Source organism: Marmota monax, unplaced genomic scaffold (genome assembly GCF_021218885.2).
Source record: "Marmota monax isolate L192 unplaced genomic scaffold, Marmota_monax_Labrador192_F-V1.1 WCK01_AAM20220418_F8-fsc00003, whole genome shotgun sequence".
NCBI lineage: Eukaryota > Metazoa > Chordata > Mammalia > Rodentia > Sciuridae > Marmota > Marmota monax.
The window spans coordinates 4,429,898-4,501,986 of NW_026694084.1; the positions used below are offsets into that span (position 1 = coordinate 4,429,898).

The 72,089-nt window shown below is 40.3% G+C and overlaps 1 protein-coding gene and 1 non-coding gene across 2 annotated transcripts; both read right to left on the bottom strand.

Moving 5' to 3' along the window:
• Positions 1-31,226: 31,226 nt before the first annotated feature.
• On the bottom strand, positions 31,227-52,951 carry Cfap418 (cilia and flagella associated protein 418). Its single transcript, XM_046464799.2, has 6 exons — positions 52,743-52,951; positions 48,650-48,737; positions 45,710-45,774; positions 45,101-45,166; positions 37,399-37,494; positions 31,227-32,634 (listed from the first exon to the last, which is right to left on the bottom strand). The coding sequence occupies exons 1-6, from the start codon at positions 52,892-52,894 to the stop codon at positions 32,481-32,483; spliced, it is 621 nt and encodes a 206-aa protein (XP_046320755.1). The 5' UTR covers positions 52,895-52,951; the 3' UTR covers positions 31,227-32,480.
• Positions 52,952-53,380: 429 nt separating this feature from the next.
• On the bottom strand, positions 53,381-53,462 carry Trnas-aga (transfer RNA serine (anticodon AGA)). The gene has a single exon. It is a non-coding gene; the product is annotated as a tRNA-Ser (tRNA).
• Positions 53,463-72,089: the final 18,627 nt, after the last annotated feature.

Here is a 72,089-nt window from a genome sequence, read left to right on the forward strand (position 1 = left end):
TTGATTCACTTGTTTCTTCAACAAAGTGACTTCTGTGCCCCAGACATGGTGCTAGCCACTCTGTGGGATGTCCAAGAAGAAGTTGGTGTGCTCTCCACAGGAATTTTTTTTTTTTTTTTTTTTTTTTTGGTACCAGGGATTGGACTCAGGGGCACTCGACCACTGAGCCACATCTCTCAGTATTTTTTGAGAGACAGGGTCTCACTGAGTTGCTTAGCGCCTCCCTTTTCCTGAGGCTGGCTTTGAACTCTCGTTCTTCCTGCCTCAGCCTCCAGAGCCATTGGGATCATAGGCATGCACCCCCCTCATGTGCAGGAATCTTATGGTTCACTAGGGAGAGTCTATTTTTTTTTTTTTTTTTTTTTTTTAGGGAGAGTCTAATCTGCACAGGGCTCACCACAGTGCCACATGGGTGTGGTGTGAATGTTGTCTCCAAGGCTCCCCGCTCAGGACTGCAGATGGCTCTGGGGAAGTTTTGCAGAGCAGAAGGTAGATAAAAAATAAGTTAGAGGGCGGAGACCACAGATACAGTGACTCATATAGGGTCAGTTTTTTTTCTCTCCCAGATTTTTTAAAATTTCTTCTTTTTAGATATACATGGCAGTAGAGTGTATTTTGACATATTAAACCTACGTGGAATATAACTTCCCATTCTTGTGGTTGTACATGATGTGGAGTTTCACTGGTTGTGTATTCATATATGAACACAGGAAAGTTATGTCTGATTCATTCTACTGTCATTCCAATTCCCATCTCCCCTTCCTTCCCCTTGTCTAATTCAATGAACTTATATACTTCCTTTCTTCCCCCCCTTATTGTGAGTTAGTATCCACATATCGGAAAGAACATTCGGCCTATGTTTTTTTGGGGGATTGGTTATTTCATTTAGCATGATATTCTCCAGTTCCATCCATTCACTAGCAAATGCCATAATTTCATGGCTGAGTAATACTCTGTTGTGTATATGTACTGCATTTTCTTTATCCATTCATCTGTTGAGGGGCACCTAGGTTGGTTTAACAGCTTAGCTATTATTAATTGAGCTGCTATAAACATTGATGTAGCTGTGTCACTGTATTATGCTGATTTTAATTCCTCTGTTTATAAGTGAGTTTGGGATAACTGGGTCAAATGGTGATTCCATTCCAAGTTTTCTAAGGAAACTCCATACTGCTTTCTATAGTGGTTGCACCAATTTGCAGTTCCACCAGCAATGTATGAGCGTACCTTTTCCCCCACATCCTTACCAACATTTATTGTCCCCTGTATTCTTGATAATTGACATTCTAACGGAACTGAGATGAAACCTCAGTGCAGTTTTAATGCATTTCTGTAATTGCTAGAGATGTTAAACATTTTTTAATATATTTGTTGATGGATCGTATTTCTTCTCCTGTGAAATACCTGTTCAGTTCCTTTGCAGGGTCAATCTTAAGATGCGATTTTATTTCTCCTGTGACAGTGCAGGTGTATGTGGTGATCTAGATAGAACAGCTCAGCTCCACAAGGCCACTCAGTTCTGCTTTCTTTTAGCTTTGCTCCACTCTCCTGAAGGGTATTGTTCCTCATCTGTGTGGTTAAAATTTGGTTATGGCCACATTGGTATTCCAGCCTAAGGGAAGGGTGATGGCAGAAGGGAAGAAAAAAAACAGGTGCTTTGAAGCCCAGATCCAGGGGTGGCTCACATATCCTGTTGGCCAGGACCTGATATGCTGGTCCTACCTGGTTACAAAGGAGTCTGGGAAATGCAGTCCTCAGCCAGGTGGCCATGTGTGCTACCAGAAGTTGAATGTGGAAGAAAGGGCTAATGGGTATATAGTATCTCCAATACTCAATCACAATGAATTCAGCCTTGACATATGAATATATTATTAGGTAGAAATTAGAATGAGAGGGTATTCCAGGTATGTTACAGAAAACAGTAGAAGTGGGAAGGTTTGAGATGTACTTGGAGAAAGTGAATATCCAGCATAACTGGAGTGTGGGGTTTGCATGCAGGAACCTGTGACATACCTGTGGGTGGAGATGAGGAGGCCTCACTCTTTAATAAGAGACTCAGCCTTCCAATAGACTGTGACCCTTGCCACCTGAGCACTTGCTATCCAAAACTTCAAATCTTCTTTAATCAACCACACAGGATGTGTGCATCATCAGCCCCACTCAGGAAATTTAACCTTGAACTGATAAGCAGTCAAGATCCTATCAAAATCTTGGCTTCTCAAGCGTGTGCTGCTTGGCTCCTCTTCTGTACAGTGACTCTTGTGTTTATGATGACGGCAGGAAGAAAGTTTATACAGGACTCCATTAGCCCAGTCTCCTAGCAAAAGACTTTCACCGTGCTGGGTTTCATGTTAAGCCCTTGGACTTTGGTAACATTATTAAGGATGTTGCCCACAATTTCATTCATTGTATAACATGGTCTTTTTCTTTGTGTAAGAATCAACCAGCTGTGTATCAAAATATCATGTTGCTCTGTCTTGGCTTTCGACATCTCAACAAACATTTATTAGGGCACTGACTATTGACAGGTATTAACAGGACCAGGTGCTGGAAACAGAGAAGAGATACAGCCCCAAACTTCAAAGAGCTCACTGTCTGCGGCAGGTGTGTGGCAGGTGGATAGATAGTAGGCATTGATGACATATGTGTGAAGTATCTTGAGAGGTAGAACAGGATCCCAGAGGAGCCCAGAGAGTTAAGGCCATGACAGATCTTCTGAAGTAGCCGAGTCTTAGAGGTCGAACGAAGGTTAATAATGTAAGGAATGAACAAAAGAATGTTCCAGGTGAAAGAAATCCCTTAGCAAAGTGATGTAGCAGTGAGAGAGAGAGAGAGAGAGAGAGAGAGAGAGAGAGGGTGGAGGTGGTTCGGGATCTGTAGGCAGCTCCATATGGCTCTAGCTTAGGGGGAAGATGGGAGATACCGCTGGAGATATGCCCCAGTGTGCGTCACAGTGGGCCTTGGAGTTATGCTAAGGGGTTTGGGCTTTTACCCAAAGGCTCTATGCAATCTTGGCAGGAGATCAGATCCATGCCTTAGGAATGTCAGTCTTGTCAACATAAGTTAGGCAGGGCAAGGACCAGGGGAAGCGATTGCAATATTTCAGGTGAGAAATGATGTGGCTTTGAATGCGTGAAGACAAAGTGGGCAAGAAGAGGTGGAAAGTGATTGGAGGAATATTCAGGGGAAAGAATCAGCCACTGATTAGGGGATGAAGGAGGGAGAATTTGGCAGCAACTGCGGGATGTTTAGACTGGTGGTGTTACGCTGATAAAGACCACAGGAGGAGCAGGTGACGAGAGGTTTAACCATGGATGTTTGAGATGGGGGCCAGTGGCCAGATGTGCAGGGGGAAGATAAAGATAAAGGAGTTGCTGTGCTATCAGATGCTTTTAGACAATTTTTAAAAATGTTCACAGAATGCCCATGGTGGACCTGGACCCCTCACCCTCAGGTAACTCAGTGGCAGAGCACTTGTCTAGCGTGCGGGAGGCCCTTAGTTCCATCCCCAGTGCTGCAAAAACCAAAATGACCAAACAACAAGTCTCTCCACGTGAAATCATCTAGGATGATTTAGTGGCCCCTAAATCTGGTGTTATGCTCGAATTCGGGACCCCCAAAAGACCACCAGAGACCAAGATCGATATAAACAGCAAAGAGGTGTTTATTTCGAGCTAGCTCGGTCCTCCGTGCACACACAGCAACTGGTGACGCTGAGAGGCCGCGAGCCCAGGGTTTGCAGCAATTTTATACATTCTTTGGAGAAGGCAGGGACCCCCACATATGTCATAGCATCTCTTAGCAAATCACCACACACCACGGGAAAATCAAATAACAACTCTAAAACATGATTAGCACATTCACTGGTGGGAACAAGTTGGGTAAGGGTGATTGGTTATTATAAAAGGGGTATTCATTTGAACTGATTGGTTTAAGCCAAGAGGGGTGTTCGTGCTGAACTACCTGGTTTCCCAACACCATAAACTACTGGGAGGGTCATCTGGCATCCCAGGTATTTCCCTGTCTCATGCTGATTGGTGGCTGCTAGGGGATGCTATGGGTCCCCACCTAGCCTGACTGAGTCAGGGACACCTGGCGCAGCAGATCTCTCCTGTTATTTGTAGATAAACCACTTAGCAGAGTGGGAATGTGCCTAGGAGTGCTCTGTAGGTCTTTCCAAGGACAAAGGTCATGTCCCTTCCTTGGATGGGCTTTGCTCTGAGGTAGAGGCTGGTTTTTCAGTGTCCTTGAAAGAGAGAGGAGAGGAAGCTCTGGTGCCCAGGGAAGATGGCCATGTGAAGAGCAGGGAGAGATGGGGATGATGGAGCCACTATCTGGAATCCAGGGCCACCAGAGGTGGAGAGAGGCAAGGAAGAGGCCTCTCCTAGAGGCTTTGGATAGATGATGCCCCGCCCTCTGCAATTTTGGCCCAGTGATATTAATTTCCAACTTCTGGCCTCTAAAACTGTGACAGGATTTCTGTTGTTGTAAGCCACCCACTTTGTGGTAATTTCTTGTGGCAGAACAGCCACAGGGAAAGAATACAGCTGGCAAACAAGTAGCAGCACCCCCTCCACCCTAGGCTGACCTCAGTAATCACTCTGCAAATTCCTTCCCACCACCCCACCCTGCCCACGGGCTTCTTGCAGCTGCTGCCTTGCAGCTGGGTGGGCATGCTCCATGAAACCTCTGAGCCTCCTCCTTGACCCTGGCCTGGGCACTGGCAGGCCACTGTTGTCAAGGGGCTGGGTCTTGGCCTGGTGCTGGGGTGTGAGTGTCTCACCTCTGTAGCACTGACAGCACCTGCCGGTCTTCAAACATCTGCTCAGGCTACCAGACGCTGCACAGCAGCTGGGACTCCTCCAGCTCCCTGGCTGTCCAGCTGCGGCACAGCAGACAGCAGCCTGGGAATTGTGGCCTCACCCCAAAGGAATAAGTCATCCGCAGAGACTCGGGCAATGAAAACCACTGTATGAGCCAGTGGGTCAAGAAAATGCACCAGTGATGGGATTTAAGGGGCTGTGACAGTCCTGAGGGGGCCTTCTTCTTTCTGATGCCAAGGAGAAAAACAACGCAGAGGTGCGACATGGGGCTGGGTCTTGAAGGAGGAGTAGAAATTATCCAGATAAGAAGAAAGGATCAAGAAATCCTTAAGGATGCAGCCTTCTTCACCCCCACAGGAGGCCACTTTCTTACCCTTCTGGAAAAGTCTACTTCCTCTCTCAGATCTTCTCCCTTTCCTTTGTTTTTCCTCCAACCTTGTGCAACAGAAGTACTGGCTATCCTTATGCAAATGCAGACACCTTGGCTGCCTCCCAGACATACCTACTGCATCCGTCTCTGAGGACAGGGTCTAGGTATGCCCATTTTAAATACACAGCCCAAATGATTCTGAAACACCACCAAACTTTAGGTCAACCAGTGACCTGAAGGTACTTCCTGCAGGGCCTGCCATTGCTGGACTGGTACAAAGCAGTGTGAACACTTCCATTCCATTTTGTCCTTGTGAAACTGGACATGGGATATGGATGCTCCATGACTTCCAGAACAACACTGTTCCCATGGGCCCTTTCAGGCAGTTTGGGCACAAGACTAAGCCCAGGTGTAGTCCTCACAAGTTCAGTGGGATTCAGTGAGAATGGCATTGCTGTTTATTATTAAGAGATGAGTGAGCTTAACAGAGCTATTTAACCTCTCAGTGTTCTCCTCTGGAAAGCGAGAATACCCACAGAACAGGGTTATTGAGAGGTTATTGAGCAAAGGTGCGGACATAAAATGCCTCATCTGGTGCATGCACAACGTTCAGTGAAGCAGAGCTTTTTAAAAAATTACTTTTATTTATTTTAATTAATGCAGAAGAGAGAAAACTTAGTTGAAATTATCATTACAAAGCTCAGTGGAAGCGCTCCTGCACATTAAACCCTCCTGGGAAATATTGGAAAACATCTGTCTAAGTACCCCTCCCCCAGTCCGCACCCTCCCCATTCTTCCTTTAGACCTGTTTAACCAAAGGAATCTCTGGTAGAGAGACATCTGCATTTTTTATAAAGAAAAAAAAACAACTTTATTTAAGAAAATAAACAGCTGGGGATATAGCTCAGTTGGTAGAGTGCTTGCCTTGCATGCACAAGGCCCTGGGTTCAATCCTCAGCACCACAAAAATAAAAATAAAATAAAATTCAGGATCACTTGGGGGCACTTGGAGACATGTTTTATGGACTCTTCAGCAAATTTTGCTTCAGGGGATGGGATCTTGGAATTGGTGTTTTAAAGCAGGTGCTTCTTATCTTTTCAGAAGTTAGGAGAGCACTGATTTAAAGCAAGTTTAACCTTCTATGGTAGCATTTTGGTGCCAGATGAGGAATACTGTTTATGGTGTAAAGACCCGAGGGTTGTATTTGGAGATTAGTATGTGCATGTGTTTTATGTAAGGGTGCACACACACGCACAGTCTTTGGAAAACTACCTAAGGTGATGGCAGGAAAGGAGAATTGGCCAAAATCAGAGAAGTTGGGGGCCAAGACAGCGCTCGGGGGGAAATTTATCTCTAATACCAAATTGAAACTAAAGGATGAGGGGATTCCCCATGGACGATGTGGAGAGCAGCAACTGGAAACAGCTCCGGCTGCCGCTATCACCTTCTCAAGGGGTGCAGCACCATGTCACGGCTGCTGCTCTCTGGGAATCCTGGGAGGACTGACCCTGACTTGTGTGTGCTGGGGCCTGTCCTAAGAAGCCACTTAGCCAACCCTACTTGCTGAGACAGGAGCAGGGAGAGACTGAGGCCCTTCCCTGGCCATTTCCATTGCTAAGGACTCTGCTCCTCTCCTGCCAACCCTGTGCCTTCCTTTTTTGACATGTCCTCTGTAACAGAGACTTGACAGTCACAGTTCAAGCAGTGTCATGCTCACACAGATTTCAAGGAACCATCTGCACCAGCCACGCTGGGGTTAGGGAGTGGATCAGTGTGGGATTAACAGCATTCTTCCAGGATCAGACCAGGAACAACAAATAGAACTGGAATGCAACAAGACCTTGGGCGATGATTTATGAAACCAAAACAACAACAACAAAGCATCACTGAATGTACTAAAACCCATTATATCTCATTTTATTTTTATTTTTTTGTGGCATTGGGGATTGAACCTAGGGCTGTGTACACATTAGATAAGCACTCTATCCCATAGCTACATCCCCAGCCCTTCAGCTGCACTTTAAATGAGTGCTGTATGGTATGTGAATTATGTCCCAAAAAAGCTGTTACCAAAAAACAAACAAAACAACAACAACAACACAAACAAAACAAAAAAAATAATGCTGAAAATTAGGTGATTTATAATCAATCATCAACCTATGTGGGATTCTGTTTTCCCTCCTGCCCTGTCTTGTTCAGAAACCCTGTCTGGGATCATCCACCAACATCACAGAACCTGAGTGATCCCCAGCTCAACAAATCACTTGACTGAGGGTATGAGATTTGACAAATTCCAAGAGTCATAGAGGGGAACCCTCCATGTTTAGGTTTGGATTGGCAAACTGAATCCTGAGTAATAATAGCCATGAACCATGAAGAATGATAGCTAGCACTTACAGACGAGTTCTTTTGGGCCAGATCCTGCCTAAAGTGCCTTCAGCCTTCACAAGAACCCCACATGGTAGTACTTGGGCGTATGTGCACTTCACACTGGAGGAAACAAGCACACTTGGAGTAAATTGCCTGAAGCCACACAGCTGGTGAATGGCCAGGCCAGAGTTCAAGATCAGGTTCTAATCTTGGCAGCAAATGGAAACATCTGGAGAGCTTTAACAACCGCTGGGGCCTCTTTCCCATCTCTGGAGATTATGATTTTATTGACTGGGGTGTGATCTGAGCATCCTGCTCTTTTGGTTTTGCATATAGTGTACCAGGTGACTTTAATAAGTGGACCCTGTGGGGATCACGTTCCTTCTCCATTAATGAGGCTGTTTACCCTTTGCCCGCTACCACACCCGTGCCTGGCCTGTGCATCACTGGCAGCATGGCTAAATTCCTTCATTTGGGGTTCATAGAAGGAAGAGAGATAGTTTGGGGGCTGTGGCTGTAGACTTGGCACAATTTGTCAGGCCCTGTCTGATGCTTGGGCTCTGCTAGCTTCCCTACCTACAGATGGAAACTAGAGTCTCACCCCCAAGGACAGCCTCATTGCACCCCAATCCCCTGGTCATTGTTATGGTTTGGAGGTAAGGTGTCCCCCAAAAGCTCATGTGGGAGACAATGCAAGAAGGTTTAGAGGAGAAATGATTGGGTTATGAGAACCTTAACCCAATCAACGAATTAATGTCCTGATGGGATTAATTATGGTAACTAAAGGCAGAGCAGGTGGGTCATTAGGAACATGCCTTTGGGATATATATTTTGTGTCTGGTGAGTGAAGTCTCTCTCTGCTTCCTAATGATCATGTGAGCCACTTCCCTACACCATACTCTTTGGCTATGACGTTCGGCCTCGCCTCGAGCCCTGAGGAATGGACTCAGCCATCTATGGACTAGACCTTTGAAACTGTGAGCCCTCAAATAAACTTTTCCTCTTCTACAATTGTTCTGGCCAGATCTTTTAGTCACAGCAGTGAAAAAGCTGACTAAAACACCAGCGCTCACCCTGGCTAGGGCTTAGGGGTAGGTCAACAGGGAGAATTGCTGGTTGTTAATCAACCCAACCCAGTGCTGTGGACTTTGTCTTGGTCTGATCGGTCAACCAAGTTAAGGGAACTAAACATCTGTCCAGCACTTCCGGGCTGAGCTCCCAACTCACCTGAGCCCTGCTCTCTTTTCATCCCTATATTTCACTTAGTGAGACCGAGGCAGCAGGATCACAAATTGGTGAGGGTCAATCCCTGGATTTGCAGAGCTTCTCTCTTCCATCATGTGTCTGAGCTGCTACCATGATACTTAGCAGCTCTAAGTGAGACTACTCTGTCTCCACCCCCAACTCACCTGAGGCTTGGAAGCCATTGGTGGCCTTCTTGCTGCTTCTTAATGCTATTTATAGGCACCTGCACTCACCCTCCTTCAGAAAAGTTTCCTCCTTTGAGATCCACCCCTCCACCGTCTGTAATGTTTGGGATTAGTTCCTCTGCTGACAGAGAGATTATAAAACAGTGTGTCAAAGACTCAGAGGTTGACAATTCAGAGCAGGTAAGTCTCCTTCAACGAGTTCTCAGGGACCCAAACTTCTTCCCACTCTTTTAAGATGGGATCCTAGTTCTCATAGCCCAAAATGTGGCCTACACTTTGGTTTGGCTTATGCTTTGGTCACCACATCAGAGCTCCAGCTTGGCCTCAGAAGAGAAGCTTCCAGAAGCACTACGGCCACTCCAAGCAACCAGCTAGGCTAGCAATGCAATTTGAACATTTTGAAGGGCTGGGGACGTAGCTCATGGTAGAGTGCTTGCTTAGCATGAGTGAAGCCCTGGTGTTTGATCCCCAGCACCAGAAGAAAGAAAAAAATCTGGGTGGCAATGGTTCTGGCTAAAAATCAACACTTTACTAAGAAAGAAGGGGCTCCTGGATACCAGGAGGCAACTCAGTGTCCCGGTGCTTCTCACAGCTTGCCTCACAGCTCTGAGGACTTTGGTGCTTGTTTGCCGCTGATGCGATTCACCATCATCTTGGGAGACCTCAGGATCGCATCGGTGACCTCTCACTTCCAGCCATCTTAACCTCCATCCTCAAGAGCACACAGGGAGTCTCATCCCACCTCTGAAGTGTCTGTCCACAGCCTCTTTATGCTTCCTGTTCTCTTCTCCCTCTCACGAAATTTATTCTAGGCTCTCATGAGGCTCTTGAGTTCCTTACCTCCTCTTTTCTTACCAAGTACAAGAGCCTGTTCTCTGTTTACTTCTGTTCCTCCCCTGCTGCCCAGATGCCCACGGTGACCTTTCACACTCGGGATTTCAACCCCCACCTCCATCCCAGCAAGGCTGTCTGGTTTGACTGAAGCACGTTCTCCCAGTCCTCAGGTATGTTTGGTTGTGTCTGGGGGCCTGGCGGACAAAGTCACCTAAAAATATTTGTCAGGGAAAAAGGAGATTCCTGGGAAAGAGGCAGGCTGTGGATTCATCCCCTCCATCACAGTCAATAAATCAGATTTAATTCAACACACACCAGCGAGCATTCTCCTGGACACTGGGAGTATGGCAGGGGGCAAAACAGAAGCAATCCTGGGCTTCTGAAGACAGACATAAATAAGGTAGACGAGTAAGATGCACAATGGACAGAAATAAAGTAGGGAAAGAGGAAATGTGTGTGGATGTGGGCATTTGAGACAAGGCAATCACCAAGATGGGACATCTTGAGCAAAGACTGAAGAGGCGGGTTGTGGCCATATGCAGGGAAAGTATTCCAGATTGAGGGACAAAGTGCCAAGGACTTTTAAATGACATTTAGGGGAGGCCAACGCTTTGGACTGGGCTCCTTCAATAGACCCAACAAACCAGACCAGTATGGAGTCACTTGTGCCAGGTGTCACAGAATCAGACTGAATCTCTCTTCAAAAAAGAAAAACCAGGAGATTCACAGCAACCAAACAGAAGGGTCCCACTTCACCTCGGTAGGCATGACAACATCCCTTCTGTTTAACCCTATAAAGAAAGTGGCTTTGAAATGACCAACTTTTTGTTGCCTGTTTCAGCCCTTTTCTACCAAAAACCCAGCTCCCCTGCTCCGTTCACTGGAGCACCTTTCCCAAACCTTGAGATAGGAAGTTGCCCAATTACATGAATCACAAACAAGAGCCGATTTGATCTTTAAACTACATTTGTTGAAATTTTGTTTTTTAACAGTCCTGAGAGGACATCCAAGATCCTTTGCAGGAGGACAGAAAGAAGCAGAGTGAATCAGGAGCGGCTCAAAGATCAGATCAGAGCGACAGAGGTGTGTGTGTTTTAGTGGGGGTTTGTCAAAGCTTTGTAAGGACAGGAGTTTAACTCTGAGGTAGAGTGGGAAGGGTTTGGGGCAGAAAAGTGACATAGTATGATTGATGTCTTAAAAGCCTCCCTCAGCCTACTGTGTTAAGAGTAGGCGGAAGGACTGACGATCTATTTATTTATTTTTTAATGTAAATTAAAAAAAATTTATATATGACAGCAGAATGCATTCAGATCTATTTAAATAACCCAGGTAAAAGATAATAGTGTATGGGTCTGGGCTTGGAACAATGGAGGTGGTGAGACCATGTTAGTATCTGCTACTGGTCTTTTAACAGTAGTGCCAACAGAATTTGCTAATGGTCCACCCACAGGTGATGCTATTTAAGACTAAATAGTCTAGACTTGGGGAGTTACTGTCTACGTGGGGGCTATGCCTTTAGATTGTGTGATGTGGGTGATGTTAGGTATTTTTTTCTCAGATACAAATGGATGTTCTTAATGTTAATCATTGTTGAATGATACCAGTCCAGGGGTAGGGAGGGAGGCAGGCTTGGACTGGAGCCAGGGTGTCAGTGGGGCCTGGATCTCCAGGAATGGAGATACTGAGGACACTCCTGGGATGATGTTGGTGGTGATGGTGATTGTCTTACTCCATTTTCTGATGCTATAACAGAAACAGAGAACAGAGATTTATTTAGCTTATGATTCTAGAGGCTGGGAAGTCTGAGAGCATGGCATTGGCATCTGGCAAAGGCTTTCATGCTTCATCGTCTCATTGTAGAAGGTGGATAGGCGGGAAAATGCAAGAGCTAGACAGAAGAAGGGGCTGGACATATCCTTTATCAGGAGCCCACTACTGTGATAGCTGACCTACTCCCATGATAGTGGCTATTAATGAGGGACCTGTCTTCATGACTTAATCACCTCTTAAAGATTCCCACCTCTTAATACTGTCATAATGACAATTAAACTTCCACATGAATTTCAAACCTTAGCAGTGGTAGTGGTGGTATAAGCGAAGCAGGTGGAGGCTGAGTTAGCTTTGACCTGGAGCAGACCAGGATCCAGATAGGGCTTGACTGTGGAAGGACTAGGGTAGGGTTGAGTCCTACTGGTTTTCAGAGAAGCCACCCGTGGTTACACTCCACCTGCTTTTTGTGCATTTATTCCTTTTCAGTGCAGACAGCAATGCTGCTGATGGTGGGCACTGGTCCCAGTGGGTCACAGCAACAGTGGTGGCATTGAGGATCAGGTCCAGGCCCACTTCTGAGTCTGGCATGATCCAAAACACCGCTGCAGTGAGCAGGAGCTGGGGAGGAGGAAATCATGGATACCATGTAGCAGGAGGGGTCTAGTTCAAGAAGTAAGTTCATGGGCTGGGGTTGTGGCTCAGTGGTAGAGTGCTTGCCTAGCATGCGTGAGGCACTGGGTTCAATTCTCAGCACAACAACATATAAATAAGTAAATCAAATAAAGGTCCATCAACAACTAGTAAAAACATTAAAAAAAAAAAGAAGTAAGTTCCTCATGGAGGCTTCCGTACACATACACCAATGTTCCCCAGAATTCCCTGGGATGTGTTTGAGAAGGGCTGGATTTCCCTGAGTGGGAGAAGGTAGAGGCAGAGAAAGACCATCTTGGGTGACTCATTGTCATGCTATTTTTTACTCCAGGCTTCTGTTGTCCGGGAAATGTGCCTTCTTATAGTCAGCTGACTCCCAGTCTCTCCCTCCAGGCCAGTTTTCCCTCCTGACAGCCACACCTCTCGGGCGTCTTGATTTAGATAGTTCAGACCTCAAATCCAACATGTCCCAAAAGTTACTTCTTCTCTGCAAACCTCCTTTCCCTTCTGTTCTCAGTCTCCAGAGTCCCGCCAGCCAGCTGCCCAGGCTTGAGCTTTGGGCCAAACTGGACTCCCTCTTTCTTATTGTCGGTCACAGGCTCTGGGTGTCACCTCCTAACCATCTCTTGGCCTCTCCTGTTTTGCATCTGTGCAGCCCCACCTTGAGTTCTGGGGTGACTCCCTGCTACTGAACCTCCTTACAGGCCTTTTGCTTCAATTCTTTCCTCCTCACCCCCAACACAACCAAGAGTGACTTTTGTGGAGCTGTCACCTCCTGCTTACCATTCCTAAGTGGCTCCCATCACCTTTGGGAGATGATGCACAGAAGACAAGGCCCATATCAGTGTGGCCCAGGCCACTTGTCTAGCCTGCAGCCACTCCCTGAAGCCCGAACTACTAATAGTTCCTGCACCCTGCTGGGGATGGGTGACACTCCTAACATCTTCTGTTTCTATTGACTGGAGGGAATTTCAGAGACCCCAGTGGGAATGGTCTTGAAAAACCATCAAGAACTTCTAGTAGCTTCTTTCCATTCTCTTGGGGCTGTGGTTGGGCTCTTTAGAGCCCTAGGAGAATCCCCTGGGCATACCCACCTGGGCATCGTCCCTTCTTGCTCTGCAGAAAGACGCAGTCAGGTCAGCTTTCCCAGTGGTCATGGATGGTGTTGGGCTCTGCCTTGGAAAGCAGTAGGCCTACAGTTTGAGCCCCCATTAGGAAAACCACACCCTCGAGAGTGCTATTTATTTTCCCCTACAGCCTAGAAAATCCAGGTTCTCTAAAACTTCTGTGTCCTACCCTCTGCTCTTCTCTCCCTGAAGCATCCTGTCCTTCTTGTCCACTTGGCAAAGTTCTGTACTGTCCTGTTTCCCCCAGACTCTCCATCTGCCTGGTCCCCTCCCTGGCCACTGTTCCCTCCCCCATCCTCCAGCCTCCAATCCCCCTTCCCCAGGTTTTCACCACACTCTGTGCGTCCTTCCCATGTTATAAGTGCTAAATCTACTGCAATGTCTGCAAGTCTAATGCAGGGGTGGTTTTTGTGGGGACACCTTTTCATCTTTGCAGTTCTCATGCCTTGTGTGACATCTGGCACATAGGATTTTGTTACATGTTGAATAATTCAGTTTGACATCGTCTATTCAGGGTATATTATGTTCTAGGCATTGTGCATTGGGAGACAAGAGTGGATAAGATGACGCGCACTTGCAACCAAATAATTATCAAGTAATGTGATAAGTCCTATGTGACTTTTATGAAGGATGCTGCTCTTGTGGGGTTAAGAAGTACTGGCTCTGGCTGGGCATGGTACACATGCCTGTAATCCCAGTGGCTCAGGAGGCTGAGGCAGGAGGACCTCAAGTTCAAAGTGAGCCTCAGCAACTTAGTGAGGTCCTACTAACTCAGGGAGACCGTGTCTCTAAATGAAATACAAAGAAGGGTTGGGATATTGCTGGGAGCCATTAGCCAAGTAGGTATGACAATTTCCTTGCCAGCGTACCCCATGTCGCTGACATGTTGCAGTGACATTGAATGTAGGTGACCTTGCTCAAGGACCAAGGCAGATTAGGGTGTTCCCGGTTTTAAGATAATCGTGTTTAGGGCGTTCCCAGTTTAGGTTCCAGGTTTAAGGTTTAAGATTATTCCTGCTGGGAATAGGGCGTATCCTGCTGCCTGAGTTCCCCTTGAGTTCTCACGGGATTCAGACATATTTTGGAGATAGAAGCCCAGTGGAGGTGGATTTGGGCAGAGAACGTGGATTTCCCCAGAACGTGATTGTAGACGGCTGGTGTGAGTTCGGGAATAAAGAGTTGCTGTTTGAATCTACAAGCTGTGTGGTGGCTCGTGATCGTGTGCCCAGCCAGACTGCGGCAGGATATGGCTTAGTGGTTAAGCACTCCTGGGTTCAATTCCCAGTACCAAAAGAAAAAAAAGTACTGGCTCTGGAGTTGGGACCTCAGCTCCACAAGCCTCTAGCCTCCATTTTCATAGCTGTCAGGTGGGAATAATGACATCTTTCTCATGTGTTAAGGATTAAGTGAGATAAGGTATATAAATGCTTACTAGACCTGTCTATATGCCCAATAGAAGTTTGTGGGATTGAATGTGTTCTGTTTTGTGGCACCACGGAGCCTAGAGCCTTTGTTTGCTTGGAGGTAGTTGGGAAGACTTCACTGAGGAGGGACATCAGCATTGGATTCAGAGAAAGCTGTTGGAAATTGCATTTCTGGAGAGAGGTCTTGGAGACAGGCTTGGGTTGGAGCCAGGGCCTATAACTTGGAGAAGCTGCCTCCGGAGGAGTACCCTGCCATAATATCTGCAGTGATGTGTCTGCTGAATCATCCCAGGCCCACAGGACTCTGCTTGACCAATGGAGATTTTGGCTGTAGAACAAGCCTGGACAAGGCCACTGCTACCAGGTTTTTTTTTGTGATTTTGTGTCTGTTTGCTCTGTTTCACGGGAGCAGCTTGGAGTTCTGCTTGCCCCACCTCTTCCTCCCATCCTTGCTGGGAGGCCCCAAGGAACCTCATCCTAAAGTGAGTTCCAGTTCCAGGTTAGAATGGGGATGTGTTTTGTTGGGAGCAGTGTTTTACCCCTTGCAGGTCCCAAAGCAAAGAAGCTATAATTAATTCTTGCTTCAAGGTGGGGGTGGAAGGCGAGTGGTCAAGCAGCCCCAAGATGCAATCCCAGCACAATGCTGGGTAAGATGTTTAGCTTCTTTAAGTCTAGTTCCCTCACCTGTAAAATGGAGGCAGTAAGGCTTGCATCCCAAGGCTCTTACCAGAACTCACTTTGCACAGTGAAGGTTTTCACACTTGTGTGGGAGGATTGAAGGAATGATCTGAGGCTCTGGCCTCTATTCTCATTTATCATGGAGTCCTGTAGATTCAGTGTTTCTCAAGCTTTCATGCTAGAATCACCCAGGGAATGTAAAATGCAGTAGGCTTGGGTGGGACCTGAGAATCTACATTTCTAACAGGCACCCAGGGCTGCCCAGGCCTGCTGCCTAGAGCATACAGTGAGCAAGGCTCTGGATGGTTCCCTCCCCTCTGCCCCAGTCCACCCTGCAGTACCCTCCTACCTGGCCACCCCCACCCCCACTCTTCCTGTAGTGCAGGGGAACATGGCTGGTGGGAGCCACAGGCAGGAGCTGCTGCTTCTGCAGGGGGAGAGGAATGACAAGGCTCCCTGGAGGGACCCACCTTTTATCTCCAAAAACACCTCAGAGGCTGCTTGGGGTGTGAGAAGTGAGTCACCCAGGGCTGCTGCTTATGCTTAATAAGAAAGCTGGCTGTAGCAGACATGACCTCCATGTGATGATTGGTGGCTGTTAGGCTCTTTGCTGTGACTCAGTTCTTCTGTTGATAAAGAGCTTAGCAGGTGCCTGGGATCCCAAGCCCATCCATTGATTGTCAGTGAGAAACACCTGCTTAGGGGAGGAGGCCGAGATGAAGGGCCCAGAACCACCCTCTTCTGTCCTATCCATCCCTGCTCAGCTCCACTGTGTGTGCGGTGGGGGTGTGTGTGAGTAGGGTGGGGAGGAAGAAGGGCTAGTTTAGTCCCTTAGTCTTTCAGAAACAATTGTCACATGGCTGTTTGGCCAGATAAGTCCCTCTTTTTAAAAGCTCACAGGCATCTTCAATGTGCCCAGAAAATATTTTGGAGAAAAGAGGAAAAGGAGCAGATGGAGGCTCAGAAATAGGGTCGATGTCCCTGTGGAGTGGTTCCAGCAATGCTGGGGCCCAGATCCTGCATGGTTGCCTTCAGCTGGGTGGCCTCCCTGCTGTTTTCTGCTAGCCATAGTTCCTGGGGCAAGAAGCATGGTGCTGCCTTCACAGAGTTTGAATGTTAAAAATAGAAAGGTGCGATTTACTCAATTGTGCAAAAATGGCAGAGTGGCTGTGCACCAAGAATTCTGAGTTGTAGCTGGAGATTCTGCCAGGGGCTGTTGATCTCTTAGGGTGGATTCTGAGTAGATCTGGAGGAGCGTAATTTTCTAGCTGACAAATGAAAAAATTCAGATGGGAGTTGCTGCACATAAATCACATTCAGGAGGACACCGGGGTCCCTGTGAGGCTACATCCCTTTTTCAGTCTTCTTGCATAAAAGATATGATTGGCTTGAGCTTGGCTGGTTTGCTAGCTAAACACAGATGTGTGCCTGCAGCTGTACTGCACTTGTTGAGCTGTCAGGAGGAAATTGTACATGGTGCATTAGTGAGCAAATGATTAAACAGGAAGCTGACTGTCCACCCATGGTGGCTGTGATTGCATTTTGACAGGAGAGGCAGAAAATAAAGAAAAGGCTTTATAGGACAGTTGAGGACTGGAGTTGATCTATAACAAATTAGTTTACATCTATGATGGCTCTGTGGAATTAGAACCCACTTTAACATCTTCTTTTTTGTAATATGATCTTCTTCCAGAAAATAATAGACACAATTTTTAATTAAAAACACATATGTAGCTAGGTGTGGTGGTGCATGACTATAATCCCAGCTACTCAGAAGTTAGAGGTAGGATTGCAAGTTCAAGGCCGGCCTGGGCAATTTAGTAAGCCCCCCCCCCCAAAATAAAAATAAAAAGGGTTTGGGATGTAGCTCAGTAGTAGAGCACCTCCCTATTATGTGCGAGGCACTGGATTTGATTCCTAGCACTGTTTAAAAAAAAAACAAAACTCAAAACCCCCAAACACATATGTAAATTGGGTAGCTTAAATACAAGTCAGAATGATCAGAAATGATAGAGAGGAAGTGGGGAGAGAACTCTGCCCAGAACATAAGGTGAGAGATATGAGACAGTAAACCTGGTTCTGACCGTCTCTCATTTTGCTGCTTCTACCTGCCTCATGAGGCTGGTGAAGTGCATGTCCCATGGCTCCCTGAAAGAAGTTATGGAACATTCTCCTAGGAGGCCACAGATGAAGCCTTCAGTAGCTTTCTGAGCTGAGACAACCCTGGTCCTATGCTCCCCTTCTCTGCTGTTCTCTTCTGGCCAAGGAAAGCTGATGCTCCCTTCCCATGCTTGTTCTTACCTCAGGCCCTGTGAGAAGTCCTGGCCAGGAGGAAGGTATTCTCTGGGAATACGGTAATACAGGTTGACAGGCTGGATGCTGTGCCTGATCCCAGGTCCTGGGGACGGGCACAGGCTGAGGTCCATACCAGGCCTCTGTCCCTGGCCAGCCTTCTTCCAGCTCCTATGCTAAGACGAGGAAACACTGGGCTGGGGCTGGGGCTCAGTGGCAGAGCACTTGCCTAGCATGCGTGAGGCACTGGGTTGGATCCTTAGCACCACATAAAAATAAACAAATAAAATAAAGACATTCTGTCCATGTACAACTACAAAAAAAACAAAACAAAAACAGATGAGGAAACATGCCTGTGGCTCGAGTCCACCTCTTATGTAGCTACTCTTTCTTCCCCTGGGGCCTTCTTAGTAACAGTGGGACCAGTGGAATAGGGAGAAGACAAGGGTGGGGAGAGTCAGGAGGCCAGAGGGTGGGCAAGGCCTTGAAGGTGTTGGGAATGTGGGATTCGGCTCTTGAGCGTTTTAAGTAGGGAGGTGACTCGGTCAGATTTGATCCTTGTATTCACCTGGCACTGGGCCCCAACTGCAGGGTGGGGAGCAGGCCCGAACACTCAGCCCACCAGGAATCTGTTATTTGTGGAGTCTGGCAGAGGAACCTGGCTTGAATTCACTATGGCAGAACCATCCCATGGGCTCCCTGCCTGCCTGGCCTGCCCACCTCATCCATGTCACTCTCCCTGATCATCATCCTGCTGCTGTGCCTGTTTTTTGGGCTCCAGTTGCACTTAGGTCTTTAAGTTCCTTGAAAGGGCTTCCTTCTCTCCTACCTCTGGGCCTTCCCATGACAGTTTCCTCTCCACAGATAAAAACCAGTGAACTTCATCTGGCTGCTCCTTCCTTAGGGATAAGTGTGATGTCTCATTCTGGGCCAGGCCCTACGTGGCATTTTGCAGTTCCCCTTTTAATCATTCACCTCACTTTTAATTACATGAGTGGTGTGGACAGTCCCTAATTTTGTGGGCTAGCAGCCTATTTACTTTGTGTGTGGTTACAGTACTCTAGTTTTGTTTTCCAGTACCACCCTTCTCCATTCTCAATACATGTGCTTTGGGTAAAGTTGACCCAACCCCTAGGTGCTAGAGTGGAGCATGTGACTGAGGCTAGGCTAATCAGTACAATCCATCCACCCTGGCTCAGAAATGGACAGGTGATTTACATAAGCCAATCAGCATTAAGGGCACTTGATCCCTGGATTTTTGTTTGGTTCTTGCAATCACTGACTCACCTCCACTGGTCTAAGGTGGTGATGATGTGAGCCTGAAGCCACTTGGGCCATCATGAATAGCTAAGAACCAAACCAGCCCAGAGGGTGCAGAGCCAACAGATGGCTCCTAGTGACATCATGTACTCTTTGAATTAAGCTGTACCTAAGGCTAAATCAATTCTTGGCACATTTCAGCTATAGGGGCCAGGCAATTCCCTTCTTAAACATAGATCTGTTTGGGTTGTACTTGTTGTCAGTTCCAATTGAATAATCTCCTTGACAACTTTGGCCCATGTTGTCTTCCTTTTGCCATGAGTGCAGGGCCTGTATTTGTGTCCCCAGGACCTGGCTCAGTGCCTGATTCAACAAATGAACACAAAGAAGGAAAGGGGTTTCAGAGCTTTTCCTTCAGACCTGGACACGAGGCAGCAGGGCTGTTTTTTTTTGGGGGGGGGGGATGATCTGGCTAGAGTCCTACAGGAATCAATTTTTCTTTAGTGTGAGGAACTTCAATTTTAAGAAGGCAGATACTTAGAAGTTATGACAAAAGGGGCCCTAGGAAAGACTTGTTGCTCGATGAAATCTTCAGAGCACCTGAAGTGCAACTGTTAGCAAGATTCTTTTGGCCTATGGTTCTGAAAACTCTTATGTATTCTCTCTCTCTATTTGCTTATAGAGTATAAAGAAACTCTGAAAAGATACACATGAAACTAACAAAATTAGTTATCTGCAGAGAGTTGGAATGGAAAGTGTCCTAAGGGAGGCTAGGCAGGCATAGGAATGAAAATTTTTTTATTGTTAGAATTTTGAGCCATCTGAATGTATTGACTTTTCAAAAATAAGACTATCTTTTTAGAGTGTAAAACCACCAGGAGTCATTATCAGCTCTTCACAGCTGTGGGGAGGACATTTATTTATCACCTGGGTTTTCCACAGGGGTATCTGATTTCAGTGGGGGAGTCCCTCAGATGGACCGGCAGGAGTAGTTTGTTTTGGTTGAGCAAGAGTGGTGGAAAGAGAGAAACCCTAGGGGACCATCTGGAGAGGTCTGGCCTGGCAGGTCACCACACCTGACAAGGTGACCTAGAGAATGAGGGGAATGGCGACCGAGCTACTCTTTTACAGGGGCCCATCTGCCCCTGGCTGGCCTTGATAATTTCTAAGACTCCTCTTATCTCAAAACAGGTCCTCAGCCCAATTTTGGGCAGGTCTGGAGGCATGTCCCTGGGAGCCTGTTAAATAGAAAAGGGTGGACTCATGATCTGGGCTAACATTCCTTTCAGCTCTGGTGCTCTTATTTGAAGATGCTGTCTTCTCTCCCTTCCTCTGCTCTAAGGTCCCAGCTCTGTTCAGAAGATACAAGATATGGGCAGGGCCTACAACATGTATCTTCAGGACACACCAAGCTGAAACACTAACGGGAGCTCAAAACATCTCTCAAGGGCATTCACAGTTCCTTCCTGTGTTTAGATAGCGTTCACTGAGGTTTGGCAGTCGAGCAGGTGATGTAGGCCAGTGCGCTGCTGACAAGCTTCCTGCCTGTTCCCTCACTGGCACATCTGGGGCTCCCCTGCACAGCACCTTCCTCACACAGTTGCTCCCTCAATCGTCTTGGGGACTTTAGCAGAGTTGAAAACCTGTGCTGGTGACTGTGATCCTAGAAAGGCTGCTGCCCCTCGCCTGAGATCCTCACAGGGCAGGAAGATCCCACCTTAGAGACACGGTGGTGGCAGCCAGCGGTCATGGGGCAGCAAAAGGGGATGAGCAGCATTTGAAGAAACCTGGTGTGGGGGGATGGTGGAGCAGCCTGCTGGTCTGTGGGGCTGGAGGATGGGTGGGGACCCAGGCACAGGGGTTGTCAAGCGGCGGGAAGGCAAGAGGCACAGTCAGAACATTCGCCAAGATCTAAAGTTTAGATTTTGATATTACACAAATGAGACCATGAATATAAGCCAGGGACACAGTGAAAGGAATGAAATATGTTCATTATACCATTCACAACTGTCAGTCCCCAGCCCCTGTGGTAGGGGCAGGGCAAGAACAGCAGCAACTGTCTATGGAAGAGAGAACAGAGCAGGGGTAAAGAGGCCTTTCAAGGCTGCAGAGCCTCTATCATGTCTGTGCATCCATTCAAAGATCCAGGAGGATGGACATCAAATGGGCAGTGTTTATCTTTTGGAATAGTAGAATATTACTATATTTTGAAATATATATTTCTATATGCAAAGTAGAATATGAAATGATTTTTTATTTTTTATTTTTTTACATTGAAAAAAACCCTTAAAAACCAAATCACTGTACTCTAGGGATATTTGTGCTGAACAATCATGTTCAAAGTTCACGAAGATATGATTTCCTGGTTTCAAGAAGCCCGTCAGCACAAACCCCCTTGCCCTTGCAATTTCCTTGCTTGGCCCTGCCCAGGTCGTCACCTTATTTTCAATCTTTGTTAAAGGTGAGGAATCCTTTTAGTGCACTTTTAAACTTCAGATCCATTTAGAGTCCTTGAAGTGATTAAGGAGCTGATTTGTTAGGTGAACCAGTTAAAATGTTCTATTTCTCCCAAAGGTGGGGACCAAAAACACCACACAAGTGCTTCTGGGTAGAAAGGGTCTCTAAACTTTCCTGGGAATATTCAACTATTTGATGCCTCTTCTTTTCTCCTAAAAACAGACAGACTAGACTAGGGAGGATTTCTATTTTCATTCAGAGAAAAGCATAACTCTAATACTATAGGCTATTGTTATCAACAGCAGGCAGGTTCCATGCAGAATGAATCTGATATTTTAGAAAAGGGTTCTGGGTGCCTTCCCCAGAGACCAAAACCAATGGAGAAATGAGATGTGGTCCTTGGTGCAGGTCTGCCCCCTATGGGCTAGATGCTCAATTTTTTAGTCTGTCGGTAGGGCTCAGAATGGTGTGGCTTTTTAACCTCCCCAGCTCCTGGAGCTACACTTGTCCCTTTCTTCTTCACTGTGACTACCTCTCCTCTGGTTAAGATCGCTTCAGGACCTCCCTCCTCTGCTGTCTTCTCTCCTGTGTCAGGGACAGCCTAGAATGTGACTCGATGACTCAAGAGCAACCCCAATATCTCAGTAAGAATTTGACTATAAAAGGGGAAGCTAAAGAGATGTGCTTTCCTTTTTCCTGTCTTGGAGCAGTGCGTTTCTGGCACAAGTGTTGGTACATAGCTCGGCAGTTTCCATTTCAGTCATGATATAATCGATAATGAGCAGAACAGGGAGATGTTCAGTGCTGAGTTTCTCTTGGTTGTGAAATAGCGAAAATGTACTAAGTCTTCCTGCAGCCTTTAATGTCTGATATTGACCAGAATCAGTCACCTGACATGAAAGACCAATTATAATAATTTCTTAGGAAATGATCCATGTATTACCAACCCCCACTACTGTTTGATCAGTAGCACTTCTGGGCCCTATTGCCACACACCTGGCACAACACAGGTGAACCTTGAAGTGAAATGCACCTGTGCTTTGAAGGCCCACTTTAAAAGGGTCACATTGGGTCTCCTGTAAGATGAAGCTTGTTGGGACTATAAGATGTTTAAGACAAAGCAGGAAGACTATTTAGATTTAGAATCATGGCAGAACGTTGTCTTTAAGGTGTGCATTTTATGCTAATCAGAACTCTTAGCAAATAATTCACACTGACTAAGCAATTACTATGTGATAAATGCTTTACATGGCTTACTCTCCTCACTTCCTCCCAGAGTTTCTTGCTGTGAGGTGAGCATTCTGTTGCTCAGGCAGGTGGGAGAGGCTTAGGAGGAAAAATGACCTGTAGAATATCACCTGCCCAGTAAATTGAAGAGCCAGGATTCAAATCCAGGCTGGTGCTTCTCACCTCATTTAATGTAGTAGCTTCTGGAGGGTGAGAGCTGACTCATGGGGCAAAGGCAAGGAGTAGCATGGAGCTCTTTTGTGGACACAACACTGTGTCTCACGAGGATTCACATCATCTGTGCCTTTACAGGGGTGTTTATGTGTCAGGTAAATCCGTTCCTGCTCATCCCCTTGGGTTATCACTGGATCTGGGATATTTCAGAAAAAAATTGTGCTAATACCTAAATTAAATACCTAAAACTCCTCCATAAAATCTCGTGGAAACAAGTCCAAGTGTTCTTCAGCACATAGCTGCACAGGGAAACCAAGGCCAGAGGGAAGAGGCTTGAAAGACATTTCCTGGGTCTTTCCAGGGCTGACTGAGTCATTTCTAATGCTTCCAGCTAAGGCTGAAGGCATTTATGATAGGCTGTGCCTCAACACACTGAGAAAAATCTTGTTTAATTCCCTACTCCTCAAGAAAAATGTAAAAAATAAAGCATTACGTTCTTTGCAAACCAATCTTTCAATTTTCCCGACACACCTGTGGATGTTAAATTAAAAAGAAAATCTTGAATATAAGAATTTACTTGGCTTCTAAGTTATGTAAATGTTCTCTATTGACTTAAAATCGTTTCCCATCTACTTTGCAGAGTCCATCTTTCTACATAATATTGTTATTAAAAGCTGCTGTTTACCATGGAAGATGGTATCAACTACTCACTGTCTCAGGGCCACTCGATCTGAAATGATGCTTCTATTGGAGAGAGGTTTGCATTGTCCACGTTTGGAGGTTCTATTCTTTTCCATGTAAGGTGAATACTGCTCCGTTCTTCTCCATCTCTATTTATTATGGGATTCAAAACTTCACATTAATACCATTTTTCTAGGAAAACGCTGAAGAAAATACACATTGAACCCTAAATGGAATCATTAATTAGATAGATTACATAATGATAAGAGATTCATGAAAGCTTAATCTTAGGATATTAAAATCACCATAAATTAAAACAACACAATCTAAGATGGTCTGTATACCTTGATTGATGCTCTGCCCTGTGCGTGTATTTATGCTGGTAAATAAAGACTGCAGGTGAATTTGTATTGAAAAATAATAATAATAAAATAAAATTAGCTCATGGTTTGATACTGGTTATAAGAGGAAAAAATATGTTTTGTTTATAGGTGAGGATACTACAGCCCAAAGAGGAAAGTGACATACCCAAGGTCCTATTGCTGTTAGTGGGTTTCTTCCTTGGGTGCACACTAGAATGGGAGAGTTTTAAATGGTATTGATGTCAGGCCTCACTGCAGACAAGTTGATCAGACTTTTCTGAGAATGGAGCCTGGATACTAGTCCTTTTAAAGGCTCTTCTGCTGATCCCATCTAAGACAGGGCTGAGAACTGAGTTGGACAAGAACATATACACTGCAAGCCTGTCCCATAGTTGTCACCTCCAGGGCAACCTCTCATTCCCCTTCCTGAGCCCATGGCAGACTTGACCAGCGGCTACAGAACTCTGCTGCACAGCACTTGGGCTGCTTCTCCTCCTGTTCCCGAGCACTGGGAGACCATTTGAAGCTGAGTGCGTAAGCACTATATCTTGGTTCCTCTAAACAAAACCACACAGAACATCTGAGAATATTTTTGTAGCAAACTTGGATTGTATATTCTTGAGGTCCAGGGTATGCACCTATTAGCCCACCAGGGATGTACAGGGCCATACCTGGGAAAAAGCCACATGGTCCTCCACTGAGGTTCTGCTCCAGTCATCTCACAGAGAGCAACTTCTTCCTTTTATACACAGATGCGGAACTGGATGGATCTAGGTTTGAATGCTGTTCTGCTATTTACAACTTGCATGACTTTGGGCGAGTTCCTTGTGCCTTCGTTTCTTTATGTGTAAGTAAGAATAATATGAAACTATTGCATGGGTCCCTCTTTCTTGCCTCTCCTCTGATTTTGATTTCCAGCAAAACTGATATTTGGGCCCTCAGTATTTCCATCCCTCTTTGTCTGACTTGCAATCCTCTCAGTCCCTTGATACTAATTTGTTCTGATGAATAAATCCTTCATAACAAAGAGTCCTTAGTCGCCATGATCATGTACCCATTGCCTGTCTTAGACAGTGACTATATTCAGGCCATTTTTTTTTTCTCTTGGATGCTGTGTACTTCTGTAGCCAGAGATGAACTATATACAGTCTCTTAACAATTTAGATCCTATTGAAATCAATTCTATTCACAACTGAGAGCAAAGGATGTAGTCTATTGGCCTAGATGCAAAATAAAATCAATCCACCAGGAAAAACAACACAAAAAACAACCTCCACCCCTACCCCTCCCACCGGCCTCAACAAACTATCTAGTAGTCTGAGTCTGAGCCTATGTCATACCCACAAAACCCTCTTCTTTATAGTAGAGACCAGTTTTAGTTAAATCTTTGAGCAGGTCAATGCCCCCATGGCTTTGATCCCTGTCATCTTTTTGGTTGAAATATAAGTTCCATCCAGGCTTTCTTCTCAATACTGCTCTGTTCTTCCCATCTCCTGCTTCCCCCACCTTCCCCAACTGCCGCCTTCTGAACAACTCTGCTTACTACGCCTTCTGGAAGGTCCATCTCATGGTAAGTGAACTCCTCATGCCCTGACCCTGCCTTGAATGAACAGAGCTTCTTAGGAATAACTCCCTTTCATTCTCGGAGTGGGATGTCATTCCAGAGTTCAACAGTCTTCCTAAATAAGAGTGCCACACACGGAATATGTGTCACGTGAAAAATGTGTGTGTCATCTTGTTCTCTCAACTGCTTCTTCTAATTAGTCCAGTTTGTATCTGTGGGACCAATGGGACAGATTTAGTTCTTAATTCAATCCTACTTATCTCACTAGTGTAGGTTTGGCTCTTACCATTTTATTTGCCCACATTCAATGTGAAAATCAAGACAAATCTATTTCCTGAAACACATAAAGTAGCATGATGCCTCAGTGCATGCTGTTTATTATTATTATTATTATTTTTTTTAGTTTTGTACTAGCTAGGGATTGAACCCAGGGGCTCTCTACTACTGAACTACCACATCCCCTTTCCTTTTTATTTTTTGAGATTGGCTCTCATTAAGTTGCTCAGGCTGGCCTTAAATGTGCCTCAGCCTCCAGAATTACTGGGATTCAGGCATACACCATCGGCTCTTTTACTTTTTAAAAAATGCTCCTGGTTCCTTATTAACTCTCTAGCCTTCATGAGGACAACTTAAGAATCATCTACAAGGAGGAAGAAATGACTTCTCTCTACGTGACTTACATGCCTATCCCTGGTAAGGAGGCACTGACTTGTGACTGCGAGAACTCCCTGCTCATCTCAAGAGCAAGTGCTACCCTGCTTTTCTCCCCTCACTGAAAGCACTGAGAGCACACAACTGGTGTCATTTAGAACTCCCTGTCTCTCTAATCTCTGATTCTAGTCTCTTCCCCACTACACATACCACATCTTCCAAGATGTGGCTCACACAATGCTGGGCTCATGGAGGTATTTTTAAAATTTAAATTTTTCTTTGAAGGTGCTGGGGATAGAACCCAGGGCCTTGCGCATTCTAGGCGAGTGCTCTACCATTGAACTACATCCTCAGCCCATAAAAGTGTTTTTTTTAGAGGAACAGTATTCATATCATTTTAATAAAGTGATTCACTTCCCAATAAGTAAATGACAGTATTGTAAGCCAAAATAAGAATTTTGGAAAACTTCTATCTACCACAGTGAGTATGACAGCTTCCCCAATAGGTAAATTCTTTCCTGATGAGACTAGTGGTGATAGTAACAAGTGATTTTTTTTTATACTTTTTATAATGAAATGTGACAGTATTTGAAAGATCTATATAATCAGCAAAAATATTACCAAATGACTACATGATATAACAATTTGTATGTCATTAAATCCAATTCTTGTTTTGCAGATGAACCCAAAGACACAGTGGCTTACAGTGACCCAGGAAGCTAGTGGCTTGATTGTCTCAGTTTCCCCGTGGCACAGAGAGTCTTTAAAGAGTTTGAGGTCTAATGTCTAAGACAATACAGAAGCACACAAATAACCACAAGGAAAGATATTATATGAGAAATAGAAAGTGTGAAGGCAGAAGGAAGGGGGAGAAATCACATCTTTTTAAGCAGGGGTGTGGTGTGAGTAGGAGGACAATCAGGATTGTGTATGATAGTTCTCAACCTTTTTAGTTTCAACATCTTTTTAGGCTCTTAAGAATTATTATGAATCCCAAAGAGGTTTTTTTTTTGTTTTTGTTTTTTTGTTTGTGTGTGTGTGATTCTGTAATATTTATTACATTAGAAATATATATAAACATCAAATTTTTAGAAAAATAATTATATTTTCCAACACAAATATAGTGGGAAGAGCAGTATTTGTTTTGAATTTCTGCCAATGAGCTTAACTTCATTTTGTCATCCATTATTTCAAGACATTTGAAGAAAGACAAATTTAATTATTAAAACAGGGCACAAAATTGTTTCACAAACCCAAAATAATATGAAGTAAACCCTTTAAAGATATTGTGTATTTTGAACTTTTTCATTGCTTCAGAACTATTTTAAAAAGACAGAGCTTATTACTGGGAATAGAATGTCATCTGATAAAAGATTTTGTTAAAACCTAAAACCTGCTGGGCATGATAGTGCAAGCCTGTAATCCCAACTACTTAGGAGGCTGAGGCAGGAGGATAGAATGTTCATGCCTGGGCTACTTAATGAGAAGATCCTTTCTTCCAAAAAAAAAAAAAGGTGGCTGGGGATTTAGCTTGTGTTAGACTTCTTGCCTACTATGTGCAAGGCCCTGGTTTCAATCCCCAGTACCAAACAAACAAAACAAAACCTTAACAGCTGAGAAAAAAAAATCAATATTTGAAATTTATTGCTGAACTTCATCATAGTACTTTGGAAACAAAGACTTTTCTTTCTTTTTTTTTATTTTGTTGCTCAAATAATTTATTTTTTTATTTTTAATTTTTTATTGTGGGTTGTTCAAAACATTACAAATTTCTTGACATATCATATTCCACACTTTGATTCAAGTGGGTTATGAACTCCCACCTTCACCCCATACACAGATTGCAGAATTACATCAGTTACACATCCATTGATTTACATATTGCCATACTAGTGTCTGTTGTGCTCCGCTGCCTTTCCCATCCTCCCCCCTCCCCCCTCCACACCTCTCCCCTCCTCTCCCCTCCTCTCTCTCTACCCCCTCCACTGTATAACCCTGAGGGTCTCCTTCCATTACCATGCAATTTCCCTTCTCTCTCCCTTTCCCTCCCACCTCTCATCCCTGTTAAATGTTAATCTTCTTCTCCTGCTCTTCGTCCCTACTCTGATCTTAGTTACTCTCCTTATATCAAAGAAGACATTTGGCATTTGTTTTTTAGGGATTGGCTAGCTTCACTTAGCATAATCTGCTCTAATGCCATCCATTTCCCTGTAAATTCTATGATTTTGTCATTTTTTAATGCAGAGTAATACTCCATTGTGTATAAATGCCACATTTTTTTTATCCATTCGTCTATTGAAGGGCATCTAGGTTGGTTCCACAGTCTTGCTATTGTGAACTGTGCTGCTATGAACATCGATGTAGCAGTGTCCCTGTAGCATGGTCTTTTTAGGTCTTTAGGGAATAGACCAAGAAGGGGAATAGCTGGGTCAAATGGTGGCTCCATTCCCAGCTTTCCAAGAAATCTCCATACTGCTTTCCAAATTAGCTGCACCAATCTGCAGTCCCACCAGCAATGTACAAGTGTACCCTTTTCCCCACATCCTCGCCAGCACTTGTTGTTGTTTGACTTCATAATGGCTGCCAATCTTACTGGAGTGAGATGGTATCTTAGGGTGGTTTTGATTTGCATTTCTCTGACAGCTAGAGATGTTGAGCATTTTTTCATGTACTTGTTGATTGATTGTATGTCCTCCTCTGAGAAGTGTCTGTTCAGGTCCTTGGCCCATTTGTTGATTGGGTTGTTTGTTCTCTTATTGTCTAATTTTTTGAGTTCTTTGTATACTCTGGATATTAGGGCTCTATCTGAAGTGTGAGGAGTAAACATTTGTTCCCAGGGTGTAGGCTCCCTATTTACCTCTCTTATTGTTTCTTTTGCTGAGAAAAAACTTTTTAGTTTGAGTAAGTCCCATTTGTTGATTCTAGTTATTGACTTTTGTGCTATGGGTGTCCTATTGAGGAATTTGGAGCCCGACCCCACCGACTGTAGATCGTAGCCAACTTTTTCTTCTATCAGACGGCGCGTCTCTGATTTGATATCAAGCTCCTTGATCCATTTTGAATTCACTTTTGTGCATGGCGAGAGAAAGGGATTCAGTTTCATTTTGTTGCATATGGATTTCCAGTTTTCCCAGCACCATTTGTTGAAGATGCTATCCTTCCTCCATTGCATGCTTTTAGCCCCTTTATCAAATATAAGATAGTTGTAGTTTTGTGGATTGGTTTCTGTGTCCTCTATTCTGTACCATTGGTCCACCCGCCTCTTTTTTTCATATTGAAAAATATTAGGTCAGTAAGAAAAGTAGGGAAAGTGATACTGATTCACAGGTTGCTACCACCTTTGGGCCAAGAAAAGAAGGATTCTAAGTTTCTTGACATCTGGATATGTATCACATCAACCTCCTCTGTTCTTGAACTTAGGACCTGTACCTTTGACTAACCATGCTTTTTTATGAACGCATGTACACACATGTACAAATACACACCCACTCTTTCTTAAATTTGCAGCATGCACGTTTACTGCTGTGAGGGTGTATGTCACCCAGTTTTCTCACCCATTCCACTGTTCATGGGACTTGAGTTGTTCTAGGTTTATTTTTTGATGTTGTTGGCATCATTCTCAGTTTTTTCCACCAGGTTTTTATCACTTCATAAATTTTGTACACATTGGAAAAAAAACTGTTGTATTGTTGAGTATGGATAGATTCAAATTTACTAGGAAATGCCAATGTAATGAATGGATCAACAGTCTGAAAATTCAAGTGTTTATTCCTTATCCTTGTTAAAAATAATTGCAGGGTGGGGCATGGGATGAGTGGAGGAACTTTGGATGGGGCAAAGGGCACAAAGGAAGGGGCATGGGGCAGGGGGGTAAGAAAGATGGTGGAATGAGATAGACATCATTACCCTAGATACGTGTATGATTGCACAAATGGTGTGACCCTACTTTGAGTACAACCAGAGAAGTAAAAAACTGGTCCATTTGTGTACAATTAATCAAAGAGCATTCTGCTGTCAGGTATAAGCAATTAGAACAAACAAATAAATTTTAAAAAAATAAGACTTGGCATTGTTCTAGAGCTTCTGGACAAAAACAGTAAAAAAGAGTCCCAAAATAGGTTCAAAAATTTAAATAGTGATTATGGCTGCAATTATTTTAGTGAATATACTAAAACCAACAAACTGTAAAACACTTTTTGTAGTATATCCATTATATCTCAATATTGGTTATTTGTTTTAATTAAAAAAAATTGCAGCATGCTACTCCCTACCTAATGTAAATAAATTGTTCAACTGGATAGCTGGAAAATTTCTTGTTGACATTAAAAAAATACCAAAGTTATTTCAAATAATACCCATGTGAATATTAAAAAATGGAAAGTAACAAATACAGAATAAAGCTATTTATTTACTCATTTTTAGGCAGCATGAGGTCTGAGACTATACTACAGTTCAAAGAAAGTAGTTACCTGGCTTTACAACAGATACTTGCTAAAGGTGGGAAAATATTGAAAATAGGAATATCTTAAAACTTTTATAGAGTTTACATTTTAAGATTATAGTTTGCATTTTAAGATTATAGTTATCTAGAAACTACATTTTTCTTCTATATTGATACTAAAGTAGATGCATTTTAGCTTAAATGTCAATAGGTAATTATATATAAATGTAATATTCTTTCTATATTTTAGATTAAAATAGTATAATACTAAAAGGCTTATAAACTCCCAATAAAAAATGGAAACTCATAGAGACATTTCTGACATTACAGAATTATGATTATTATGTTATGGAATGCCAAACACAGGTAATGTGTCCAAGTTTCAGGATAGTTACAATGAAAAAGAAAAAGTGAAAGGGACAGTTTCATCCATCTAAATGAAAATAAGTTAAAATATTTTTAAAATTGATGATTTAGTAAATTTGTTTATTGGAATCAATAGAAGTCATCACCCTTATGACTAATATGACAAATCTCATGAGATTTTGAATATGAATCTTGTTGTTTTGCAATTTTTTGGAATAGATGAATTCAATCTAAATCCTATTATATTTCTGACACAATTACAAAGACAAATAGTTTTGGGGAGTAAAAAATTTTATTGAAAGATAAAATCTATAAACATGTCCTTGATAGAAAAATATGAGCATTGGTCACGAGGAGATTTGTTCTATTGCAATGCTAGACTTATATAAGTTTTATAAATACACAAATGTGTCATGGCTAGCAAAAGGCTTTTAATGACTAGATAGATATTCCTTGCTTTTGAAGAGTGGCTGGAATGGAGTCAGCATAAGACCAAGAAATCATAACTTTGCTAAAAATTACTCCCTTTCAGTGTGTCCTGTGTTACACATTTGAACCAAATTGTATACACTTGTGGTACAGAGTTTTTGGCAGATTGCAGGGCCCTTGGAATTTCTCAAGGGTGCTGGGAACTGGAAACTTTGAGGTAAATGATTTTCTAAACATGTTGCTCAGTGATATCAAGGGGGAGCTCAACAGGATACCTGCTTTATTTCCCTTTTCATGTACTCCCCTGAAAAAAATCATCTTACTTGCTCAATTGACAGAATCATAGGCATTAAAGGCTAGAGTACTTGAAAATCCAACAATGACCTACCTATATTAGGATTTTTGTGATTTTATGTACACTGAAAAAAATTCTTTATATATATAAATGGATATTTGCTAAGTAACTTTTAAATTCTAAATGAACAAAAGGAGGAGAAATAAGTTAAAACTGGTGACACATACTTGTCATTATTGTGCATACACTGCTTTGAGCTGCTGAGGTATAAGGCAGTGTTTTATAACACACCTGTACTCCTGACTGCCCTTCTGTTAGCCTCTTATCATCTAGTTTTTGAGATGTCTAAGTTATGATCTTTGACAACAACAGAAGTGACTGGAGGAAGTGCCATAACCAATCCTACAGTGACTCTGTGCCCTGGTAAACTCCATCCCCTTAAATGCTCTAAGTAAAGAATGTTTACACCAAGTGTCTGAGCTGTCAATGCAGTGGTTGCTAACGAAAGGCTATATGTTAGTAAGAAATGCTATCATTAAACTTCCATTTAACAGGAGATAGGTGAGCAAAGAATTTGGATACCTGTTATCTTACTTAGTGAAACATCTATCATCAAAAAGGATTAATTCTTAAAGTGTTATATTCTCTTCCCTAGTCCATTTGATCTTCAAAAATTTACAGTTAAATGAAATTCACTGTCTTTTTCCAAATGGCATAATATGATATGTGCCTTTACGTAAACATGATGATGGCTGGAGGCTGCCCTCATAGAGGCATTTGTCAGAATGTCAAAGGCTGCAGTCTCAATGTTTACCACAAACCCAGCGAAGCTGATGATCTGTCTGCAGGTTGGTCAGTTCTTCAACAGTTCTCCAGCTACACTGGCACGCATATGCCCGTGGTCCTTTCTTCTTTACCAACTTTGTTTTTAATTTATGGAATTCTGGCATGTTGTTCCTATTAGTAAAACAGGAAGGTTTTAGCACAGTAGTTTTATTTAGTGCTTAATTATAGAAAAAAGGTTATACTTGTTTTATTTTACTATTTTTACAATACTTGAACACTAAACGACCTCAATCCCTTCACACTAATAGAAGATAGACTTCAGTGTTCACTTTCTGAAGAATTTCTTTCATATTCAGTTCTTTAAAAAGGTGAGTCCCTAGGCCTGGTTATTAATGCTGTAGTAGAACACAAAAACAGCAAGGGATGAATTTCTGATTTGTCCTATCAGATACAACATGAGTGGGAACACAATGGGAAGAAGGGTGGTGTACCTTCTGCCCTTCTGCTACAAAAGTCTACACTATGGCAAGTGCAGAGAGCATAATAAGCCTGAAGGCAACAGGCTTCTGATGAATTAACTATAGGAAATTTTCATTAATCGAGGGGAAAACTGCCTGTTATTTCTGTATATTGGTCTCAGACAGCATCTTTCATTTCAATGATTTTCTTATTATACTATCAGCAACAAAGTGAATGCTATCCTGAAATAAATATTAAAGATGTTAAAATAACTAAATCAATGAGCAAGCCTATCATAAAAATGATAAACAGACTTGATGCTATTATACAAAAGGATACAGAAGTTTATTAAAATAAATTATGATTTTAATGTCAATTCATGTGCTGAATTTATGTGAACATTCTATGGCAAAGATAAATGGACAAATTAAAATGAAATGCTGAAAAAATACAAAGTGAAATAAAATACAGTATAAATACTAAAAAAAAAAAAGTGATTTCTGTTACTTGTGGCTACCACCGCAATAGATGGCAGGCTCCAAAGTGCCCTCTGGTGGTCAAAGGGGAAAACATTCAGTACTGTATTATACAAAATTCTGGCACAATTTAGGAAGGGTAGAAGGTGGAAGTTAAGAAAACCTGATTTTTCTAGACCACTTGTCTGATTTTAATAAACTGAGATTCTGACCAGCTAAGTGTCCCAGATAAAGTTATGGTGAACTAGGAGAAGAACTAATAAGTTTTATTGGAAAGGCGAAAAAAATAAAAAAACCCACCAAAACTAAAATGTTAAATATTTAAACAAATGTTAAATGTTAAATTTTTGGACAAATTTAACATTTGGTACTTAATTAAATCCTTACTTAGAGGTTTTAGGAATAAAAATCATGAATATCCAAGGAGCTAACTAATTAATACATTTAAGTGGTTTTCTTTCTTTCTTTCTTTTCTTCCAGTGTTGAGCATTGAACCCAGGCCTAACACATTGCTAGGCCACTTAAGTACTTTTAAGAAGAACATATCCTAAAAGTTTAAAAATGATTCCATTGTTTTCCCCTTAAAATACATGATTTAATAGAAAAATAAAAATATTTATTTAGCTATAATGGCAGGGTGTCAATAAGTATAGCTTATGTTTCTTTATAAAGTTCTAGAACTCATCAAAACTAGGATACACTTATTTCCTTCATCTGTAAAATAGGGCAATAAAACAACTGCAGAGCATTTCATGCTGTGACAAATGTGCAGACTGACACTACTGGAAACAGATGGCTCCCTATGTTCCATGGGCATTTAGTAGCACTCTGCTAATCTTTTAACTTGTCTCTGGTCACCGAGAAATGATCTTTTGCCCATTTCTGGTTTCCCTAGTGACTGGTCCCATCCCTCCTCCAGTTTCATTTGCCCTCCACAACTTTACTTTCAGCAGATCATATTCTCATTCTCAAAATCAGGCCAGGGGATATGAAAAGCCTTCCATTTCCTAGTGAGCACTCCCTGAATACATCCATTTGTTACTACCCTCCCTCCAAGGTAGAGGAAGTGGTCCTCCTTTTCCTATTCAAGCCTTTTTCATCATCATCAAAATCATTTTTTTTTTTTTTTGAAAATTGCAAATAAAAAGTTTAATTTCAGCTGGGCATGGTGGTGCATGCCTGTAATCCCAGTGGTTTGGGAGGCTGAGGCAGGAGGATCACAAGTTCAAAGCCAGCCTCAGCAAAAGCGAGGTGTTAAGCAATTCAGTGAGACCCTGTCTCTAAATAAAATACAAAATAGGGCTGAGGATGTGCTTCAGTGGTAGAGTGCTCCTGAGTCCAATCCCCAGTACCCTACCCCCCGAAAAAAGTTTAATTTCAGAAACTGAATCCACCATTTATAAATACACTAAAGCATAGTCCACTCAAATTTAGATTAAGTATAGGTACAGCATTTTAAAAGGCTCCTTTTTCCAACACACTTGGAACCCCTCTACGCAAATACCTGTCCCCACCCGTGTCCGCCCTTTCCTTCTCAAAGAAACCTCACAGTGTTTCCTCCTTAACAAAATGATCCTTACCTCTTACCTCTGTGTTCTCTGGCAGTCTTCCAAGTTGGCCCTCATGGGTAATACTGTTCATCTCATGGCTTCAACTACCACTCTACAGATGACATTTCCTCCCTGAGCTTCAGAGACAGTTTTTAACAGCTCCCATAAACAAACATATAGCATCTTTCTTTAAATTTGTTCTTAAATTTCAATGGACATTATCATAGTCCTTTTATTTAAACCAAGACAGAGCGTAGGACTCATCTAAATGAAATTTGTCTCTCATATTCCATAGCCAGGACATCCTCTAGAATCTTTCTCAAATACATCACATCTGCTCCTCTTTACCTACCTCATTATCATAATCCAGATCCTTATTTCTTTTTCACTGATTACCACAATATCCCTCCATTAATCCCCATGAGTGTCAACTGGCTTGGTTTCCATAGAGTAATCAGTTATCTCTGAAAAATTCTGATGTTATTTGTGATGTATCCCTCTCAGAAGTGAGAATTATTAAAGAGCAGAAACTGGGTCCTCTCACTTTATGAGCCTCGTTCCCAAGAGTGCCACAACTAGGTGCTGAATAATGTTTTTGGATAAAGAACTGCTAATAAGCAGTGCAAAATAAATGCCGTATCAGTGATCTATGTCTGCTTGAGATGGCCTTACTGTGTAGTTGTTCTGTTCTCTTATCTCCCAAATATTCCTAAGCATGAGGGCTGAGATCGTATTTTTCACTGATTTGAAGAATAATTACTTAATTTTAATAGAATAATAAATCTTCTCGTATTTATTTTTTATGTAAACACACAAGTTTTTTTTTTTTTAAGCCACGCTGCTAAAAATCTGGATTAAACCAAGTGGTGTTTTTACTCAGATTGAGACACTGTAAATTCCTCAAATACCAACGAAGTCACCTGTTTGCTTACTTTATGCCTGTGCTCGCCACTGTTTTGATGTTACATGCATCTTATTATCCTGTAATGGCTTTGTAAAAATTTACAGTCCATCTTGGTAACATACAGGGATTATTAATCACTTATTAGATTAGCCAGAAGACAGTAAATATCAGAGAAGTCAGAAAAGCGAACCAAAACTTGATTAAGCTAACTTTTCTGATTTGGGGAATAAAAAAACGGGCTAAACCTAAGAGTAGGGGTTCTGAACCTGGGATTTTGGGACTGGGCTAGGGTGGGAACTGTGTAACCTCCCAAATTATAATTTTCCCATATGTTTGTATATGTGAATTTGTGTGGTATGTGTGAGTGCATGTGTGAGTGAGGAGGATTCAGAGTTGTTCTTTGAAGTGAGTGATCTTTGAAGTGAAAAAGTTTAAAAACTGATAAATTAGGAGAGATGCTAATGAACTTATTGAGGACGATGGCTGCCAGAAGAGGTGGAGTAGGAATTCTTCATCCTCTTTTTTTCCCCTCTTTTTTGATGGTGCTGGAGACTGAACCCAGGGTGTTGTGTGCATGCTAAGCACATGCTCTACTATTGAACTACACCCCCGGCCCTCTCATCTTTTACTTTATGCAACTGAAAGGTAATATAATATATATTGATTACTTGTATCTGAAAACAGTCTTTGTTTACACACAGGTCTTCGGGGAGGCCCAAAATGCATGATACACATACTTATTAATTTTAACTCAATTTTATTTGCAAATATGAATATATAGTTAGTTCAAACACACTTTTATAACTTGTAACACCTTAATGATATTAAGTATTTTGGAAGTATATAAAAATGTACAAATTATAAAAATGAAGAAGCCATTGTTCTGACCATATAGAGGAAGGTAACCATATATCAATCTAAGATCTTCAATTTCATATGACAGTAAGAGCAGAGAACACAAAGGAAAGGAATAGTTTACTTCCAAGTTGAGAGAGGTCAGGAATCAGGAAGATGCATGATAAATTGTCCCTAAGGGACAGGAAGAGTTTGGGTAGGTAAAATGGTGGTCAGCTGTCCCAGGAGGTGAGGAGCTTTGCACAATCAGAGGGAATGGGGACACTGAGTACTGTGATGGAGGTAAAATATTGCAAAGGTAAAAAGTATATTGTGGAAAGACAAAGCTGGACAAAGGCTGGATAACGAGGGTCTTAATTACCTGCTAAGGAATTTGAACATTATTCTCTGAGCAGAAGGGTGTTGGGCAGAATAATGGCATATTCAGAGTCATGCTTTAATTCTGAGCAAGGAAAGGATGGTTTGAAATAAGAGACTGTAGGCATGAAAATCAGTGAGGAGGCTATGTATTCACATCAAGAAGTAACACATCTTTGTTTAGGCTGACAGCAGACAGATAGAAAGGAAGAGATGGACCGAAAAGGTGCAGGTCACATGATCTGGCCAAGTTTAAAAAAGACAATACAGCAAAACGAAAAATATAAAGTCCTTAGTACTGTTTTTCATAGAGTGAAGTGCTTTGGGAACATACCTAAAAAACAGATAATCACATGATTCGTCCCACATATAGTCATTGTAGTTCACTATCCAGAAATCACAGGCTATACAACGCAGATGGTCACATGCTCTGTTTGGAGAAAAGAAATGTGTATTAGCACTGGGGTTGCAGCTCAGTGGCAGAGCGCTTGCCTAGCACGCATGAGGCATGGGTTTGCTCCTCAGCATCACAAAGAAATAAATTAAATAAAGTCATTTTGTCCATCTACAACTAAAAATTATATGTGTGTGTGTGTGTATTAAAGATTATTGGTATGTTTAAATATGAAAATATGTGTTTTATTCTTGAGACATACCACATATTACAGATTATTGAATAAACTACAGAAAAATACAGATTAATCTGATGTTAATAATTGTTTACATCTCTAAACTTTCAGTTTTTTTGTACACACCTACCTATTTTACTGACATCTTACAGACAGATACATGCATACATACATATTGTACAGACATAAAGTGGTTTTAATTCAATTAAATGGTTTTAAAATTGTGTCTGAGGGAGCTTTTAACTTAAGCTAACTTATTAAATGGTTTTCTTCCTACTGAAATTTCTAGGGATTCTTCTGATCAAAGAATGTGTGACGACACTATGTTGCAATTAATCTCTCCCACAAACTCCTTCAGTGCTGGGACAGTGTCTTATTTGCTTCTGATTCCCCACTACTTGGCATGTGTACATTCATTTACCCACTTAAAACTAGTTACTAAGAACCTACTATGTGCTAGTGAGATTCTGTCTTCATGGAGCTTAGATTCTAGTATATGATAAAACTAAATTATACAGTATGTTAAAAGGTGAAAATCCAATGAAATAATAAATAGATTAGGGTAAAGAAAACTAGGCATACCGGGAGGGGAAGGGTTACAATTTTAAATAAGATGGTCTGTATAGACCTCACTGAGAAGGTATATCAGAGTAGTTTCTTTAAAAACTTCTCATTTAAAGAAAATTATTTTTAAGAAGGGAGGGAAAGAGCATGTTTGTATTGATGGCAAAGATGCAATGTAGAGTGAAATTTTGACGGTGTTGAGGAGAGAGGGCAGAACTGCTAGAATGATACTTAATACATAACAGGTACTCAGTGAATATCTAAGAAATTGAAGTGATAAGCAATTTTAAAACAATTATGTATATACTATATAGTAACTTTAGGAGTAAAATGACAATATAAGCAAGTATAAAAGAATTTTGAGTTGCTGTTGTAAGCAGTTTCATTTGTATAGTAATTCTGTAGTTTAAAGAAACCTCAATTCTTTGAAGTGTTTAAAAGCTAGAACAAACAAATTTGATCATAAAAATTAAAAGAAAATAAGAAATTTTAAGATATAAAAATGTGAAAAAAATCAGTAATGAGTTGAAAACACTTTCAACACAACACTGTCCTATACAAAAAATGTTTATAAATGACAACAAAGAAAAAAATCTATAAAAACCATCATCACATTAGTATAGGCAGCAAAGAATAGTAAAGAGCATAGATTATAGATGCAGAGCAACTGGATTCAAATGCCACTTCCACTATTTACTAGGGCGCAGCTGTAGGTAAGTAACTAAACTTCTTTGTGAATTGGTTTCTATTATCTGTAAAATGGAAATATTTACATACTTCATAGAACTATTATGAGGACATAATGAGTTAATTTTGGTAAAGTCTGGCACAAAGTATTTGTTAAAAGTTAAGATATTATATCTAAAGGATTAAAATGTAAAGCAACCATGAAATACAGCTTTTTAACCAATTAAGTTAAAATCAGCACGTTCATATATTTCTGGTGGGTATGTAACATTGATATAACATTCTGGGAAAAAAAATTGGCATTATGTTTTAAATTAGAATTATATCTAATCATTGTAATACTAATCCTGTTTTGGGAAACTTATTACATATAAATAAAAGCACTAATACATAAGTACATATCTTAATAATGTTTACATTATTATTGTTGAAGTTTTTTTTTTTTTTTTAAGTTTACTAATTGAGTATATATCAAAAAGGGAAAGACTGGGCTGGGACATAGCTTACTGCTAGAGCACCTCCCTAGCATGTACAAGGCCCTGTGTTCAATCCCCACAATCTCCCTTCCCTATACATAAAAAGGAAAAGTCTGAATAACAGGCAGTATATTTATATAAGATACATTAGGCAGCTGACAAAGAGAATTAATTAGATTTATCTATTGACTTGGAGGGATACCCAAAGCAAGGTGCATAGTAACTAACATATGATACAGCATGACCCTATTTTTGGAAAAGACAACAAAAAAGAAAATTTCTTGTAGAGGTGGTAAGTTCCTGTAGAGGTAGAAGTTAGTAAGAACATGGCAAAAAATAGTAAGAACATGGTAGAAAGCTATATACTACACAGCCAATACTGGCTGGCTCATGAGTGGTGGGAATGAAAAGGAAGAACGGAGATTATTATGTTCTTATATATTTTAAAATTTAAATTTTCAATAAGCATATAATGTTTCTGAAACAAAACCCATCATTATATTTTTCCCACTTCTTTATCTAAAACCTAAATATGTTAATTTCAAAACTGCAAATAGTTTTTGGCCTGAAAGTTTGAAAATGCTTCATATTTCTAAAAATATTACTAATAATCAAACATTAAAAACCTATACCAGTTTCACAAGCAATTCTCTATTTCTTTTAATCTGTTAGCAATTTATGCAGTTGTATTTGTATGCATGGAAATTTAACACAATTACATTGGTACCCATTTGAACTCAGATTTTAAATGTACAAGTCAGGAAATGCAAAATGATGGTTCCCAAAGCTACCATAACTCGCTGTCTTATGCATATATAGTTTATTACATGACTGCACAGAGTGTTAACTTTAATGCCTTAATACATATGTGCAATTTGGATGAATTATTGCTGTTGTGGGAACTATTATTTAGACTTTCCTGACATTTTGTATGTGTAAAATCTCAACCATAATGTTAAATACAGCTTTTTAATTTAAAATTTAGTAGTTTATTCAAATCTATTCACACTACCATATTTTCCCACAAACACTATCCTGTGAGAAAAATAAAACTAACTTGCAGCTAAGAAATCATTCCACTGCTACGATTCACTCTATTAGATCATAATGAGTACTAGTCTATGGAATAATTTAGTCTTATAAGTAGTTTAGAAATAATTAATAGAGTAAAATTTGATTGGCTTGAAAATATTGCCTTGGTTTTTATCCATACTATTAATATCACCACACTTTCAAGTTTATTTCTCTTTTCCACAAACTGGGCAAAATATTAAAAATTTTCTACTTTAAAGTATTTAGCATTATCCCCAAACCAGAGTTTTATCCAGAACTCAAATAAATAAATAGGACAAATAGACTCAATTTATACAATGGGCATTCATATCAGTGCTTATTTTCAGGGCTTAAATATATTTCTCTTTCATAAGTATATACAGATGCTGTTCAATTTACAAAGATGTTACATCCTGATAAGCCCATGCTAAGTTAAAAATGCATTTAATACCCCTAGCCCACCAAACATCACAGCTCAGCACCACAGTATACTGCAGAGTACTGGCTATTCAGCTTCTTGTCTAGTGACTGGCCAGGAGCTGTGGCTTGGTCGCTGCCACCACTGAAAGACAGTCACACCACTTACTGCCAGCTTGGGAAAAGATGAAAAATTTAGAAACTTAAGTATGATTACTGAATATGTGTCATTTTTGCACCATTGTAAAGTTTAAAAATCTTAAGTTAAACCACTGTAAATCAGGACCATCTGTAAATAAAAACTTATCTAATATAAATTCATGATTCCAGTGAAAGATAAATTGCCAGACTTCCCCTCTAAAATGCGGAGGGAATACACAATAAAGGACAAACCAACAGCTTTGTCCTTTTGCCCTACTAAGTAGAACTGGCTTTAAAGATGTTTGTGGTGGGAATGCCCAGAATACAGCTTAATATCATCTTCTGCCAGGATACTGGTTCTCAGGTAAATCCTATCAGATTGACACATTGGGACTAGGGAATCTTGATATTTGAACAGTTTGAAAAAAAAGAGCAGCTGTAATAGCAAAAGCAGTTAAGATTCTTTTCTCTTACATACACTACATGCTGCAAACTGGTATACTAGAAAGTATAATGGGTTAGGAATCAAGTTACTAATCTGAGTCCTTGCTTTGTAAAAATGGATGTGACCCTGGGCAAAGCACACTATACTACCCAGGAGACATTTTTAATAACTTTCCTCCTTATCTACAATTGCCATTAAGTCACAGAATTCTGCCAATTCTATATTCTAAATATCTCAAATTTTATACTTTTCTCATATAGCCACGGCCACCACTATGTCACAGCTGCCATTTTCTTTCCTAGACCACTGCACCTACTGCCTGCTGATTAGTCTCCCTGTGTCCTTTTCTATCTTTAACTGTCCAAATTCCAAGCCATGCTGCATACAACAGCCCAAATGACTTTTTTTTTTCAAAACAGAAATCAGATTATGTCACCACTATTTTGCCAAAAACAAAACAAAAACAAACAAAACACCCCCCAAAGCCCCCAATGGCTTCAACTGCATATAGAACATACTTTCTCTAAAATTCTTCAAAGGACTCTAGGATCCCAAACCAAATGCCTCTGGACTCTCCAGCTCTATTAGGAGCCATTACTTCCCCTACTCACCATGCTTTAGTCCACCTGGCAGCTCTCTCTTCCTTCAACATGCCCAGCTTCTTCCCATCTCAAGGATCTTATAACATGGTATATTCTCTGGCTCTAATAGTTCCCTCTCTGCTTAACTCCTCATTTTTCATATTGTGGTTTGATTAAATGTTATCTGTTAGGGAAGCATTCCCTAGTCCTTCATATTAGTTAGGGTGCCCATTATCTATGATTATAGCATCCCATCTTTTCCCTTTATACACACATTAGATGGAAATTAAGTACATTTGTGAAAATAACTAAAGTTTATCTCCTCACTTAGACTGAAAGCTTATTGAGGGTAGGGAAATATCCATTTATTTATTCACCATAATTTATTAATTGAATTCCTAGGACCTCGCTGGTGGCTAACACGTGCTTAATGAACCTAACACCAAAATCTCAATCTCATTTATAAATGGAATTAAAAATTTTTGCTCTAGTTAATCTTTTTTTTTTTTTTCCTGTGGAGCAGGTGAACCAACATGCATATATAAAAAGTTCTTTGGAAAGTAGAAAGGATTTCACATATAGAATGTTTTATATGCACTGAATAAATGTATTTTTTTATTTGTGCAGATTCTATGTCATGAAAGGAGCAGCTGATCATTTTTATCTTTGTGATGGGTGAGGAAGAAAAGATCTATGAATATACACATTTATGTGCATATGTAAGCACACAGTATCTCCTATTGTAGGAACAGGATTTGATACATTTTGGCATCCTCACTCAACACTATTAAGATAGGACCTGTAAGCTATAAAAATAGGCTGTTCTTTTGTCTACTGAAATTTCATCTAAAACAAGACACCTATATGGCAGAACTTTATCAAAGTGTGCACATGCGCGCACACACACACATACAAATGGACTACACATATAAAAGTCTTAATGCAATATTAATCTTTGGAAATAAAGTAAAATATACCATTTTAAAAGTTCCTATTTAAAATCAGAAGGCATCTATAAGTAAACACTGATATGTATTTCCTGAGATAAAGTGGAAAAGTAGTAGGAGAATATAGGCTTCTTGCCCCAGAGAGAGAACACAGCAAGAAAACAGGACCGCTGGATAAGAAAGACATAACAGTTACAAACCAGCATACTTGTAGTAGTTAGCTGTCTTTTACATTGAAGGCACTGCTATTATTTATTATATTCTTTCATTTCATCTTCACAATATCTCCAGAAAGCATGATTAGTTTTTAGGGACAAGCAAACTGAGCTTTTTAGAATAGAGTCCCTTCTCAAGGCTTGGCAAGTGGCAGAGTGATGAAGGTGTTCTGTCATTGGAGCACTTCCTCTTCATGCCCCAGTGTAATCATGTGCTGCTTCTGTATTTTTTTTTTTTTTTTGTGGTGTTGGGGAGTACATTCAGGGCTGTGCACATGCCAGCCTAGCGCTCTGCCACTGGAGCTATACCCAGGTATCATTTGCTTATTTATCTGTTCCTCTACTGACCAGTGTTTTACTTTTTTTTTTTTTTGTAAACTAGTACAAGGCTTAGTGTGCACTTGGAAAAAAGAAAAGAAAAATGAAGTTCAGATAGAATGAGAAAACAAAAATTGGTAGTATGTGAGTTAAAGTAGTAGTATGCAATTAGAAAGGGAACATGTAAAAATACTCAAGAGGGAGAAAAATGTAAGTGGCAAGTAGAGGATGACAAGTGTTCTAGTGGAAGTGGAATACTGACTCAGGCTTTGATGGCAGGTGAAGGAACTAAAGAGAAAAGAGGAAGCACAAGGGTACAATTTGATAAATAGGAAGTTTAGAGTTAATGTGAGACAAATGGCAACTCATATGCCTTGTGAACAGGAGAAGTGCTAAAAGTAATATTTTGGGGATGTTATCTTGAATGCTTTATGTGCATGAAATTTGAGAATTTGGAAGTGGATGGTAACTGGGAAGCTGCTGTAATTCCTAGTGACTTGACAGAAGTGGCATGGCTCTGGAAATGACTAAGATGAGTCCAGTTGAACTGACACAGGTAATTCAGGATTGATGGTAACAAGGCCATATTCTGCTCTAAGCAAGTTTGTATCCCTAATTCTTTGTTTAGCTAGTCCTAAACAAATGATGTTTCAACTGCTGTCAATTCTTATGAGAAGCACTTAAAGCAGGCACCACCCCAGTAGACTTACTCTATTTGCTGCCTGGTGTTTCTGTCTGGGGCCTCCCCAGACTCCAATTTCACTTTTGTCCTATAGTTTTTCTTTCTAGGAAGTAAGCTAATACTACCAACTCTCCAACAATGTCTTTTTAGATTCTACTTCCCTTAGTATAACAGCCCTCCAAAAATGTGGTCCACATGCAATCATACGACTCAGTCTAGAGAACTTTTTGAGTAATGCAGACTTATAGCTTCTCAGGCTAATTGTATGGCCAAGTCATTGTGACTAATGCATTCTTTGAAGCTGTGTAGCTGTGCTGCTTCACAGACTTTACCCACTGGTTTCCAACATTGGGAAGAAGCTCCTTCTCTTGGTACCCTGTGAAAATCAAGCTAGGGGGCTGGGGATGTGGCTTGGTGTTTGAGTGATTGCCTGGCATGAATGAAGCCCTGGGTTTAATCCCTAACATTGAAAAAAAAAATCAATCAAGCTACTATTGGAGTGTTCCTGGAGTGATGCAGCCATTTCAAGTAGGGCTTAGAAAAGGGCATTAACAGGGCTGGGGATGTAATTCAATAGTACAGCACTTGCCTAAGATGCTGGGTTCAATTCTCAGCACCACAAAACCAAAACCAAAACAAACAATGACAACAAAACAAAAAACAAAATAAAAAGAAAAAGGGCATCAACACAATAAACAATCTGTACCCAGCATCCAGCTTTTAACAGCTATCTCTCAAGAATAACAAACATTTCAACAAAACATCTGGCTAATAAATCTCTCATTATAAAATGTATTCAAGACAAGATGATAAGAACTACATTTTAACAACAGGGCATCATATGTAAAAACCTAGAAAGAAAGTATATTGTTACATTCTACCTCGGTGAAGTATTTGTTCCAATTCCGAATGGAATAGTGCTTCCACCAAGGTACACTGGGCTGCAACTAGACGTGTTCAACAGATGGAGAAACATGAAATTACAACAAAAAGAAATATGAGAAGTTAATTTGGCCTCATTGACTCTATGTTCTTGTAATCAAATTGTATGTTTTCCCTAGCAAGCTAACTATTTCAAAGAAGTGGTATTTATTACAGGATCACTGCTTTATTGGACATAACCTGTACATTCTGGAACACTCAGGAGTTAAAATGAGTCACAGAAAAATGTGTTTGCCAAATAATGTAAGGGACAAAGTAAATACTAAAGAATATAACAGAACATTAATTTTGAGAAACTGTTCACACTTTTTTTTTCTAACATGGCAGAAAATTATTTACAATAGCAATAATCTCTCATTTAATTTCCTTTACACTAAGGGGTCACAGACCGTAAGAACAATAAAGATATTGCTATAGGTCTTTCTCCTGAAGGCCCAAACCAGTGCTTTGTTCTTCAGTGTCACTGTTTAAATGGTAACAAAATAGACTAGACTATGCTTATAGTGTTTGTTCACCAGAGTGTAATTCATCAAAGCATCTCAACTTACCTTTTACTGAGGCCTTGAATGGAAGCTCTGACAGATGTGTTACCTGAAGATTTAGATTTTAATTTCTGTTAACAAAACAATAAAAGGCCAAGAGTAACTTAGAGAAATGTAACATGAAAACTAATATTCTTTACTTTACAACAAGGATTTTTTTAACGACTTGACAGAAAAATTTTGGTGGCATCATTGTTAAAATAAAAACAAGGTTCAAAAGCCTTTAAAGGCAACAGGGAAGTAGAACTGCCTGAGGAATTTGGAAATTACTATGCAACTTTTAGTCTAGGAAATTGATATCCTGCCATTATTAGCAAGTTAAGATTTAGAGTCACTTTATAACTCAATTAATATTGGAGTTCAATGATTTAATACGAAATGCTTTCTATTTAAAACTTCATTCTGGAAAAATTCAATTGAGGAGGAAAAAAAAACCCTCAGACTCATTTTTAATGGCTGTGAACAGTGCTCATCTGAACTAAAAATAAACTAACCAAACTCCTGTGTAACTTCAGCAATATTAATTTTGATCAGCTGGAATGGTATCAGCCAATAGATGTTCAAGGGAAATGCAGAGCTACCTAGTCATAACCATACAGTAGTTCCTATATGGTCACATAACATCATATCATTAGCAAGCATTTATTACGTGTTAACTGGTATATGGTACCAAACAACATGAACCAACCACATACTAGGACCACCGCCAAGGAGAAGGAAGTGAGATGGAAAAAAGGCAATTTAAACTATGCAGAGACATGTTTTATTTTACCTAGTGGGTGAGGAAGTTTAATGGAGGCAAAAATATTTCATTGTACATTCTCTTAACTCTTTTATTTAATGTTAAACAGAATCAGAATAAATTTGGTGTGAGTCTGAAAAATAATGTGCATGAGTCTCTTTTTGTCTTGGGGAGCATGTTTCATGTATCATCATGGTATTCCAGGCTCATGACTGTGACTGAGGGGACACACTGATATTTGTTATCGGTTCCTTGCCTTTCTGGTGCGGATCTGAGAAGCGGTTTAGAAATGTAACGGGAGAGCAGAGGTTGGGGTGAGAAGCAGTACTTTCAGGGTATAATATGGCCCCTTAGGACAATGTGGGCATGTAACACTCATTTATCATACTTCTTTTCCACATCCAATAAATATTTTACATAGACCTGTTTTCATTCTTGAAGCTTGGAAAATTGAGTATAAATGTGCACATTGTGTGTGTGTGTGTGTGTGTGCGCGTGCGTGCGTGCTGGGCATCAAACCCAGGGCTTTGTGTATTTAAGGCAAGTGTTCTACCACTAAGAATTCCATCAGCACTCCCAAATTAGTATATCCCAAACCAGAAAAGTATGCATTTTCTCTTTCAGAAACACCTTGAACTAAATATCTCATATACAGATATGTACCCTGTGGTAGTCAATAAATAATGAATTGCTCAGATGATTAATGAATAATACCAAAACCATGTACCTTTTTTTTTTCTATTAATTAGCACTACTAATTAGCATTACTATTCGGCACTTACAATGCACCTATTCTGCATTTAGGATATAGTCTGCAGAATATTTTAATATTGCTATTGTGTTGACATGCTCAACTAGGCAATTTACTCAGGTAAATTGAAAATGTTCAATTTAGAAAAATTCAGGCCTTAAAAAGCTATTACTAGTCATTTAATTTTTAGTCTGGCTGACAAAAATACAAGTAGCCCCTATTTATATCCTTAATACCACTGTAACCTAGTGATTTTCAGTTCCCACCACAGAATAATATTTGTTTTAGATACTTTTTCTTTGTGGTCTTTGTAAATTAGACATATGTTTGGTTTACTAATTTAAACAAATGTTTTTCACACATTGTACCAAAAAGGTGAAGATGAATATACCTTATGACCTAGGAACTCCTTTTCTTATTTTATATATGCTGGAGACACTCTTGTACAAGAGTAAAGAAGACATGTAAAGATATCTGATGAAGCACTGTCTGTAATAACAAACAACTGGGAATAATCTAAATGTTTATCACCAGTGAATAAATAAACTTGGCAGAGTTACACAGTGGACAGTTGTGTGCAGATAAAATTTTTTTATAGTTAATGTATAAGTTATAAAAGTATCTAAAAGTATGAATGAAAAGGATAGTGGTCACCACTGGGAAGGGAGACAGTTGAATAGGATTTGGAGGGGTCTTAAACTGTATCTCTGATTTTCATTTCTTAAAAAAAAAATCTGGGGAGGCAAATACAGAAAAACATTAAGACATATCCACAATTGGGCAGCTGTTAATTCAGTATCTAGGCGGCTGTCATGTTATTTTATAGACTTTTAAAAAAAGATATATAAACATTTAATAAAATATTAACATGTAGTAATAGCAATGGCACTACATCTAAAATGCTAAGCATGTTCCCATAGGGAAAGGAACATGCTTAGCATTTGAAGGTCTTCTAAGAGATTACAAATAATCTGGTCTGTGAGTTCAGATCAAGGATGAGAAGCGGTTTAGAAACGCAAAGGAGACCAGAGGTTGGGGTGAGAAACAGTCCATACACCTTGTACCCTAACAGCTTTTCTAATTTCTTATTCTTGTTAAGAAATGAAGAGGGAAACATAACAGTGAGAGTTTCAAATATTATAAATATTTTATTTCCTCTTCAACTCTTTTGTTGCAGTTTTTTTTTTTTTTTTTTTTTTTTAAAAGAGATAGGGTCTCACTGATGTTTCCCATGTCTCAAGTGCTCCTCCTGCCTCAGCCTTGTATCTACAGGCTGCACCACCACACCCAGTTCTATATATCTCTTTAAGTGGAATGGTTTCTTTAAGTAATTACATTTCTCAGAATTCAAAAGGACTATAGATAGCTTCTGTGCCTTCTTTAGGTTTTCATGCTATTTTAAATGTCTTGAAATAATGAAAGAATTAATGCACATTTAAAACACTTGACTTACAAAGTTTTTTTGGTTGAAATTGGGCTCTTCAAATATTTCATTAATAAGACTGTCAAGATCATCTTCTTTTTTTAATGTTTCTGTTGATCTGAAAAGAAAAACACAAACAAAACTCCCCACCTGGAGCTTAAGATAATGTCTGTCTCAGAAGTTTTATAAAAAGTCCACTATTACAGTTGATAACAGAAGGATAAATGTGATGTTAATTATTTTTCTTGATATGGCCATAGCCTAAGTTTGCTGAGACAAAGAGATCATACAAATTCACATATGTACTTTACTTTTACATACTTGAAATACGACATTTAAACCTATATATTATATTCAAGAGAAAACTAGGGATGCACTTTTCTAAATTACATCAAGCATTTATTTAGAGAATATAAAATATGTAGAATTTTAAGTAGGACCTGATATTATAAACAAAGGGTTCCATTGTAAATCAAATAACTGTATCTCTTTACTAAAAGAGTCAAAGGTCATGAAATCAAATGACCAAAGGGGGGAAAATTGCAATGTGTTAGATACAATATCTCAAATATCTCTTTACCTTCTCCAGGCAAAGCCATCACTGGATTATGAATACAAACTGTTCCTGCACAGAGCTTCTGTTTAACAGAGAACACTTACTAAATATTTACTAAATGCCAGGCAAGTACTGTCCTAAGGCTTTACAAGAAGATCTTTATTATCCCAACTTTTAGGTGAAAAAAAGGCACTGATATTCAGAAGCTTGCTCAATGTCATACAAATCAAGGGACGAAAGGCTTGGAATGGAATATAGGACAGTCCATATACCTAATACTTTAGCAGAATAACTTTTATTAAGAGTTTATGTTAGATAGTGTAAATCAATTTCATTGGATCATAAAATGATTTGTTTTAGAACACAAGTTTTTTGGTCAATCTCTCTAATTTTAGAAATGTATTTACTGTGAAATTTCTTTTTTTTAATATTTATTTTTTAGTTGTAGTTGTCAATACCTTTATTTCATTTATTTATTTTTATGTGGTGCTGAGGATGGAACCCAGGGCCTCGCACGTGCTGGGTGAGTGCTCTACCACTAAGCCAAAACCTCAGCACTCTGAAATTTTTTAACATAAGGAATATAGCCCTTCTTTGATTCTGCTTGGATAAGATAATTTAAGCTGATTTAAGAAAATCCAGACACTGCTGCCTAATACCTAATTGTTGAGCCATATTTTCAAGAGTCAGATGAATTCATACTCTATTCAAACCGGCAGCTCACATAAGATTTGTTATTAGATCACACAATTTTGTGTGTTTATGCTTTATAACAGTAATAGTACAAAAGCCAACATTTCATTCAAAACTCTTAATTTTAGAGGACAATATACTTTGTCTTTTGCTGCTATAATAATCTTAATCAGTTACTAATAATCTTTTATTGCTTCCCTCTCTTACCTTGCTTTTTACATTCTAATCTTAAGATATAGTTTCTGCTGAAAAGGTACATTCAAAATTAAAAAAAGAAACAACCATAAACACAATCATAATTAAGTGAGAAGAATATATATGACTTAAATTTAGATATATCATGTCCTGATTAATTTGGCAATATGAATCTGGAAAAGTAACTATTTGGTTTGGTCAGTGAAATGAGGATAATATTATTCACCACATGGGGGGTGTGGAGTTTAAATGACATATAAAAGCACTTAGCACACAGACAGGACTCAATAAATGTTAGCTATTATTATTACAGCTCTTTTGTCTAAGAGGCTATGATATTATTTTCTTTTTTTAATATTTAATTAATTAATTTATTTTTATGTGGTGCTAGGACCTCGCCTGTGCTAGGCAAGGGCTTTACTGCTGAGCCACAATCCAGCCCTGATATTATTTTCAAATGTTTTCATCTGTATCATCTGGAACTATTATTTCCATCGCAGTTTTACTTAACCCATATATCAATCTTTTTAAAAGAGAAAACTAATCACATATTTCTTTTTATCATTTTTAACACTTTCACAAATTGCATTTTTAAAAAGTCTTTTACATTAGCAGTTGTTTTTGGTATTCAGATGCAGCATGATCATTTACTGTATTATCTGCAGAGCTACCCTTTCAAGAGGTAATTTCAGTATTTTAACTCATAAAAGATACAGGCTGGGGCTGGAGTTGTGGAGCTGGAGCTGGAGCTCAGTGGTAGAGTGCTTGCTGAGCACATGTGAGGCCCTGGGTTCGATTCTCAGCACCTCATAAAAATAAAGTGTTGTGTCCAGCTACAACAACAAAAAAGATACAAGTTATATTGCTGTACAATTGGTAGGCCATCTCCTGTTAATAAATGCACAACATAAATTGCTCCCTTGCCTTTAAATATTAATTTTGGCTCAAAGAAAAATTTTAATATGTGACATTATATACCAAGTAGGGACTATATTTGGTATTAGGTTTAGGGTCTTTGTTGCTGTCTTGCATAATTTCCAACTACTTTGGCAGATAAAAAGTGTTAACACAAATGACAACAGTGCTAATTCACTGTAACTTTTATAAATTTACTGAAAAAAACTAATGTGGGATGGGGCACTATAAGACATGAATGAATTTCAATAGTACAAACAGGAATGAAAGAACCTGTGCTTTCCATTATGAGCTGTCTGCTCTGAAGACACCCTATCTGCCTGCATGCTAGTTCTCCTAAGATGAACAGGGCTGGAAAGCTCTTTGATAAATTCTCTCCATTCCCAAAAGGAACAAATTAAAACAGAAGAATTTGCAAAGTAACACTTTGGTGGGAAAGGGATAGTAGGTGTAGATATGCTGTGAAAGGTACGTAAGGAATTCCAGCATACAAGATAATATTTAACGAGAGTGATATTCTTATATACATTCAGCCAAATGGGAATGGATCCATTCAAAGTAGTCATTTTAGTTGTTTCTACATTTATTTTTTTAAAATGCTGCTTGGTACTCAACTTATTTTGAGATCTTTTATTTTTGAATTCCTTTAAAATCTTCTCAATATTTTTATCTTCTGAGGGTGAATTTTTATAAACAAATCGTAGGTAAGTCTGGTTTGGGTAGCAATGGAATGGGGTAACACTTCTGAGAAATCACACATGCAAACCAAACAACAGTTAGCAAGAATGACATTTTTGGACCGATCCAAAGTTGCTTCTGTGTAATTTCACAAGCCTTTCCCAAATATTCTAGGCAAGAGGCAATTTACAAAAGATTCTAGCCTGAGTTACTGCTGGGCCTTCCAAGTCATCACTTCGAAGGACAATACTCACATGATGCTAATCTTTGGGTGTGTGTGTGTTTTTTGGGTTCGTTGGGGGGGGTGGGGAGGCAGCAAAAGAGGATGACCTATAATGTAATGACTATATGGAGGGTAAAAAGCTGGCAAATTTGAAAGGTAGTTTTTTGGGTCAAAAACCCAGAAAACTTAAGAACCGTCCCCAAATTTCCAAGGAGATGTCTGCCATCTGCTGGGTCCCTTAACTCGGTGAGCTAATTAATACAGATACTGTTCACAATAATTAATCTTTCTGTCATGAATCTCATCTAACTCTCTGAGTTAAAAAAAAATGGGGGTAATGGCAGAATAGAACGGAACCGTTTTCTCCTTCCTTAACAAACAGACCAAGCACTGGCTGGGGTGAAGACATCAGACGCAACAACAGGTCGTTCTGTTAGGGTACCTCACAGGGTAGGGTAACCTCGGCGTCAGACGGCCAAAATTGGGCCCAGGTCAGCGCTGCCCTCTCGAGGCTAAGGAAAGGCGCGCCAGATGGGCACCTGGGCGGGCTTTAGGACTCGGCGGGCTGGCACGCCTCGGTGCTGGGAAAGGACGGCGTCCGGGCCACAGGCTCTCCGGGGCGGGGCGTCGGCGGGCCCTGCTTCCCCGGCCTTGCCCGGGGGCGGAGACTGCGCCGAGCGGAGGGATGCCCAAATCCTTGTGGGCAGCGGGTTGAGCTAGCGCTGAACTGAGGGTGGGAAACAGAGGATCTAAGCCCTAACTCGCAGGGGGCTGGAGGGAACGGGCACTTCTGTTTGGGAGCAGCGGCGGCGGGGCGGCTTTGGGGCTTTTACCAGAACAGTCCACCCCTCCCGTCCGTTAACCTGAGTTTCTCTTTCGCCTCGGTTCTGTTTCGGTCGCCTCTGTGGGTGACGCCGTAGCCTTTGGACAGCTCGCCCATGCCCAGTCTCAGTGGGTCGGGTCTGCAAAACTTGGATTCGACTTCATCCAAGAGCTCGTCCAGGTCCTTCGCCATCTTGAATCGTCATGTCTTTCCTTTGCTGCCTTGGCCTTAGCGCCGCGTGGTTTCCAGGGGCAACGGGAGGACACGTCACGCGCACACTGTTCTTGGCTCACCCCCGCGCATGCGCGAGCCGTGCTGCTGTCGGAGACAGCCGGGAGGGAGCGGGCTGGGCAGAAGGCTTCGCGCAGGAGTTTGCGGTGTGTCCTCTAGGACGGGCTTCCTGCAGAGCTGGAAGTTAGAGCTGTCATTTCGTGTGTGACCCTGCCTCGCTTTGCTTTTCTTGCTTCTAGCCTGGCGAGTCTCGTTCCATTCCCTTCCCGGGGCCCAAGCCGTAACAAGCACACTCTTGCTCCTACCATTGTGGACTCCTCCGTTTGGGTTCTTGGTGTGTTCCGATTGTTCACGAATTACTTAAAATTAACCGTTTTGTTATCTGCGTAAGATCAGGATGACAGCTCCAAAGTAAAACAATAAACTCTGCGTAAAATTCTGCTTTCCCGTAGTCGGCAGGATTCGAACCTGCGCGGGGAGACCCCAATGGATTTCTAGTCCATCGCCTTAACCACTCGGCCACGACTACTGCTGATGTTAATTTTAGCAGGGAGATTCTATGTAGACTCTGAGCATGAGCCTATGCTGCAGTAACAGGTATGTTTGGATCTGTAGAAAAACACTACTAAGCTGTTCTTTTAAGAGCATATTCGAATGTTATGGCTTTTATATTTAGCTGTTTAGAGGACTCTTAGAGCGTGTCCTATCCAATTCTTTCTAATCCATCGAAAACCTAGCCAATTCTCCAAAGTTAGAGTGAGAGAAGGAAAGCCCAGGACTGCTGTATATCCGTCTACCTGCTTGCACAGCGATGGAACCGTTTCTAGTAGGGGAACGGAAACCGTGAACAGCCGACCCCGCTCCTGATTTCCGTGCACCACTCCGGGTTCCACCCCTCCGCCCATCTCTTTGACAAGCAGCTCCCAGCACTCTCTTCATCCACTCTGAATCAAAATGCGATTACCTAGCTATTTAAATGTCCCACAGTACCATAAAACACTACTTCGACAAAGTGTAAAGCATAATACGAAAATAAGCTACAATGTTGTCTTTAATGGTATTCTTATCCTCTCCACGGTCTAACCTGTGCTTTGTGTAGTGTTTCTAAAGTGGATCAGCACAGAGGTTTGCACACTTGGAACCTCCGGAAACAGTTCTCTATCCGATGATTTATTAGTTTCATTTGTTGTTCAAAATATCTTTATTGTCACCGAAGAGCAACATGCCATGATGCACCTAAGAATGGTGCCTGCTCACTAGAGCCCATCTTTAAAATATACTGAATTGGGAAGCAATCATTAAAATTTACATTACGAAAATTTACAATTAAATTATATTTTAAACAGGGTAAAACTCACACCCACATTCTAATTATTTCACTCCATTTTACTATTATTTATGCTGTAGAGTTTGTTTTTATCTACTGTATCAAGTTTTATACAATAATTTGCTCTTGTGCATTTCTTCTTATCTTCCCATTCAGTGATGGCCCTTGGAAACTTGGTATCAATCATGTGGGTGTATTTTCACCAGGGAATTGAAAATGCCATAACACATGGCTTCTCCCTCCCCCCCAAGAGTTGGTTGTTAAACATTTACTAGCACACCACTGCTGTTACTATTGGACCAATTTTGAATATTCCCAGGAAATCAACAGTCTTCTTTTCTGCAGGGCAGCTCTGGTTATTCCCCTGTAGTTTGACTATTAGGATCTTGGCTCATTTTAGGATTTCCCACTCATCTATTTTCTAAAAATCCCACACCCTATCCCAGTTACTTTGCTATGTGAGTGTAACTGGAACTGGCCTTCAGCAGAAAGACAGGAAAAACCCCACTTGAAAATGCTTCCCTTGCAACTTGGTACCTGAGAAAGTAATGCTAAGTGGCTGTCCAGTTTGGTAGACTTAAATTAATGATTTTTTCTCTAGAAAAGATGAAATCTGAGGTGATATAGACCAGTAGTTAAAAGAATATCTTAGGAAGAAGATATGCAATGAGAGATCATGGAAAGGTAAAAGAAGAAATGTTTCTGGTTTGTGTGTTTTGTCTGTATGGACACTAGAAAAAAATCAGATTTTGTTCTATCCTTTCCCCACTTTAATAAAAAATCATTCAGAGTTCAGTATTTTGAGAATTTTGTGTATACCTCTTTCAGCTCTCCAGTGGACCTCCTGACTTCAGTCATGTTCTTTCTGATTTGCTTTTGAGAGAGAAAAGTCAAGTTCAGTGTCTATAAGAAAAAAAAATGCCACATATCACATAAATGTGTGATATGGCTCTGTGATAGATAAACTGTAAAGTGAGGTATGCTATTAAAATCTCCAGGTGTCAGAAGTGATACCAGGTGTTTTAGTCAGCATTCTCACTACTGTGACTTAAAGAACCAACGAGCACAATTGTAGAGGAGGAAAAGTTTATTCAAAGGCTCACAGTTTCAGAGGTCTTAGTTCATAGAAATCTGCTCCATTCCTCAGGGCTTGAGGTGAGGCTGAACATCTTGGTGGAGTGTCTACACCAAGATGTTCACATCATGGTGAGAGAGAGAGAGAGACTGACTCCACTTGCCAGATACAAATATTAGACCCCGATTGCCGGGTTTCTGTTCTCGCAACTAAAAGGCTCAGGGGTCACAGACACGTGTAAGGTTGGCCTCCCACACCCAAAGCCACTTTCTAATTCTTATCTCCTCCAGCCATACCCTACCACTTCAGTTAACCCCATGAGGGATTAATTCACTGAATAGGTTAAGGCTATAGCCCAATCATTTCTCCTCTAAACCTTGTTGCATTGTCTCATAAAAACCATAACAACAGGACATGTTTCATTGGACTTCAAACAATGTAGGAATGTACACAATGAATGTTGATATGGCTTTAGAAGATTCTACATTTGTGCAAATCATATTAGAAGATAATTTTTAAATATATATTTATTTCTTTGGGTTTTTGATTTTGTTTTCCAAAGTAAGCAATCTTCATTCTTATCTCTGCAATTGGTAGTGTGTTCAGAAAATTTTTGAATCTTTGTTGCCAGTCTTGGAAAGCATGTTATAAATGTTTCATAAAGGAAAATAGAAATGTCTTCAGATGATACAATAATTCATCAGGTAAAAGTGCACGTATCACGCATATCACGTGTTTAGTGTATGCACTTAATATTCCTGGGAAGTATTTTAGGGAAAAGGTGTCCAAATGAAGGAAACAAAGCCCTGTGGGCTTTTCCAAGTAACTGAAGAATACTCTGAGTCTGTGTGTTCTTATAAATGAGTTAGAGGTGGTGATACAGCTGGTTCAGTTGTCCCCTGTAGCTTGGACCAACCCCTTTAGTTACAAGGTGTTTTATAATCCTCCTGGCTATTCATATAATGAATTGCAAGGCCTCTTTGAATTCCTATGTACTTAGATTTAATTTTCCCGACCTTGGTTTTCTCCCCACACATCAGAGGATTGCTTAATAAATACCCACTGCTGGGCAGTGACACTATTGTGCGGGAGGCATCCTCCTGGAACAGTCCAACCCTCCAAGGGGCTGATGCTGTGGAAGATATGGAATAGCATTATGGCAGCTCCAGTTCTTTTAAGCAGTCCCTGAGTTAGGCCTCGCTGTCATGTAGGTAAATTCAGTCCAGAACAGGCAGAATCTTTATTGGAATTTGTACATTCGTCTCTCACAGCTGTGGAGAGTTTAGACTAATCACAACTCTCACTGGGATACTATCATCTTGGTAATTTGAAAAAGGATCAGGAGCCTGCAGGCTTGGAACATCTTGAGAAAACTCTGGCTCTGAAATACATCATCACATGTGGGGGACACCACTTGCGGCATCATCGCAGAGAGTTTAAGAATGTTGAAATCAAGTATTTCTCTGGCATGATTTCAAATGGCTCAAGAAATCTGAGAACTGTTTTTTTTTTTTTCAACTGCAAAACAGATTCTTTCCTCTTCTGTCAACCCCGTTGCTGTCAATGTGTCCAATGTTAGGTGCCAGAAATGAGCCTACTCTCATAATGATAACAATGCCAAGGTTAACATGGCCACAAGGGGCTCTCTCAAGAATCTGTGAGGGTGTATTTCGATCCACAGACACGTTCTGAAGGCGTGCACCTCCTTAGTCTTTCTAGTCTCAGTACATTTCTCTTCAGCAGCCGGGATAAAATCTGTCACTTTTTGCCAGAACTTCTCATGCTTTGGGGCCCCTCAGACACCATTTTTCATTGATCCAGTACATCCATATGGCAGAGTTAGGTTCAAAGCTGGTATTTGGGAAGCAGCTTCTGACAGCATGAAGGCCTCGTGAACTATGGTCATTTGTTCAAAAGGCCAGGATTCACAGATGTGCTCTAAGAGTGTAATATAATTTTTGACCCCACCTAAATGGATATTTTATCAACATTCACATAGCAACCAACAAACAGATCAGCTTGAGGAGGCAAGTGCTAATGTATGTGTCTCAAACCATCAATCCTCTGAGGAGTCAGTAGTCTAACCTCTTTCTGAGGAGTTTGTATTAAAATATTTCTTTAAATTCTAGTTTTGTATCACTCCATCTCCCGCTCTCTGAATTTCATACCATTTCTTGCTTTATGATTTTTAACCTTTAGAAAGTTAAACTTGATTGAAGAAAATGAAAAAGAGATCAGTTGGGGAAACATGGGAGGGGAGTAGGAATTTCAGCCAGGTGTTATAATGAAAGCAGAGAACCAAATTTGCAGAGGTGATTGGGAATGTCTCATAGACCTGGGCTTAGGTTTGGTGCCTATCAGTTTTCCACTTCCTTCCATTGCCTCTCAGGGAAGAACCGGGATTTTAAGCAGACCAGCTTGCTATATTCCTCAGTTGGCCTTCTACATGTCAGCCAATCTTTCTGGTCTTAATGAAGGTACCTGTTGGTATCTATCTTACAATGAACCATCCAAGGAATATTTGGGGGCCTGGAAAGACTTAAGTGATTATGTATATATATATATTTTTTCATTTAAACAATGAAGCAATCAAGGTCAGAGAGGTGAAATAATTTAGTAATTCTTTGATTCTTTGGAGATTTTCACTGCACAATGTCTTGTATTATCTTTTATATTATCATACAACATAATATGGCTTATATAAATTTAACATCAGGGGCTGGGGATGTGGCTCAAGTGGTAGCGCACTCACCTGGCATGCGTGTGGCCCAGGTTCGATCCTCAGCACCACATACAAACAAAGATGTTGTGTCCGCTGAAAACTAAAAAAAAAAAAAAAAAATAAATAAATATTAAAAATTCTCTCTCTCTCTGAAAAAAAATAAATTTAACATCAGATTGCCATATTTTATAATCCTTTTATGCCTGGATTAACATTAATAAAAGGAAATCTCATTGTCTCAACTTTAATTCCATTGGCCTGTATTACTACAGAGCATCTACAACTCTGTAGATTAGTGACTGTGTCTCGACCTCATAGTATAATTGAGGACTCAAGCTTCTGAAGGACAATGATTGTAACTGATGCTTGTTTATTTCTCCTAGAGTAATGACTAGGAAGGGAGGAAGAAGCATGGCTTTTAAGAAATTAAGATACTGTTTTGTTTTGTTGGGGGGAGTAGGTAATCCTTGTTTTATGTTGATAACCAGGCTGATTCTTTGACTTGTAAAACAGAATCCTACAGTGATAATAAATTCCTCATTACTTCAATTCTCTTTTCTTACTAACATGAGGACATATGGTCTTTTCAAGTCACGGAAGCTCTTGATTGAAGAAGAGTTTTCCTGAGCACACAGGAAGGTCTTAGCTCCAGATGGGGAGATGAGGATCATAGAAAAGGGGCAGGGCAGTTGGTGAGCTCCAGGAAGTCAAGGCCACCTCTGTGCTGGCATGTGCCTGACTTGTGAACAAAGGGAGCTAGCACTCTAGGACCATGGGAAAGATCTCTTCTACAGTAGAAGCAGCATATTTTCTGAATATTTTATTCTTTTGTTCTGAAAGTGACATCTATGACTACATGTGGTCTGGTTCTAGAAGATATTGTCAAGAAGTCACAGTCTGCTCTATCAGTTCCTATTTGCCCTTCTTGGCTGTGGGTTACTAAAATATTCCAAGTGCAGAATGAACCCAGTAGCTCCTGAGCCAACCCAGGACTTGATCTTCCTCATCATCGTTATTAGATCTGGAATTGGATGTCCTACGTCTAGTATCTAGAGAGCAAAATGCCACACTGCTGTCTTTCCCGTGAACTCTTGTATGATGGTTTCTATCCTATCTTTTTTTTTAAAGACTATTATTATTATTTTTAGTTGTAGTTGAACACAATATCTTTATTTTATTTGTTTATTTTTATGTGGTGCTGAGCATTGAACCCAGGGCCTCGCGCATGCTAGGCGAGTGCTCTACCACAGAGCCACAACCCCAGCCCCCTAACCTATCTTTGGATGGAATTCCACTTCTATTTATGGGCTGAAACTTTGAATGCCAAACCCTTGTCAAGGGCTGAAGCAGTTTCCCAGGGCTACCATAACAAATCACCATTGAAAACAGAAATTTATTTTCTCAGGCCTGGAGATCAGAGGCTTGAAATCAAGGTGTAGCCAGGACCATATTCCTTCAGAAGGTTCTGAGGAAGAATCAGTTCCTTGTATCCTCTGGTGGCCATTAGAATTCTTTGGCTTGTAGCCATCATTCTGAGCTCTGCCTCTGTCTTCCCTATACCTTATTTTTTTTGTGTCTGTTTTATAAGGATACAAATGATTGCATTTAGGGCCTACCCAGGTTATTCACTGCAGTATCCTTTTTTAAAAGTCCCTTAAATTAATCACATCTGCAAATACTCTTTTTCTAAATAAAATCATATTAAGTTCCAAAGATTTGATGTAGATATTTTTTGGGGGAGGGGATACATTTTCCATGAGGACTCTGACCAACTCCTGATGTGGTGTGAATCTTGCTTCCTGGGACATTGATTCCTTGTCTCTCTTGATCCTGGCTAATGGCTAAGACTGTTTAAACATGAGTGAGTCTGTCTGGAATCAAATTGTTATCCACTTAACTGAGTACTATCACGTTTTTATTGCCTTTCTAGGCCTCCATTTCCAGCCCCTTTGATATAAATGATAGATTGGCTAGACCCAAGCTTGCCTTTAGATACTGTCACTCAGCCTAATGAACTTATTTCTCCAAGTCAGGTCAGCTCTCTTAACCTGAGCCATACTAGAATGGACTCTATTCTCTTGCCTAGCGTTGAGTTCTTTACATGCTTCATGGCAACAATTGTATTGGGTATAGTATTCTTAAGTCCATTATTATTGCCCACCTACCATATTCTAAGCTCTCTATGGGACTTATCTTAATCATAACTGAAGCAATTGAGACATAGAAGTAAAGTTATTTGCATAAGATCATATACCTTGGGTTTTGCAATTGGGTCTATCACAAAATTCCAGGTGACCTTACCATGCTGCATTATAATTTTATGTAGTTTTAAAATTAGGTATCTTGTTATTATCTCTTCCTTTTATTAAAAAGAAAAAGCACAAAACAAAACTGAGGTAAGGGTAGGAATTAGTTTTATTTGATAATTACTTATCAGGACTTGCATCGGGGTAGATTTACTCAACCAGACAACTTAATTCTTAAATTCTTCAGTGGTGGATCTTTCAAGTAGGTACATAAGTATATATAAAAGTATAATACACTTGCCGCGGTTCTACATTTATTGTAATTCACCACCATGTACAGTGTACAGAATCTATACTCTCTTGACATTCTCCAGTAAACATTCTGGTACACAGAAAAGATGAGACATGAGTGTGAAGAAAAATGCCAACATTTCAATCAGCCAGGAAAAGTTCAAAAGTCTGAATTCCAAGGAAAGAGTCATGCACTGAACGTACACACTGGCCTAGTGAAATCCAACCCAATATTCCAAGCCTTCAGTACTGTGAGACTAGAATTCTTAGCACCCAAACTATTTAAGCTACTTGACTTTTCTATTAGTTTTAATTCTAGACTCTTAATATATTATAATGTTGGATAATATTAGAAGTCTCTTTGTTTTTCAGTCTTCTTATCCATAAATTGTGGCTAGTAAATGATTAATATCCTTACCATACCTTGGCTTTATATGATATAATATACAAAAAGAGATTTTAAAAAGATAACTTTCTTGGGGCTGGAGAAGTAGCTCAGTAGTAGAGTCTTGTCTAGCCTCTGGATTTAAACCTTAGCAATGCACGCGCGTGCACACACATACACACACACACACACACGAAGAAAAATAATATTTTGGGGCTGGGGATGTGGCTCAAGCAGTAGCGCGCTTGCCTGGCATGCCTGCGGCCCGGGTTCGATCTTCAGCACCACATTCAAATAAAGATGTTGTGTCCACCGAAAACTAAAAAAATAAATAATTATTAAAAAAAAAAGAAAACTAATTTTTCCTTTTTTATTTTTAAGAGTGTAAGTGCTCTCCCACTGAGCTTCACCTCTAGCTCCAGTTTTCTTAATCTAAAGGAAAAATAACTTAATGGAAGGCTGGTAGTGAACACACGTGGCTTTAGAAATCACATGGGACTGGATTTCAACCTCATTTCCCACATTTACTAGCTGGCGGTGGTGGTGGTGGGGATTTGAAGGTATCATTTATATTCTCTGTCAGTTTCTTTATCTGATAAAAAACAAGGATAGCAATTCAGTGCTTATCTGACAGGGAAGTTGTGGGGACTGAATGGGAGAGCCCAGGGAGGAGGCAACAGAACTGTGGAGATACTCAGAGCCGGGAAGTCCTCTAGAATGAGCCCAAGAGGAAAAGACTGGCCTCCATAGCATAACACCCTGAACTTGCCTAATGTATTCTTTTAATGTCAGGACTCTATAGCAGACAGATAGGGGTTAGTTTCATTATTTTAAAATAAAATGACACATCAAAGACTCACTCAAACTCAGGAGAGGGGTGTAGGAAGAAGGTAGGGAACTCAGAAGAGGCTTTGGTTATCCTTGCTGGGAGCAGAGAGAACAGGTGACTGATGCTGCACTGTAGATTATGTCAGGAAAAAACACACCTCTTTTACTAAACTTTTTCTGTTGGATTCCACTCCAGTTCAAACTCTTGCCTACCCTCACAATCTGCAAATATCCTTTGACTGGTTCCCCTACCTTCGCATACTCTTTTTTTCAATCAGATATTTATGGATGTACTGCTAACAATGCCATTAGAACAGAGACTTTGACAATTTTCAACTACAAACCACAGAATGAAATACCTTTTATATCCCAGCATGGTATACATCTCTCTCTCTCTCTCTCTCTCTCTCTCTCTCTCTATATATATATATATATATATATATATATAAAATCTGTTTATCTCTCTCTCCATCCATCATCTAAAATCATCTATTTAGTATCCTTCCTTCTTATCTATTTTCCTATCTTCTGATCTCATCTATCCTCTATTTATTAATTGTTATGGTTTAGATGTGACATCCCCCAAAAGCTCACATATGAGACAATGCAAGGAGGTTTGGAGGAGAAATGATCGGGTCATACATAGCCTTACCCTAATCAGCAAATTAATCCCTGATGGGATTAACTGAGTGGTAACTGGAAGCATGTGAGGTGTGGCTGGAGGAAGTGGTTCATTGGGAACAAGGTTATGGGATATATATTTGAATCTGGAAAGTGGAGACCTCTCTCTCTGGTTTCCTATCACTATGTGAGCTGCTTTTCTCTGCCATACTCTTCCTCCATGATGTTCAGCCTCAGTTTGGGTCCTGAGGAATGGAGCCGGCCTAAACTAAGACTCCTGAAACTGTGAACCCTCAAATAAACTTTCCCTTCCTTAAGATTGTTCTGGTTGGGTCTTTCAGTCACAGTAGTGAAATAGCTGACTAAAACATCAATACTCAGTCATGTACCTACCTAGTGATGTGTTGTTTATCTAAAGTGGGGGCAACGAATGAATGTGTATTTTGATCTATGTGAAAAGTATTTCAATATTTTCTGTTCTATTCTGTTCTTATTCCAATATTTTATATTCCGTTCTATCCTTTTATTTGGAGGAAAAGTGCTGGTCATTAAATAGAATCCATGATCCACTAGTCAGAAGTGGCCCACAGTTTGAAGTATTCTCTTCGTAAGGCATTGTTCTAATTATATCTTTAGTCTTGTACCAAATGCACATGGCCTCACATTGCTTTTCATCTAAAGTCCAAATTCCTTGCCTGGAAAGCTCATGGTGGCCCCTCAGACTCATCCCTATTACCACTGGCAGGAGACAGAAGATTGTAGCTGAAGTTTTGCAATAAGATGGGCCAGAACTGGACTGGTCTTTGGCACCTCCTAGGACTGTGGACTTGGGAAAGTTAACTTAATTTTTTTTTTTTTAATATCCCTGTATCTTCACCTAGAAAAGGGAATAATGGTGCTCACCTCACTGGGCAGTTTTATGGAGCCAGATGAGTGTGCACTTAGTACTTACTTACATGACAGACATCAGAAGTGAGGTTCTACTCCATACATGCTCCAGTTCCTTACCTACTCCACTATTGGCTCTTCTCTAGAAGCATTTGGTGCCTTCCTGTATCTGTGTATTTGTTCATTCCATTATTCCTTGACCTTACTGCCTTTTGGGGACTCAGCTAAAATGTACCACTACCTTGAAGTCTTACTTTATTGATCAATGAGATGGTTCCACTCCTCCATTTAGTATCTATAGCCCTATAACCACATTTTTGCACTTATCATTATTGCCATTTATAGTTATTTCTAATGTCCCTTACAAGAATATGAGATCTATGAGGATGGGGAATAGGTTCACTTCAAGTATATTCTATCAATGGGCATTCTCCCAAATTCCTAGCAAAAACAATAGGTTAGATGATTGTCATGGTCAGAATGTTGGTGTCCTCCAAATTCATATTTTGGAAACTAAGAGCCAATGTGACAGTAGTAAGAGGTGGGGGGCTTTGGGAAGTGATGAAGTCATGAGGGCTCCATCCTCAGGAATAGTATTAGAGTCTTTCTAAAAGGCACTTTTGGGTATATATCCAAAGATTAGAAGGGCACTAATTGTTGGATATATATCCAGAAGTGGAATTGTTGGGTTATTATATTCATTCTATTTTTAAATATTTTTGGAGTTGCTATGCTGTGTCTAAAGCAACCATGTCATTTTATACTAATGTCAACAGAATATAATTTTTCCACACCCTCATCAACATGTGTTATTTTATTTTAGTTTTTTTGGGTACTGGTGATTGAACTCAGGGGCATTCGACCACTGAGCCACATCCTCAGCCCTATTTTGTATTTTATTTAGAGACAGGGTCTCGCTGAGTTGCTTAGTGCCTCACTTTTGCTGAGGCTGTGTTTGAACTCCCATTCCTCCTTCCTCAGCCTCCCGAGCTGTTGGAATTACAGGTGTGCACCACCACGCCTGGCTTGTTATTTTATTTTTTGATGTACCCATCCTAATAGTTGTGGGGTTGTATGGTAGGTGAGGCAGGAAATAGTTTTGGTTTGTATTTCCCTAATGATTAGTGCTGCTGAGCATCTTTTCATATGTTCACTGGCCATTGGTATGAATTCTTTAGAAACATCTATTCAAATTCTTTGCCCGTTTTTTGATTGGGTTGCTTTCTGGCTGTCAATTTCTTGTGAAAAATCTGATAATCTTATTGAGGATTCCTTGCATATGATGTGTTACTCATTGTTTGATGCTTTCAAGGTTCTTTGTCTTTTGAAAGTTTGATTATATGTGTCTTGGTGTGGGACCTTTGAATTCATCTTACTGGAGTTAATTGAACCTTTTGGATGTTTATATTCAGGTCTTTTATCAAATTTGGGACATTTTTGGTCATTATTTATTCAAATATTCTTTCTTCTCCCCTCTCTCTCTCTCCTCTATCTGGACTTCTATAACACATATGATCATCATTCACTTGACCATACACCACATGTCCCTTTGACTTTATTGATTTTTCTTTAATCCTTTTTCTTCTCTTCTTCAGACTTGATAATTTTCATTGTCCTGTTTTCAAGTTTGCTGATTTCTTCTTGTGCCTGCTCTAATATTATGCCTTTGAATTCCTCTAGTCATATTTTTATTCCAGTTATTATACATTCAGCTCTAGAATTTCTTTTTTTTTATTTTTAGGTTTTCTTTCTCTTTATTAATATTTCAATTTTGCTCATGCATCGTTTTAAAAAAAGCTTTCTCCATGTTTCTTTAGTTCTTTGAGCATCTTTAAAATAATTTTAAAAAAGATTTTGTCTAGTAGATTTTCCATCAGAACTTTTTCAGGACAGTTTTTGATGATTTATTTTTTTGAAAGTGCTATTATTTCCTATTTCTTTATATGCCTCATAATTTATTTTTTGTGTTGAAAACTGGATATTTGAGTCTAATGTGGTAACACAGGAACTCAAAGTCTCTCCCTTCCCCAGAGTTTGCTGTGTTTAAAAAAAATGTTTTTATTTATTACTTTTATTCATAGATCATCTCTGTGCCAAGAATTATCCTAAGTTGTAAACTTAATGTCTTTTCTGATCTTTTCTGAGCCTGCACATTTCCCTGGGCATGTGTGGTTGCTATCTAATTTTCTCTGAATATGCAGTTGTTTTTGAATGTCCTGGTCTTTAATGTTCAGCTACCAAAGGGGAAAAAGAAAAAAATAAGAAGAAAGGAAAAAGGTCACTCTTTTAAAAATTTCCTGGAATTCACTTCTGCTAAAGGAAGTGGGACTTGTAACAATGCAGGAAGGGTGCAGCAACAATGGCCACCTGCCTCTTTGTACTTCTGTGGCCAAAGACAGTAATGAGCAACCAGATCACAGATTCCCAATAGTTGCAAAACAGTCCTTTTTGCCTACACTGACTCCAGGAAGCTGTGTACAGGTTGCTCCAGGAACAGGTGCACAGCTACCTTCCATGAGATTGGGGGTCTGGGATAGGGATTGTTATTCCTGTGTTAATAGCTGAACTTGACCAAAATGAACCCCACTTTATGATGTTACAAGCCTTCCTTCGGCTGGAAGTTGCCATACTTCAATAGATGCCAATTTCCATGTGGTTATATTAGGCAGAGTCTGCCAGTGCAATTATTGTCTAGGCGGGAAGACAGATTCCTAGTATTTCCTATTCAGCCATATTCCTAGAGTCTTTTTTCCATATATTTTTCATTCTAATATAAATAAAATGAGTAAAAGTAAACCTTGGTTAATCTGATCCTTTCATAAATATATAAACTGGCAATGCTAAGTAGTCAACTTGTAGCTGGTTTTGTATCAGTGATATCAATGCTGTTGATAACTGTCATTACATATACGTATAGCATATATATGTATTATGTGTGTAGGTGGGTTTTCACTTTAATTCTTGTATATGTGTATGTGCATGCATTTATGTGTGCACACACATACACTCTAATTCTTCATCAATACATAGTAGAGGGAAATGAGTTAGTGCAAATAAGAGATGGCATACTTGTAGAATAAATCTTGGTATCAGAGTGTAATGGTTATGAATGAGGTTTAGGATCCTTAACTCCTGAATTTAAAACCCAACTCATTTACTAACTGTTTTTTCTATTTAGACTCTCTGTACCTTTATTTCCTTGTCTGTAAAAATGAGGCTAATGATAATACTTCTATCATAAGGACTATTATGAAGATTGAGTTGATACATGGAAAACACTTAAATAGTACTGGTTAATACCTACCAGTGGAATCCACTACATACATTATTACCAGCTTTTCTACTCTTAGGTGTATACTCAACAAATATGAATACATATGTTTTCTAAAAGATAAATATGAATACATATGTTTTTCTAAAGGAACATTCATTGTAGTAAAGTTTGTAACATTCCCAAATTTGGAACTACATGAATGCCCACCAACTGTGGAATGGATAAGTAATTTGCAATATATTTACATAACATAATATTAGACTACATTGAAAATGAACAAATTGTACATGCAACATTTATCTAAAGTTCAAAACCAGACAAAACCAGAAAGCAGAATAATGACTACTTGGCAAGGAGAATAACTAGAAAATAACATGAGAGTGGTTTTGGGGTGGTGGTGCTAAATGTGTTTCTTGTTGTGGGTTCTGACTACATGGGTGTGCAAGTCATATACTTGTGATTTGTGTATTTTTCTGTATATAAATTTGTTTTTAAAAGTAACTGATGAATAGAAAGTGCAAAAGTGCTTAAATATTTCTATATTTAAGTACTTAAACACACACACATACACAAAGAAGTCTATATATTTTTTTAAAGATTAAAAATTAACTTTATTTTTTATTATTAGTTGTTCAAAACATTACATAGTTCTTGACATATCATATTTCATACATTTGATTCATGTGGGTTATGAACTCCCATTTTTACCCCATATACAGATTGCAGAATCACATCAGTTACACATCCACGTTTTTACATATTGCCATACTAGTGTTGTATTCTGTTGCCTTTCCTATCCTCTACTATCCCCCCTCCCCTCCCCTCCCCTCCCATCTTCTCTCTCTACCCCATCTACTGTAATTCATTTCTCTCCCTTGTTTTTTTTTTACCCTTTCCCCTCTCTTCCTCTTATATGTAATTTGTGTAACAATGAGGTTCTCCTTCCATTTCCATGCAATTTCCCTTCTCTCTCCCTTTCCCTCCCACCTCTCGTCGCTGTTCAATGTTAATCTTAGAAGTCTATATTTTTGAAAGAATTTGTCTTTGTCTAACTTTCTCTGGTCTGTGGTCATGGAAACTAGAAAGTCTCTCATATTCTGCATTGCTCTTGTTTAAGAGATAATGATACTTGCTCTGAGGAGATAGATGTTATTGAGAACTGGTGAGATGACATTTTAAAAAGTGGTGACAGCCTCTCTAATATCCAGCAGCAACCTTGGAGTAGATTTTCATTATAATAGGGGAAAAAAATCACTTGAGTGCACATCCCTTTGTTACAAAAATGTAAGGACAGTAGACTTCTTTTACCTCTGGAGGAATGTTTTTTTTTTTTTAATTTTTTATTGTTGGTTGTTCAAAACATTACATAGTTCTTGACATATCATATTTCACACTTTGATTCAAGTGGGTTATGAACTCCCATTTTTACCCCATATACAGATTGCAGAATCATATCAGTTACACATCCATTGATTTACATGTTGCCATACTAGTGTCTGTTGTATTCTGCTGCCTTTCCTATCCTCTACTATCCCCCCTCCCCTCCCCTCCCCTCCCCTCTTCTCTCTCTACCCCCTCTACTGTCATTCATTTCTCCCCCTTGTATTATTTTTCCCTTTCCCCTCACTTCCTCTTGTATGTAATTTTGTATAACCCTGAGGGTCTCCTTCCATTTCCATGCAATTTCCCTTCTCTCTCCCTTTCCCTCCCACCTCTCATCCCTGTTTAATGTTAATCTTCTTCTCATGCTCTTCGTCCCTACTCTGTTCCCAGTTACTCTCCTTATATCAAAGAAGACATTTGGCATTTGTTTTTTAGGGATTGGCTAGCTTCACTTAGCATAATCTGCTCTAATGCCATCCATTTCCCTGCAAATTCTATGATTTTGTCATTTTTTAATGCAGAGTAATACTCCATTGTGTATAAATGCCACATTTTTTTTATCCATTCATCTATTGAAGGGCATCTAGGTTGGTTCCACAGTCTTGCTATTGTGAATTGTGCTGCTATGAACATCGATGTAGCAGTGTCCCTGTAGCATGCTCTTTTTAGGTCTTTAGGGAATAGACCAAAAAGGGGAATAGCTGGGTCAAATGGTGGTTCCATTCCCAGCTTTCCAAGAAATCACCATACTGCTTTCCAAATTGGCTGCACCAATTTGCAGTCCCACCAGCAATGTACAAGTGTACCCTTTTCCCCACATCCTCGCCAGCGCTTGTTGCTGTTTGACTTCATAATGGCTGCCAATCTTACTGGAGTGAGATGGTATCTTAGGGTGGTTTTGATTTGCATTTCTCTGACTGCTAGAGATGGTGAGCATTTTTTCATGTACTTGTTGATTGATTGTATGTCCTCCTCTGAGAAGTGTCTGTTCAGGTCCTTGGCCCATTTGTTGATTGGGTTATTTGTTATCTTATTGTCTAATTTTTTGAGTTCTTTGTATATTCTGGATATTAGGGCTCTATCTGAAGTGTGAGGAGTAAAGATTTGTTCCCAGGATGTAGGCTCCCTATTTACCTCTCTTATTGTTTTGGAGGAATGTTTTAAAAAGATTTTGTTTGTGGTCTCATAAAGGTGGCCCCTTACCTTTGTCCCTGGTATAGAGAACTGCTCTTTAATAGGAGTTGGGCAATTTTTCCAAGGGAACAAGGAGCCTCCCTGGAAGGAAAGGGATATTCAGCATGGGTGTGTCTGGCTTGGTGACTTGCACTGGGACTGGGTCAGGACCTCATGGGAAAGGGGTACTTCCTTCATAGCAATGGCTGAGGAAGGAGCCTTCCAAATCTAGCTAGCTGGGCACAGTTTCATGCTAAGGAATAACAACTCTAATGACCAAAAACTACAAGTGAAGGCATGGCTGGGACCTAAAAACAGAAAACACTGCTCCACAGTGAACATTATCAGTTCTTGGTCTGAGTTTGGCCAGAGTTTAGTGTGCTCATGAGGGAGCCACCAAAGGAATGGTGGTGGTACGTTAATAGAACTTTCTGGTTATTTCTTTCACCAGGTATTTGTAGTTAAACTGGCTCTCTTGAACAAAGAAAGACTCTAGGAGGTTGGACCATTTTGGGGGTAAAGTATTAGAAAAGACCTCAGGGCAAAATACCAGCTTCCTGCTGGTAAGTTCTTCTGGCCTCAAGCAAAACAAGAAAAATAAAATACATGAAACACTATTTGTACTCTGAGCCGGTGAAGCATACGTTCTAGCTAATTCTAATAGCTGTCATTTACTACATGGATGGCGTGGAGACTGTTCTTTATTTACTCAATTGTCCTGTCTTTCTTTCTAAGCATGGAAAGGCTTCTGTCCAGCCTCTTTTGCATTAGATGTGTCCCTGTGACTAAATCCAGACCAGAAATACTTGGTAGGACTTCTGAGCTTGGGCCTCAGGACAGCAGACAGTTCTCTTTATGCCTTCCTTCCCCATTGCTGGTTGGAAACCCATAGTAATTCAGGTCATACCCCAGGATGCTAGCAATGTCCTGGAGTATGACCAAACAACATAAAAGAAGGAACCTGGATTTCTGAATGACTGTGGAGCAGGGCTTTCCTGTAACCCTGAATGACTCACTTTGGAACTGTTATGTGAGGAAAAATAATCTTCTTTGTCCCCAAAGCTTGCATTTCTTCAACTTTGATGGACACAAGAATCAACTAGAGATCTTGTAAAATGCAAATCCTGATCCAGTGAGTTGAGCATGGGCTAGAGAGTTTGCATTTCTAACAAGTTCTAGGTTATGTTAATGTTATTGGTCCAGCATCTATAGATTGAATGCTGAAGGAATTCTGATTTAATTGGTGGAAGTGAGTTCCAAGGAGACTACACAAGCAAGCATTCAAACAAACAAACAAAAAACCCCAAACACCATAACCCTCCCCAGGTAATTAATTGCAGTCACACCAGGATTGAGACCCATTGGATGGGAGGAACATTCTCTGAGGATGCAGAGTTCCTTTCCTGGTGCCCATATTCCTTTTTGCTCTTCTAAACAGCCTTGTCCCCCTATCTTCTCATTAACCACTCATGAATGACGCTCCTGGATGCTCATGTGCAACTCTGGGGCACTCGTCTTCTTAAACTTCATTTCACCCAGAAACTTCTTTTCTGGCATCTTGTTGATTCACATTTTGTTTTGGATGTTGAATTTTATCTTTGAACAAAATAATTCAAGATGATGATTTATAGAGAAGTTGAATGTTGGCTGTTCCCAAAATATATCTTTAGGGACCACATGTTAAGCATTTAATCGTAAACACTGTAGCAGCAGTCTTACATGAGGCTTCAGCCATAAGGCAGACGGATGCTCACCATTACTGAGAGGGATGATGTAATAATTAAACTATTATTTTGTGTGATCAGTTTGACTCGAAGGTTCCAAAGCCTTAAGAACATCTGGTGGCAATTTGTTAGTTAACAGAACATTATTTTGCATTTATTAAGTGTTGATAATGCACTAGGTGTTGTATAGAATACAACCCCTGCTCAGAGGCCAGGAAAGAGGGTAAGAGTGTCCCAGTAGAGAAAATTAAGGCTTACAACAGTTAAGGACGATTCCTAAAAATTCCTTCTATCTAAGTTAGTGAGACCTTATGATTTTGGAAAAAGCCCTCATTGTATGCAGTGTCTGCAGTTTACACAATGTTTTAAAACAGATGATCTAATTTAATCTTCAGGCTTGCTTCATTGTTATTTGTTCCATGGCAAGCATTAGGAAATCTGATCCAAATTGCATTCAATAGTCAGGAAAGTTATAATTGTCTCATATTGAAATCCAGAGGTGTAGTGATCTCAGGGTCACTGATAAGCAGGTGTTTAATCAGCTTTTTTGCTGCTGTGATCAAAGACCCAATGAGAACAATTGGAAGAGGAAAATTTACAGGCTTATGGTTTAAGAGATCTCTGTCCATGGATAAGTAGCTCCATTCCTTGGGGCATGAGGTGAGGGAGACCATCATGGCAGAAGAGTATAGCAGAGAAAAGCAGCTCAGGATGTAGAACCAGGAAGGAGGTGGGCAGGAAAGAGGGGGAGAGAGAGAACCTATGCTTTCCTCATTGACCCACCTCCTCCAGCCACACCCTAGCTGCCTACAGTTACCACCCAATTAATTCCTATTAAGGATTAATGCACTGTTTAGGTTAAAGCTCTCAAAACCCAATTATTTCACCTCTAAACTTTCTTGCATTGTGTCACACATGAGCTTTGGGAGGATGCTTTGTGTCTAAACCACAACAGCAGGTTAATGAGCATTCAGGTAATTCTTTCCACTATATGATCCCTGGTATCAACTCCAATCAAAGCTACTTTCCCTTATGATAGTAAAAACTCTCTTTTTAGCAATTGGGACTACCCAACTCATTATGATACCAGTTTGTTGCAGATCTGGAATGGGTTCTTCTTCCCTGGTGTTAAAGATTTAACATCAGAGAGACGCTGAGGCATGTGTAGTAAGCAAGTTTTATTGAAGAAAGTGATAGAGACAGATTTCTCCAAAGAGAA

Excerpts from the sequence above, each read along its gene's own strand:
- Cfap418 (XM_046464799.2), bottom strand. The coding sequence starts at position 52,894 with ATGGCGAAGGACCTGGACGAGCTCTTGGATGAAGTCGAATCCAAGTTT. Across the intron at positions 48,738-52,742 it reads GAGGCGAAAGAGAAACTCAG|ATCAACAGAAACATTAAAAA; the intron begins GTTAACGGACGG and ends TTTTCTTTTCAG. Across the intron at positions 45,167-45,709 it reads ATTCAAGGCCTCAGTAAAAG|TTGCAGCCCAGTGTACCTTG; the intron begins GTAAGTTGAGAT and ends GAACACGTCTAG.